Here is a 72089-nt window from a genome sequence, read left to right on the forward strand (position 1 = left end):
TAACCTCCCCCCTTTAGTGCCTAAACCTAACCCCCCCTCCCGGCACCCTAAACCTAACTGTCCCGGGGGGAGGGGGGCCTAACCCCAACTCCACTAGTGGTGCCTAAGCCTATCCCCCCCTTCCTTTACTCTAACCCTAACCCTCCCGGAGTGTGCCTAACCCTTATTCCCCCCGGGGGTCCCTAAACCTAACCCCCCCTGCGGCTAGATGCTAAAATACCCGGGATTCCGTAGTGGGGTGTCACAATGCGCCTGACACCGGCTGTCTCTTACTAGGTCCGGAAGCGCTGGCGTTCCGGGCAGAGGGCGGTGTGTCCCTGGCGCCCATGCTCGTGTGTGTGGCTTCCTCATGTGGCACTAGACACTGGCTGTCACTTGCCAGGTCCGGCAGCGCTGGGAGTTCTGGGAAGCAGACAGCAGGCAGTGTCTCCATGGTGTCCATCGCTGATGGATGCGGCTCCCCTTGCTGGGTGGCTGTTGGACTGCAGTTGGCTGCGGCTCCTAGGAGTGCGCATGCTGACCTGTAGGGAAATTTAAAGGGCCATGCACATGCAGTGGTGACATCATAGAAGGTGCCAGATTCAAGCCTGCCTATTTAAGGAAGTCCCTTGGAGCACTCCTGTGGCAAAGTATAGGCTCCATTACCTTACTCCAGCATTCCAGTGTATATCCTGTTATTCGTTCCTGATCTTTGGCTTACTCGTGACTCTGATTTTGTCTGACCCTTGGTACTGCGTTTATATTTGGTTCTGACCTCAGCTATTCCCTGAGACCTGCTTTTCGTCTGTTCCCTGGTACCGTATTGTCTGTTGGTTCTGACCCGGCCTGTCGACTATGCTGAATATTTTCTATGGTCTATCCAGAGTTTCCCAGCACCTGTATAGGATAACCTTTCCTGAGGGTCGCGAACTGTGTGTCGGACGCAGCCAAGTCCATACCTTCTTGCGAGGGTCCCTGGTGAATACCGCTGGCACAATAGACTCCGCGCCTAAGGAATAGGTCACGCCAATTCCCTAAATACGGGTTGCATCCATTATCTACCCAAGAGTTGCGACATGGGATAATGATAGGCTTTGGGATTTCTAAGCCTATCTTTAGTCCCATGTCGGGATTAAAGTGTCGGTATATCAGCAGGTGGGATAGCACCCGCCGGTATCCTGATTGCATCCCGTTAAAATATCTGCCTTCCATGAAAGTACCCAACATTCCCTCTCAATTAGCAATGCTCAAAAAAGTTGCATATTATTTTTTCCACAAATCGGTTCTAAAGTAAAAAAAAATAATCCATAATTTCTCAAGTGTAAATATATAAAAAGCTCTATATGGTATTTGACAAACTAAAATAAGCAGATCGCACATTTAGGTTAACATTTTGAAATTTTGGCAAGTTTCAATTTGCGAATAGCAAACCGCAAACAGCAAAGTTTAAACAAAGTAGTGTTCATAGGCCCTCATTCAGACCCACTCGCGAGCGGCTGTCCGCTCGCAAGTGGGTCGATGGTCTGCACTGCGCATGCGCACGACGGAGGGAGCTCCGTCATGCGCATGCGCGAGACGCGACGAGCGAAGGACTTTCCTTCGCTCGTAGTGTCTCATCAAAGGGGGCGTGCTGTCGATGTTGACTGACAGCACGCCCCCTTTGGTGGGCATGCCGGGGGTGTGCCTGCCAGATGGAGGCGTTCCCAAGGGAACGCCTACCGTCAGAAGCCGGCCCCACTGACATCACTAGTGATGTCAGTGGGAGTGATTTTGGCTCTGATAGAGCCAAAATCACTCCTGGCCTTGCGGTTGAGAAACTCAACCGCAGGCTTCTGCTCGCAGTGGCGATGGTCGCGATGGTCAAGACCATCGCGACCATCATCCTGCACGCTCGTATATGCTGTGGGTGGTGACCCACAGCTATACGAGCGTCCAGGAGGACGCTCCATATTAATGGAGGTGGGCCCTGATTCAGAGCGATTGTTCCTATTTCCTCAGCATTAACTTTTTTCTCTAGATTGTAAGATCTAATGAGCAGGGCACTCTCTCATATTAAAGTTTGGAAGCCATTTTTAAAAACAAGGGCACTATGTAAATGTATGTATTGTTTTGTTTGGTGTACTATTAGTAAATATTGACCTAGTTGTCTTTTTGATGGGAGCACTGTGACTGCTCTTAGGGCCTGAATCAGACTTGGGAATAGAGGCCTTGATTCAGAGCCGGACACTCTGACAGAGTGCTTGCTCTGAATCAGGGTGTCTTTTTTTTTTATGGAACGACCTCCTGGCCGCTCGCATTGCTGTGGGTTGCCACCCACAGCTAATGCGAGCGGCCAGGACGATGGTCGCGATGGTCAAGACCATCACGACCATCGGGCATTCGACGGGACCCTTGTGGTAGGGTCTCGTGGCTGCAAGCCAGAGAGCTTTTGGCTCAAACAGAGACAAAAGCTCTCCCACTGACATCACTTGTGATGTCAGTGGGTCCGCCCCCAAATGGTAGGCGTTTTCAAGGGAATGCCTCCATCTGGGCAGCCACCCCCCGGCCCGCCCACCAAAGGGGGCGTGCTGTCACTCAACATCGACAGCATGCCCCCTTTGGTGCGAGACCCGGAGCGACGGATTGCCCATCGCTATCCGGGTCTCGCGCATACGCACGACGGCTCCGTCGTGCGCATGTGCTCTGGGCCACCATTGACCCTTTTGCGAACGCTCAGCGCTTGCGACCGGGTCTGAATCAGGCCTAGAGAGAGATATCTCTCTCAACTGATCATCTTGGTGAAACCATGCAACACTGCAGATGGGGCAGATTTAAAATGTGCAGAGAGATTTAGATTTGGGAGGAGTGTTTCCAAACTGACATCTAAATTGTAGAGTAATAATAAAACTGTGCAGTATTGTGGGCTACATGCAAAAGCAGCCAGTATTTACCCCACATGTAAAAAAATGTATGTATTTACAACCCTTGCATTGCAATATGGTTTGTTCAGGTTCACAGTTGAGAGAGATATCTCACTCTATTCCCAAGTCTGAGTCAGGCTCTTAGTTGTGTTAGTATGTTCCAGTCTAAAACATATAATGTTTACAGTGTGACAGACATCAGTTATATAATTCATACTTTAGTAAAGAGTACTTTCTTGCCAAACTGCCCAGGTAGCCATCCAAACAGTCACATTAAACAAGAACGCTTGTTCAAAAACTTTCAACCTTTGTATATAAATTTGTATATAAAGGGCAATGCTGAATCTGAGAGACACATGTCTTTTCCAATACATAGAACACAACTTCACATGGAAATTGGTGGTCTTAAAGTTCCTGTAGAAGCAGCTTAAAATAAAAACATTCATATTTATTTATAAAATTAAAACAGAAAGATGTAAAGGATAATAGAAAGTTGCTGCAAATAATGTAATATGCAAATATTGAAACCAAAAATATGACAAAGAAGGAGTGCAACATAATTATTATCCATACATAAATAAAGGTGATAGCCCCTGGCAAATCCACAGCAAGATAACAATACATATAAGACCACGCTATTGATGTTCCTGATGATTACAGTATTTCAATTGTACCTTGACTCCCAGAGGAATTTGACTGACTTTATATACTCTGCTTTGATAATTAATGTAATTTACTTGAATATAGCTACTCTGTATTACATGATTAGTAAGGTCCCTTTTTATTTGATGCACTGGCATTTTATATCAATACTTGTTTGATTATTATATGCTTTGAACACATCATTTTTTATCAGAAGACAATTTTATTACACAGACAATCTTAATCACGTAAAACTTTGGTTCAATATTGTTAATAAATGCATGTAAAAGTTAATGACAATAATAAAAATCTAGCATTTAGCAACAAAATGCAATATTAAAAGGGAAGATTGAAACAACAATGAAATCAAAATGAAGTGCTGAATTATACACTACTGTGCTTTTGGGGAAAAACACCAAGTACATTATAACTTCAAAATAAAATATTTAAATGTGTTACATTGTATTACAAATATAACCAAGTGCACAATTGGGCCATAGTGAAGAATAACTGATTGCCAGGTGCTTCATTATGGGTGGATAAATATATACAGTCAGGTGCATAAATATTGGGACATTGACAGAATTTTCATATTTTGGCCTCTATTCACCACCACAAATGGTTTTGAAATGAAACAAACAAGATGTGCTTTAACTGCAGACTTTCAGATTTAATTTGAGGGTAATTACATCCAAATCAGGTGAACGGTGTGTAGGAATTACAATGGTTTCTATATGTGCCTCCCACTTTTTAAGGGGCCAAAAGTAATTGGACAAACTAAACAATCCTAAATCTAACTTTCACTTTTTAATACTTAGTTGCAAATCTTTTGCAGGCAATTACAGCCTGAAGTCTGGAACGCATAGACATCACCAGACACTGGGTTTCATCCCTGGTGATGCTCTGCCAAGCCTCTACTGCAAATGTCTTCAGTTCCTGCTTGTTCTTGGGGCATTTTCCCTTCTGTTTTGTCTTCATCAAGTGAAATGCATGCTCAATCGGATTCAGGTCAGCGGATTGACTTTGCCATTGCATAACATTCCACTTTTTAGCCTTAAAAAATTATTTGGTTGCTTTTGCAGTATGCCTCGGGTCATTGTCCATCTGCACTGTGAAGCGCCGTCCAATGAGTTCTGAAGCATTTGACTGAATATGAGCATATAATATTGCCCGAAACACTTCATTCATTCTGCTGCTTTTGTCAGCAGTCACAATAAATACAAGGGAACCAGTTCCATTGGCAGCCATACATGCCCACGGCATGATACTACCACCACCATGCTTCACTGATGAGGTGGTATGTTTTGGATCATGAGCAGTTCCTTTCCTTTTCTATACTCTTCTCTTCCCATCACTTTGGTACAAGTTGATCTTGTCTCATCTGTCCATAGCATGTTGTTCCAGAATTGTAATGGCTTTTTAGATGTTGTTTGGCAAACTCTAATCTGGTCTTCCTGTTTTTGTGGCTCACCAATGGTTCACATCTTGTGGTGAACCCTCTATATTCACTCTTGTGAAGTCTTCTCTTGATTGTTGACTTTGACACATATACACCTACCTTCCTGGAGAGTGTTCTTGATTTGGCCAACTGTTGTGAAGGGGTTTTTCTTCACCAGGGAAATTATTCTTCTGTCATCCACCACAGTTGTTTTCCATGGTCTTCGGGGTCTTTTGGTGTTGCTGAGCTCTCCGGTGCGTTCTTTATTTTTAAGAATGTTATAAACAGTTGATTTGGCCACACCTAATGTTTTTACTATCTCTCTGATGGGTTTGTTTTGATTTTTCAGCCTAATGATGGCTTGCTTCACTGATAGTGACAGCTCTTTGGATCTCATATTGAGAGTCGACAGCAACTGATTCCAAATGCAAATGTCACACCTAGAATCAACTCCAGACCTTTTACCTGCTTAATTGATAATGAAATAACGAGGGAATAGCCCACACCTGTCCATGAAATAGCTTTTGAGTTGATAGTCCCATTACTTTTGGCCCCTTAAAAAGTGGGAGGCACATATAGAAACCGTTGTAATTCCTACACGGTTCACCTGATTTGGATGTAATTACCCTCAAATTTAATCTGAAAGTCTGCAGTTAAAGCACATCTTGTTTGTTTCATTTCAAAGTCATTGTGGTGGTGAATAGAGGCCAAAATATGAAAATTCTGTCAGTGTCCCAATATTTATGCACCTGACTGTATGTATATATTAGCTGCATATATGTGATGCTTGAGAGGAAAAGAGCTGATAAACTTAGTGATAGCATTTACGAAAGGAACAGAATAGTCACAAGAACCAAACCCTGTTTTATATCAACAGATACATAAACAGAGTATGAATAAGTGTCCAGAAGAGAGATAGCAAAGAAATAGTAAGAATATGAGTTTCTGTTATTATTTATGAATGCAATTAATGTGCTGTAGCCATAAAAGTCATTACCATATAAACAGAGTTTCTATGGCATGAGATATGCTTAGGTAAAATAACCCACAGATCTTAAATTTAGTTCTGATTGTCACAAAAGCTTTGTCCATGGCCATAGGGAGGGGTGTGCGAGTGGTGCTGTCACCCAGGACAAAGGGCTCTGGGAGCGGCACCATCACTGCCCACACCCCCTGCATCTGGCTATCAGGCTGCAGCTAGTGGTACTGATTTATTGCTGTCCAGAACATACGAAGGATATTCAAGACATGCACCCTACAATATATAGAGCCACCCAGAGCGTCTGACTGTTCTACACTTTATCCAGCCGATGACCCCTACCATACCATGATGTCACTGGTTTGAGGGTGGAGTCAGCACTGGATGGCAGCGAGCACTGCTTCTCCACTGGCTGTGTCCTTCAAAGAAGCCTAGTTTTGTACTTGTCTGCATAAGAAGTTTGTTGTGTAGACAGACTGGCAATTTTTAAAGTCACTGACAGTTTACATTTTTAAAAGAATATTTAGTTGACTTTCATATTTTAGTGAAGATTTACACTTTAACTTAACAATAATCAAAAGGTTATGAGTTGGCATAATGAGGAATGGTGATAGACAAATTCACAGAAGGTAGGGAATCAAGTAACATCCAACACAACTTTATTAAGTAATGCTTTCAAATGGAAAAAACAAACCTTTGTTGATACAGGTATTTGTAAAATGTCAGTCTTGATACCAGAGGCATATTGGTATTATCAGACCTGTTATGAACTCATTTCAACAACAACAAATGGGATTACTAGAGAAAGAAAGTAGAGATGGGCAAAGAATAGACAGGCAAAATCTAATGTCATCACAATCACATGATGCATCTTTTTGTGTGTAAAGGAGACTTTAGCTTTTGGGGAATGCTAGAATAGCCCTGAAGATATTCACATGCAGCTCTTCAGGTTAGCCAGATTGTGCTGCAGCACAATGTACTGTACATGAAATAAAGTTTTTACCAGTATATTAGAAAACATTCCCCTTGATACCACATTGGGTTGGCTGGATGATTAAACTCTGTTGCTGCCACCACAATTAAATTAGTTCTTCATTCTATTCTGTAATTGTCACCTGCTTTCTTGGCTGTAGTCTAATCAGCCTATTAGTTAATTGGGCACTGAGTGATCATAATAGAAGGCGCTCACCATCATCCACATAGGGTCCACTGCTTGCATACAGTGCAGGCTATAATAAAGTATATATGTCATGGCTGAAATCCTGTTACTTGATAACATCCAGGTGTGCCTTACACAAATGTACCAGAGGAATAATAGACCTCAGGTAGCTTCCCAATCCGCCCTGAAGAGGCACTGCAAACAATGTGGCTTATGTATCAAGCAGTGAAAAGTGTGGAGAAGTGGACCAGCTCCTACTTATTACTTTATAGACTGTACTTGATAAATGCTACTTCAAAGCTGATTATTTGCTATGGGCAACTTCTCCACTGGTCCACATCTCCACGCTTTTCACTGCTTGATACATAAACTCCAGTATGAGGCAAATAAAGATCTCAGATGTGGCACACTTAAGGATTAAGATTTTAGCTTTTCTCTCCTTTCTTTCTACTTTTTTCTTTCCTTTCCTCTCCTTCATATTTTTAGATATATTTTTATCTTTCTCTTTTTCACTTACATTTTTCTCTCTCCTTTTGACACTCTGTTTTACATATTTATAATATCTTACACTTTCAATGTCTCTCTCTTTATCTGTTTTCCTTTTTTCTCTCTTCATCTCTTTTTCGCATTTGTCTTCTTTCTCTATTTCTCTTTCCTTTCATCTCTACTTTTCACTCTAATTTACAAATTTTTCTCTATGACTTTTTTTTCTTTCCATTTATTTCATCCTTTTCTCTTTTATTTTTGCACTAATTCTCTTTTCTCTCTCTCTCTCTTTCTTTCTCTCTCTCTCTCTAAGCATGCCGCAACACTGCAACTACTGATGAGACAGGGGGTCTGGTCCAGCGGGAAGTGCCCCGAGTCTTTGAAGAGGGGGCACAGCCAAATGACAGGGGCAGGGCTTAATCGCGGGCCGCAGCAGGCAGCTCCGGTAAAAGAAAAAAAAAGGTTCATCGGGGGGATGTGGCCGGGGGCTGGGGACATTGGCCCTCATTCAGAGGTGCTCGCAAAATGCGAGCGCTCCTTCTGAATGTGGGTGGCCGCTTGTATTTTGAATTGCGGCCTCCTGGTCGCTAGCTAAGCTGTGGGTTACCACCCACAGCTTTAGCGACTGACCAGGTTGATGGTTGCGATGGTCAAGATGATCCACATCGACAGCCGTCCCTTTTGTAGTGAGCTCTGGAGCGAGAGAATTTCTCTCTCCGGGGTTTGCGCATGCGCAGTGCGGCCGCTGCGCGTGCGCAGGGCCTAAACATCGACCCGCTTGCGAGTGGGTCTAAATGAGGTCCATTGTGTGGGAGTCCACTATGTGTGGGGGTGCCAGGACGACTGCCCCTGTCCCTCTGCCTATAATTCATCCCTGGCCTCTCTGGAGTAGCCTAACGTGCTAGTTTCCCTGCTTCTCTGATGTGTGCTCAGCTTTCTGTCAGTGACGAGTCCCTGCCCTCTTTTGTCTCCTCCTGTCTGGCAGGCAGCCTGCTGTAAGTGAGCGGCATACACACGTGGAGTAGCAGAGCAGAGCCCAGCCCAGAAGCATCCACTGCTAGCAGCACTGCACCAGAGCCAGAATAGGTGAGTGCTGCAAGGTGGGCTGAAGCTACCAATAGGTCGGCAATAATAATAAAAAAAATATTGCTGGCTGACTTGTTGCGGCCTTACTAAAGTGCATTGGCAATGCAAATCTGAACTGATCCATCCCACACATTGCTGCTCCTCACCTTCTTTCTCCCCTTCAGCCACCCTGTCTGCAGTTGCTGTAATGAGGTCAGGGTCCTGTGTCGAAATGGGGCAGAGCAGGGTGAGTATGTCTGAACTGTGCAGCTTAGCCAATGTCTGCACACCTCAGACGTGACTGCAGACACCAGAAAAGACAGTGATACACTGAGATAGCAGTGCTGGGTGAAGTGAGAGAGGGGTCTGTGTGTAATGTGAGACTGCTTCCTTACAGACTTTGAGCCTGTGTTAGAAATGATCATAACATGTGTTACAGAAGGAATAGCTGCTGATAGATGGACAAATGGCTGAAGAGGTCTGCCCAGACAGAGTGAGTTTTTTTGGCATCTACTCTCTCTAAGGTGACCTCTGACCTCACTTGACATTGAGGGAACTTTAAAAAGTGGTAATGTTTATATCTTTCCACCAGATTTAAATATTATGGTATCATATTGTATTATATTGTATGTCTTGAACATCAGATAGCACTGTCATTATATTGACATGTATGTGATATTATAAATTATGCTGCAACCCTCTGTGTGCTGCTTCTCCAACTCTCTATGTGCTGCACACATGATCACATCCTCAACCCTCTGTGCACTGCACCCCAAATACTCTGTGCACTGCACCCCTAACCATCTGTGTGCTGCACATGCCACCCTCTCTGCAGTGCACCCCGATCTGTGCACTGTACCCCAATTTCTATGTGATGCACCCACCAACCCTCTGTGTGCTGCACCCTGGTGCTGATTGGCCATAGGACTCACATGAAAAGAACAGAGGCTGGAGTGACAGGGGGCAGGAGGCTGGAGTAATACAGGGGGAAGGAGGGAGACAGGGAGTATGAGGTGACACAGGGGGCACGAATCTGGTTAAACATCTGTTATATGGCGATGACATTGGTTACATTCCCACACAAACAGACATCCTCTGGGTCATGTGATCTCCTACATGAATAGTAAATAAAGACTGAAGACACTGTCTTCCCAGTAAGGATCAATTTTTTCAGAGGTTCCCCGTTGCAAAGAAACCACCATATACTGTAGGTAAGGTGTATTTTTATTTAGTACATTAGTACATTTGTGTTTTGTCCGGCTGTGAAATGCTCCGCCTTTTGTTGATGTAACTCTGCCCAGCATTACTTGTTTCTTTAGCCTTGCCTATTATCGATGTCGCCAGGTATAGTGATGTACTAATCATGCCTACTTTGGTGTTGGTTCTGCCTACACTTGGTTTGGTGCCGCCCATATGAGGCCACTTCCAAAATAATTTCCAGGGCCACTTTTATTTTATAATCCGCTCCTGTCTGTTAGGATGGCTAGTGAAGCAGTAAGAATTCTATTTCTGCCGTCAGTCTGTATTGCTATGGCAATGTTTTTTTAATAACTCATAGTGATAAGAGGTTATAAGTCGTGATAGAGAACCAGCCCTATCGCCATTTAATAGTAAATAGAGCTCTCTCTCTCTCTCAAAAACTGAACCAATAATGGAAAAGTCTAGACAGAACAAAAATGAAAGCCAATGTCTGAAATATATAGTAATGGACAAAGAAGAGCTCTATGTGTACAAGAACAGCTCTTCTCCACTGCACTTGTAAGACCGCCAGCCAATCAGCGGCTGCTACTAAAGTAAACAGCTGCTGATTGGCTGTGAATGGTCTGGCTGTTAATCAACAGCCAGGGCACTGTTTAGACTGTCTGTTAACCTGTCTGTCTGTCTGTGGCCTGGCTGTTGATTGATAGCCAGGCCACTCAAAGCCAATCAGCAGCTTGTTACTATAGTAGCGGCCACTGATTGGCTGGCAACCCTATAAGTGCAGGAAACCTTTTGGGTCCTGTCATTTGCGGAGAAGAACTGTATGTGTATACACATACAGTTCTTCTGTGTCTGTTATGGCTCTGGACATTGCAGTTTGTTAATTTTAATGTCCGGAATCTACTGGAGAAGAAGATCAACCTGCGCTAAGGGATAGGTGAGTATGTTTCTTTTTTATCTAAACAGCAGGATTTTATTGGACAAGAGGATCGAACATCGGGGACAGTGTGAGTGTATGTAATAAAATGTTTCTTTCAACAGTGTGTGAGTACTGTCTATATTTTAATATTTCCTTTGCAGGGGAATATAGGTACCAGCGGCCCCTTAATGCACCACATGTTGGTACTTGTGATTCTCCAAGTACCTGCATGCTGGGGAGGCTTGCTGGGACCTATAGTCCCCATGTAAAAGACAATATTAGTTACATTCTATTTTTTAAAAGGATCCACTGCCCAGAGGAGTGCAAGATAATCTCTGGCTTCAGCACTGGTTTGGGGTTACCTGGAGAGGGGGGACCACTTTATTGGGGATGTCCCCACTTCCCCATGAGACCATGGCCTGGGCTGACTATTGTGGTGTGCTTAATGCTTTAGCACGGGGACCCCATGGAGTCTGGTGCAAGGTGTTGAAAATATGGGAGACTCCTACATATTTTCCCCCTATATTATCACAACAAGGACTGGCTCAGAAGACCGGTGATGGTTGTGGAATATATGGGGGACCCCTACATGTTTTTTTCCCTGTATCTTCACAACCAGGACAGCTTACACAGCCCAGTGCTGGTTGTGCTTTTGGGGGGGGGACCTCACATAATTTTATTACTTTATTTTAACACTTTCATATACATCACACACTAAAGTCAGCAGCATAAGGTACTGTAGGTCTATTATTTTGGGGATGTGTTTGATTTTATATTCAAATTTATAGGTTATTTTATGTTCGATTTTGAATAGGACATCCAAAACTGAACAAGACATCACTAGTCAAAATCAAACCACATGAAATTTGATTTTGAAATAGAACTCAAAATCAAATTTTAGTAAATGTGGGATTTTGACAGTGATATCTAAATTTGATTTGATTAGATTTCAGGAGAGTTAAATCGAACATAAAATTGAATACAAAATCAAACTTTTGTAAATATACCCCTATCTCTCTCCAAGGTCTGATATATCTCCCCCTTGGTCCTAATTGGGTTCTGCCCTCAGTGCAAGACATTAAATCAAAAAGGTAAATAACACTCCTCAGAATGCTGAGTATAATAACTGGAGTGGCTTATTTGCATATTATAATTAGGGACATGCTTTAAACACACCATAAGGTGTATCATTATTTTTGAAACGGGTTCTAATCAATAGATAAACTGAAAAGTTTCCAGTTGAATGTCCTGCAGTATAATATACTCTGTCTGAATAGTGCTAAGAGGAATGGAAACACCTTGCATCTGCCTGTCAAATAAAGATAATTTTTATTTTAATAAGTGCGCATTTAAAAGTCAAACAAAGCTTGACATCCCACTCATGGTTTATGTATCTTGAGTGCAAGACAAAAAAAATCTTTAAAAAAAGGTTTTACATACAGAGGAACTATTGAATTATGCAGATGTAATTAGTCTTGTTTCTGTGGAAGGATCAGAAAACTCTGAAACTCCCGCAGGCATCCTTAACAATTCTTTGATGAATATTGTTGTGTCATGCTTGATTGTGTATATGACATACCCTTCCAATGAACACGCACAAAGGGAGCAATCAGTTTTACTCTGCATTCATAACCAACTGAGTATTGCAATGTGCGCAGAAACATCACAACACCACATAGATCTGAGGACTAGCCACTGGACCATATCCCTAATAAGAATCACCAATAAACTAACAAAGCAATGGCCTATTTCTATAAAGGTTACAGCATCTTTTAAATATAGATGCAGGAGAGAAAACAATGACAGGTTCCACCACTAGTTCCAAGAAGCAGCACTATGCACAAGGAAATGCTAAGAATATATAGGTTATGATATTATGGAAAATTGCATAAGAATGCAGAGAATTGTGCAACATGCAGAGCTCTAAAGTGCATTACCGTAAACTTTGCCCAGATCCCAGGTTTTACACAAAAAAAGACGACAGATCCAGAGTTTACAACAAAGGATTAAACCCAAGTACATATTTGAAGCTAGGCTTTTTTTCTTCCACAATACTTAAAAGGACACTGTAATATACACCCAGCAAATCAAATAGCTAAACAAACTAATTCCTGCACTGGATTTCTCAGTCAGCCAAGAAATGGGTAGAAAAAGCAATGTCAACATTCATGGTCGCAATGTTGACATTTAACATGCCATAATGTCCACAGGTTCATGTCGGCATGTCAACAGTAATATTTTAGCAGCCTAGCCCGGCTTTAGTATTTAAAAAAGTGAACACACACAATGAAATCAAAATTTAGACTTGTACAAAAAACAAAACATATAGTGCAAACTTATCTATGTATCTATCTTTGTCTTTTTTTCATCCATCTTTATGGCAGTTGGTTCTTCAACTTATATAATGGACATATGATAAGGAAAGAACAAAATGCAGAAATGTCAAACAAATATAGTAACAAATAGAGAGAAAGTAGAAGACACCTGGCGCTAATCCTATATAAATTTAAATTTAGAAAGAATTATATTGCTGATTCTGCGGCTCTTTGCATTGGAGATCTACTCAAACATCTCCTATCATAAACCAGAGAATATTAAAAAGAGGAAAAGAGCGCTGAATACAGCAATAATATTTATTAATAGTTTAATAATATATGCAAATTATTAATATGTAAAATCTCCAATATAAACAATTATGTACATATATAACAATTGCCGGCCAGCAAAATTTAAATCCTAATTGAATATTTCGGCACACATATATTATCCACACAAAAAAACAATTGTATAAACGTAGCACATAAAAATAAATTTAAATAAAAATAAAAAACCTCCCTTTTGAGGAATACTGAGCAGTATTCCTCATAAGGGAGATTTTTTATTTTTATATAAATTTATTTTTATGTGCTACATTTATATAATTGTTTTTTTGTGTGGGTAATATATGTGTGCCGAAATATTCAATTAGGATTTAAATTTTGCTGGCCGGCAATTGTTATATATGCACATAATTGTTTATATTGGAGATTTTACATATTAATAATTTGCATATACTATTAAACTATTAATAAATATTATTGCTGTATTCAGCGCTCTTTTCCTCTTTTTACTATTCTCAAATATAGTAACAGCTTATCTGGTTTCATATTGTGGCTCAGACATTTGTAGAGTTTCCATTCAGGATTTCCAGGATGATGCCTTAAGCAGTGTACTCACTATGTGGCTGCGTACCCAGCCAACAGGATGACGCTACAGAACGATACATTGCATCTTCCATACACACTGCACGTTGCTATGTACGATGGTGCAATGTGTCACTCCATGCTACATTTAGGAGCATGGTGTCGTTCATTGCATCGTCCCGATGTGATGAACGACCCATGGGCAGGTGCGATCGGGTGTACACAGTATGCGATCTCCACAATATATATATCGTTCCGATCAACATCAGAACATTATATCGTAAGACGGATCACATAGTGAGTACCCAGCTTTAGAGAGTAGTAAAACATTTTTTTATTTTTTTTACCTGAGACAGAGCTCCTTTTCCACATGGTTACTATTGCACCACCCTGTGCTTCAAGACATGGATTGGGGTATTAAATATTGTGTCATACTCAATTTCATGTTCATAATGTACAACACCTGATGTTATTTAAAAAGAGGAAGAACGTCCTGTCTCCAGATGGGGCTGGGTGGATTTAGTTTAATTTATTCAAATTAAAATATAAGTAGCAATTTAAGAGTGCCCATTTAATAAAATAGGAGACATTAACAAGTTGCCCACACAAATTCTAGAAAAAGATACCTTGTATCCAATGGATACGATTGCTGCTCACCAGGTTTACTCATTAAGCGCAGACGTGGTGAGCAGCAATCATATCCACTGGATGCTAAGACATGGTAGAGCAGAACTCTACTCCCCTTGGCTACGTCTTAAATTGTGGACTGAGAGCCTGATTCAGCATGGATTGCTATTGCAATAGCCTATGCAGATCGGTTGATGGTGCATACTGCGCATGCGTGAGTTAGAATATGGATCATTTTGTGATCACTCAAGCAGAATGCGTGACAGGCTGTGAGCATTTGTGGGTGGTGACAGGGGAGTGGTTGGAGAAACGCAGGTGTGCCTGTCTATTTGAATGACGTTGCATGGGCATGCTTAAATTAGTCACTGAGACGACATAAGCAGCCTGAGTACTCACTGCGTGCAACAAGACTGCAGTTTCTGCGGCAGGTCAGACCTGCTGTAATTGTGCATGAGGGACCAATGTTACTTCATGTTCCTGATGTATACACAGGACTGCGCGTAATTAGATGTGAGATAGCTGTAGTGGGCATCTCTATGCTGGCTGTGCGATGGCTTTGCTATTGCATTCATTACTATATTTTCGCACATACCTCTGTACATAATCGCTGCTGAGATCGCAATAGCGATCCATGCTGAATCAGGCCCTGAGGCAAGATGTTTTGTACGGGCTGCTATATGCACATATATTTCATTCTTTTGATATGTATCATATTCAAAGAGGTCAACTCTTCCTGAGATTACATGATATGCCCATTTATATTTTATTTTATGTGAGTAAAATTTATTAAATATACTTATACTGTACATTTTATGAAAACAGTTTTTTATTTCTTTCATACTGAGAATGACATATAGACCAAAAAGGAGGGGTGTAAACTAACATTGATTTAATTATATTTCTAATTTTCAAGACTTGATGAACATAGATTAGTTAACCTATTCATCCTTTCTTAGTATAAACTGTAAGGAAAAGAATTATTTCCTTCACATCACTCATTCTTTTCAGACCCACCAGCAGTGGAATCAGTAGAATATTTAGTCATACTACACTAATATGTTTTCTTGTTTTTAGTGTGTTTACTTTATGCATATTTATCTTGCACAAGAGAAATCACTGAAGAGGGAACACAGTGAGAATCACTTGTTTTTAATTAATAATAGATTATAAAGAAAAATGTCAGACAGACAGAGAGATTAAAGCTCAGACAAGAGTGTGAACTTGTTTGTGGGATCAGGAGAATAAAGACCCATGCAACAGCTTCAAGGACAAATGAAGGTCCAGGCTACACAATGTGTATGAGCATATTGTCCATAGTTTGCTTTTTTTTACTCTTGTTGAAGTGCATAAACACTTCTAAAAACATAATGGTTAATGGCATACAGCTTCAGTTTTGCAGCATCACTGTTGCCCCCTCCCTCGCCACCTGTCTGTGTGGATATGGCAGTCTAAAGCATCTATAGTTCACCCACACACATACTGTATGCCCTCAAACTTACACACTTAAACACACTCTTGCCTGCTTTATTGCCTTTACCCCATTCAATCACGCAGAGTAAAATGTGTATGAGAGAGGAGATAGAGAGTGAGGAGAGAGAGAGAGAATGGGGAAAAAAGGAGCAGAGTGAATTAGGATGAGGAGAGAGGGGCAGAAAGAGGATGGGGAAAGAGGAAATTGAAAGACCAGGGGAAAGTGGGATGTAGAGATTGGGTGGGAAGAGGGCAAAGAGGGAGAGAAAGTCAGCAAGAGAAAGGGAAAAAGAAGAGGAGAGTAAGAGATATGGGGAGGAGGGTAGAGACACAGAGACAAAGAACCTTGATTCTGATAGCTCCTTCCTTCCCTATAAAAAGCTGATTAGTCTAGGTGCTTTGTTTGATTTGCCTAACTAAAGTCACACCATGTTAGAAGCAATTAAACTTACTAAGGGGTCTATTTACTAAGCAGTGTTAGGAGACAGAGAGAAAAGTGATAAGAAAGTGATCAGGTGCCAGCCAATCAGCTCCCAACTGTCATCTCACAGGCTGTGTTTGAAAAATGACAGTTGGGAGCTGAATGGCTGGCACCTTATCACTTTCTTATCACTTTTCACTCTGTCTCCTAACACTGCTTAGTAAATAGACCCCTTAGTATATTTGTATCTATCTATCTAGAAGCAGCATTTTAGTAAAATCAGAAATTAACCAGTACACCAACTTGCAAAAAGTTAAACATTTTTATAAAACATCAAAAGGTGCCATCAGTCATAGTCAATGTGCAAAAACATGGGCTTTATACTCATCAATCATTATGTCAGATCAATATTAGCAATCTGTAGGCAGCCCACTGGCTGCTTTGATGCTCTCAAACAACTTCATCATGGGGCACAAAGCAACCAGATACTGGGGTCTATTTACTAAACTTTGTTAGGAGATAAAGTGAACGGTGATAAGGTACCAGCCAATCAGCTCCTAACTGCCATTTTTTAACCACAGCCTGTGACATGGCAGTTTGGCTGGTACCTTATCACCGTTCACTTTATCTCCTAACAAAGCTTAGTAAATAGACCCCTAACACAGAGAAAGACATACCACCACAGAAAGGAAAACAACTAATGCAGGTGCCCACCCCCAACAGTGCATTTTCCTGTGCAGGTGATCAATCAGAAAAATAACAAGCTTCTAAAGCACCTTCTGACTGCATGTTTGTCCCTGGCAAGCGATGATGCCAAAAGTGATGCATGCTTTCCATCTGTGTTTGCGTTCCATTATTTCCTGATCGTGATGACAAGAAAGAACGGAATTCTGAATGTATGATTTCTTTTCAACTACTTATTCCATTATTGCAAAATATATAAAAATATATCACTAAACAAAACACACTATTGGCTGGGGATGGGGACTGGAGCATACTGTATAGTAGATGATTCCATCCAGTATAAAAAAGGACACTTAAACCGCCAAAAAACTAAGAAAAACAACCACACAACTAAACAAAAACATACATAAAGAGGATGGTAAAGAATTGGGAAATCCAGAGAAATCAAGGCTGATTTGATAGAGGATCTGTGTAGTGCTACATGTTCTTTTAGCTTTATTATACTTTTGCCAATGTAAATACAATTACAAGGACATTGAATGGCATATATCACATATCTGCCTTCACGGGTTAAATGATAATTCACTTTATACTGTAAACTCTGATACTGTAGTTGTTAGATCCCTGAAATGATCTCCGGTGGACATAAACCAGCAGTTGGTACAACCCAAACACTGAATGAGCCTAGTTTTAGCGATAACTATCCAGTCTTTCCTTAGTGGCTGATGTCAGAAAATGGCACTTGATCCTTTAGATTACTGCTTCATTTGTAACAATATATTGGTATATTGAGGCACAATTACCCCAAAACTGGGTCTGTTTGGATAATGTACCAATGTCACATATAGCACATTTAATTATGTATAAATTGATGGAATAAGTAGTTGAATAAAATCATACATTCAGAATTCCATTCTTTCTTGTCACCAACAAGTAAAGTAGTTCTGTCGAGATCCAAACATTTATTAAATGTTTCTTTGACTTCATTACTGTCATAACCATGTAATATAAATTTATCACCCATGACCATCATGGTCACATTCTTCTTGCATACGAGATTGGAGACGCAGGATGTGACCTGCCCCCAAAATGATTACGATATGCCTGTGTTCATTGCTACCACTCCCAATTACCTCCCACAAATGCTCCCTGACTGTTAATCACACAGTGAGTAAATAAGCGCTGCAAGCGACTACAGTAATGTACCTTGATGCTTGTGCCATGCATCCCAAAAGCATGCGCACATTGCTGATTATCACTCAACTGTGTAAACAATGAAATAGCATATAACTCTATATCAGGCCTATAGTCCCAATAAAAGTCCAAATGAACACTAGGAAACATTTCAGGACCATCCCTGAAGCACCTGCAAAACCAAATAATAGGGATACCATTATGAATAGCAATTGGCCAGAGGATAAGGAAGTGCATACTAACAAACAAGAAACAGATGTCAGACCAGAAACATATAGAGCTTTTGGAGTTTAAGGGGTTTATTTACGAAACACGGTGCTTATGATCATGTTTATGCATGATATTTAAAAGGGCAATGCTTTTGCTAGCCGTGTCTTGCCAGTAAAAGCATTGGCCTTTAAAATATTGGGCATAAACACAATCATAAGCAAATATGAAAATTAATGACACTGTCACAACTTTCTAAAATTTTACAAAATATTGATTCATAGATATTGTTTGTAGATGTTTCTGGAACCCACACCCAATATCTTTATTCTGAATTGGACATTACTTACCGGAACATTTTCTAATTGCATTAGTCACCAGCTTCCATAGGAATTTGTTATTTCATGTAGAATACCATACTGTATGTTTTCAAGACTTTAATGTAGTATGGGTATAAATGGTGATAAATTATTTATTACCAGTTATAGCGCACACATATTCAGCAGCGCTTTACAGATAATATTTGGCCATTCACATCAGTCCCTGCCCCAGTGGAACTTACAGTCTATATTCCCTATCACATGCTTACACACATAAACACTAGGGTTAATTTTTGTTGGGGGCCAAATAATCTACCAGTATATTTTTGTAGTGTGGGAAAAACCTGAGCACCCAGAGGAAACCCACGCAAGCACTTGGTGAAAATACAAATTGTGCATAGTTAGGGCCACAATGGGACTCAAACCCACATCCTCAGAGCTGTGAGGCAGTAATGCTAACCATTACACTGTCTATATCTTTAAATCATCACCAAAGGAGGGTTCAGAATTAAAGTGAGCCAAATCCATGCGAGTCAATTTTCAGAAAACAGGGAGGAGGAAGGTTTTTGATGTAAGTGTGATGGATTTGAGGCATGTATGGCAGGAGTGATTTCATGTCTCTATTCTTTTTTTAATTCAGAGAAACATCCGATGTGTCTACTAAACCATGGCATTGTTAAGGGTCTATGTACTAATCCTTGGAGATAAAGTACCAAACAATCAGCTCCTAACTGTCACGTTTCAGGTTGTGTTGGAAAAATCACAGTTAGGAGCTAATTGATTGGTACTTTAACACTGTCCACTTTATCTATCTCCAAGGCTTAGTACATAGACCCCTCAGTACATAATGGGCAAAAAATGGACTTGGTTCACCTTAAATCTGAATCTGAGGTAGTAATCTACCTGATCTAAGTGTGCGTGGTTTACATTGTTACACAAAATATGATCTGTTTATTTAATTAATAAATATTATTTTGTACCTGATGGATGTATGATTGGTGAGATCTGAGATAATTGAATCACTTATTTAGCAAACAGTGAGCATCAGTAAGCAATGCTTAGATTTAAATGTCTACCTAATAATTTTAATGACTTAAACTATCTTGTGTATATTCCTACTGTAAGATACAATGGAAAACACAGTTCAAAAAGGGCTCAGAAACTTGAGCCATATTTTCCAAACTATCCCAGTTATGCAGAAACTAAAAAAGAAGTATTGGAATTGAGATTCATATGACATTATATTTTTCTCTGGAAGAGATCAATTGGGCAGATAGGTGCTAGTGAAAAATACCCTATGCACAAAGATAGATACAAATATACTAAGGGCTCTATTTACTAAGCAGTGTTAGGAGACAGAGTGAAAAGTGATAAGGTGCCAGCCAATCAGCTCCTAACTGCTATCTCACAGTCTGTGTTTGAAAAATGACAGTTGGGAGCTGATTGGTTGGCACCTTATTACTTTTCACTCTGTCTCCTAACACTGCTTAGTAAATAGACCCCTTAATTTGCTTGTATACAGTATAAATTAGTATTTCATATCTGATTTAATTCTGATGTGTTGCTTTGTAGAAACTAGCCCCAGGAAGGCCTATGCTATATTGATCCACTCTTGGATTGTACTAGTGGGAAGTTAACTTGCGATTAGGTTAATTAAACAAAACTTTGCAATGTCATCTGCGAGAGAGAGATTATATTCCACAAATTATATACAGTAAAAATGGTTGAGAAGTTGATAGAATCAATACATTTAAAATAAGCTCATAAACATATGTTTTGTTCCTTCATTGGGATAATTAGAAAGAAAAAAAAAACAGTTTACATTTTATTACTTTTTATGAGCACATCATTAAGTTGATTAAGCTTTTGCCTAAAGTAAATAGGGCAAAGAGGGCCACTGTTCACACATAAGGCATTGGAGACAATAATGGTATTATTCAAAATGAACATAAAGATATTTCTAATCTTTTTAATAATATTTATTAAAACCTTGACTTAAATATAAACCTACAACCAACCCTTATAGCTCAGTAATACATGATTATACTTCATATTTGAAATGCAGAACCCTTACATTATGTTGGGTCAACCTATATTAAAGGTAATTAAAATTCAGAATTTGAAGTCATTCAACAAATAAAGTTTGGTAACACTCCCCATCTAGGTGAGTTTAGTCTGAAATATTATTCAACATCCCAAGATACTTCTCTCCTTAATTAGGAACATGCCCAAAAGTATTTATAGAACATCTGGCAAAAGTGTTTACTACACTAATTATAGACCAATCTCATTGCTTTTTTAGATTATATTTAAATAGACTGAAAAAATACTTTTTTCACAATTATATGCATTGTATTGCAAGATAACAGATAAATATTATAGAATAGACCAATAAAATATTGTTACCTCTAATGTGACTTAACGTTAATGCAACAAAGGTCTTTAAGAGGTTAACCTGGTATTTTATATTCTAGACATTACAACACGTAATGTTACTTACTTATTTAGCATTAGTTACTTTACTCCTGCCTGCAGCAAAAACCTAAAACTACTGGTGTATTGTCATATTGTGACTCATTGACCAAAGACACATTACAGGGCTATCCATTATCACTATTACTTTTTATTTCAACTATGGGAACCTTTTCCTTTCAATTAGACAAAATTAAAGCATACAATGACATACAGGTACTATTGAACAGAGGAACAAAAATTAGCATGTTTAGTATAAAATACTATAAATATCCCTACAAATCCAGTCTAAAATTTAATTCAGGCTGCAACTGATTGGTAACTTACTTTATTTGTCTTTAGGATGAACCCAGTTAAAATAGTAGCTAGGGATTCATCATTTAACCCATCTATTTTACAGATTGTTAAACTTCCCAATTAGTGACACTGGGGCAATGGCAAGTGAACCATTCAGGGACTCTCTGGGAGATGTAAATGTCTATATCGTAGTGACCCCATTTTGGACCCCAAGGTGAGCAGGCCAGAGTAGGCCAGACACCATCCAAATATTAACCCAGTACTGTGTGTGAGAGATAACTTGATACTATATGGATTTTTTGTAATAGTTTTCAACCACCCATAATGCATTTATGGAGACATTCTCAAAACTAGCACTGAACTGGGGCTCATGTCTATCTTAAAAAAGTATTTAGATTATATAAAATGCTTAAAAGTTAGTCTAAAATACAATTTGATATACAAGATAAATGGCATCTATCAACATAACGCCAATGCATATATTGACACACCACAACAATTTGATAACTTAAAACAGAAACTTACACTTGTACACATTATTTATATATATATATATATATATATATATATATATATATATATATATATATTTAGAAATTTAGAATTTCTATTATAAAAAAACTGTTTGTACAGTAATCATATTCAGTGACCTCATACTCTTTACAAGACATTCTGTTCTAACCAGTTCCAGATTAAGGTCCACATGGGCTTGGAGCTGAAATTGAGAAAGGGCCTATTGTGTGCTGCCACAGGGGTGTGACCAGCACAGTGGGAGTGTGGCTAGTGATGTGGGCAGGGATGCCAAGAGCCACCATGGGCCCGGGTACTGATGGGGGCAAAGCCCCCATCAGTGGGAGGTGTGGCAGTGCCGGAGAGGTGTGGCAGTGCTGGAGGTGTGGCAGTGCCGGAGAGAGGGGACACTGTAAGCCCCTCATCCCGGCACAATTCCAGGTGGGGGGGCAATCAGTGTGATTGCTACCCCTCACAGGCAGAAGAGAAGAGACTGCTGCTCAGTGACAACAGTCCCCCTGCTCCCACTGCAGCCCAGCACACAACAGCTTGTGCCGGGCTGCTGACAGGTAAGAGGGGGGGCGGCATCAGACCATGGCCCACGCCGGGCCCCTTCAACAAGCCCTGGCCCAAGTAATTAGTACCTGTTCCCCCCTCTGAGCACCCCTGCATGTGGGAGAAGACATGTATATGTATGTAGAGAGAGTTGCAAATATGAAGGGATCTTTATATAGAAAAAACTCACATTTCACAAGCAAGGTTATTTGACATTTTGGTCCTTCAGGATCTTTGTCAGTACAGTCAAGTACACAGCATAGTACAGAAGTCACCTAAAGACAAGATAAAAACATACACCTACAGTGTACAGTAAAGCTCCTTATATACCCCTATCAATAAAGAGAGTAGCCACAATGTGAAAACAAGCAGCAGCTGCAGCCAATGAACTGGAAGTGACATCACGTCTGCTATAAATAATTCTCATACATATTTCCACATTGTTCATTCTTAAGTACATTCTTTAACTATGAATCAAAATATACATAAACACATATATCACAATATATAAGACTCACAGAGAGTAGCAGTGTACTCACAGGGGACTGAGGGTCAAGCTACGGACACCACGTACCTGATCAGGCTCAGCAGCAGCAGCCCATCTCCAATCAGCAGCAGCAGCCAGTCCCCAGTCCCCGTACAGCAGCAGCAGGCAGCCAGACCCCGATCAGCAGAAGCAGCACACACACTCCCCAATCAGCAGTAGCAGCTAGTACCAGGTCAGCAGTAGCAGCCAGTAACTGATCAGCAGCATCAGCAGCCAGTCCCCTATCAGCAGCAGCAGCCAGACCCCTATCAGCAGCAGTAGCTGAACAACCTCAGTCACCATCATCCGCTCACACGGTCGCCTTCGCGGAGCTGACTGTGCTTAGCTCAGCTCCTGTCGGGCCTGACGGGACAGCGCCATTTGTCACATGGCACAGAGAGGGAGGTGGAGCTGGGAAACTATGTGTGCAGTACAGGGAGGGCTTATGAACTATGAAGCTTCCCACTGCACCTCTAGTATTATGCCCAGCACCGGTATTTGATCCAGTGGTGGGGCAGGCAGGCGGGGAGTTGCACTGTCAGTGGGCTGGTATTGAGTGGCCGGGGGTAACCATGCAGTAATAGGAAAATATTTTTTCTTGTCTCCAGCAACCCAGCAGATCCTGTGGGACTATTCGAATAGGAGCCTGGAGCTGCAGCTCCCTCCGAACCATTGTTAATCCGCTCCTGGTTCTAACCCATTTCTAACTGACAAGAGAACACAGCTGCATAATGACAACAGTAGTACAATCAAGAATCCATGTTTGTAACTATGGATATCAACAAACATAATCTGTAATTTAAATTAGAGATGTGCGGTTCAGTTTTCCTGAAATACAAACATACCTCAACTTTGGAGTTCTCATTTGAATCAAGTCCTGGCTCGGATCACTTTTGGGGTTCCAAGTAGAACTGAGTCCTGGCTCAGGTCTGCTATAAATTTGCAACTCAGATTTAAAAGCTGAATTTCAGATTTGGGCTGCATGTAAATGGGTCCAAATTACATGATTTTAGCTGTTTTATCAATTTTAAAGAAATCCAAAACGAAAACCGAATCTGAACCAAAACACTTGAGGGTGGTTTTGGCAAAACCAAAACACAGGTGGTCCATGCACATCTCTACTTTAAATAAGAACAGCTCTTCTGGTCTACAGGACATGCTCTTGGAAGGAGCTAATCTCCTGAAAGGACTAAAAAACAAAGTTAAATAAGACTGCATAGACTTACAGCTACATATGTCTGTAACAACTTAATAATGCATATTACCAGTTATTTATTCAATATCTTTTGATTCTGCATTTTCTTAACTAAATAGATATTATATTTTATGCTATATACAGCATTGCTTAACAATAAACTTAATTAAATTATTTATTTGTGTTTTAGTTGGTGATATATGACTTTCCTGCATGTATATTTTACACATTTATATAATTTTGTGTTTTTTCTAAAATAAATTTGATATAGTGTTACATCGGTTGCAATTTTTTTTAAATGATTTTTAAAGATAATCACTGTATAGGTTTATTTGAGTCTGAGAGAGTGCCATGTATTAACTTTTCATACTTTGGGCCTGAGCATCGCAACTGCAACAGCGCACACAGTGCATGGGTGAGAAGACTACACTGTGATTGCTCTGTGATTGCTCAGAGCACAGTAAACCATCACTGAGTGAGTGGCAGGTAATCAGTGTTTAGGGATGGTGACAATTTCTAAGTAAGGTCAGGGCTGTCTAATTCTGTGTAAGGGGCCGACTGCAAGGTATTACGGATGTGAGATAGCGGTAGTGGGAGGCAGTGGGCATCTATGTTGACAGAGTGACGGCATTGCTATAGCATTCATTAGCATATTTTCGCGCAATTACGGAGCTGTGATCGCAATAGCAATTCTTAATGAATCAGGCCCTTTGTCTTTTGAATTACCCATTTCATGGTAGGCTGATGTCAAGACAATTGCAGCCTTAGCCATACAAGTATTTATATATTCATTTGGTATTAATTTAGTCCAAGGTAATTATTTGTTTTTTTGTTGTCATTAATCATATAGCCTCGCTCCTTTTCTAGTAGACAATGTTCCTTAGGATGCTGACAGGTATCGCTTTGAGACTTTGGGCCTCATTTATAAGCAAGTGATATTCTTGTTATGACTTGTTACTAATCTTAAGCGGTGCTGCAACTATTCAGCTCCTAACTGTAATTTTTCAAACACATGACACTTAGGAGCTGATTGGTTGGAGCACCAGTTAAGATTAGTAACAAGTGCAAGATGATAACGCATTGATAAATGAGGCCCTTTGTTTTGAGTATTAATCCAACAGCAAAACAAATTGGTGAAATGATCAAATATTTATGCAAAATACTTTTATCTACTTCTACTGTACCTTATCATTTCCTGTTCTTTGCAAGATCTAATATCAAATGAAACTTACTAGGCCACACAATATTTGTACTTAATTAAAATAGTTTGAAATGGTTCTCAAATCTATCATATAGTATCTATTATTGACTTGGTATATAGTTATTATGCCAACAATCACAATGTCAACAATCTAAAGGCCTACACCATGGGCCTGATTCAGAGTTGGGAATAGAGAGAGAGATAGCACTTAACTGTGTACCTGGACAAACCATGTTCCAATGCAAGGGTTGTAAATATGTAATTTTTTTTGCATGTAGGGTAAATACTGGCTGCTTTTACATGTAGCCCACAAATTCTGCACAGCTTTATTATTACACTAAAATTTGCATGTCAGTTTGGACATGTCCTCCCAAATGTAAATCTCTCTGCACATTTTAAATCTGCCCCACCTGCAGTGCAGCATGGTTTAACCAATATCAGTTGAGAGAGATATCTCTATCTATTCCCAACTCTGAATCAGGCCCCATGTCTCCACCATATTGGTTAAAATATCAACAACCAAAATGTCAACACACTTGAGAAAGTTAACATTATGTTCTATATGTCCAGCCACCATGTTATAACACTGACAGCCATCTTGTGCTATATGTTATTCATGAACCTATTTCACTGTTAGATACATGACTTGCAAGAGACAAGAAATGGTTAGAAATGCTTAGATTAGGGATTCTCACCCACTTAGCAAGCTATTTCTGAGAAGAATTCTCCAGGATAGGACTTCGTGCACATTCCAATGCCAGGCTGTGCATCCCCCGAGACAGCTACCAGATGTAGCCTTCAGCTTCTTACCATATTGCTAGGCAGAATATGTAGTAGGTGTGGTGTTAGAGACTGTTACCAACTGTTACCAGAGTGCTTTAAAAATTTAACTGATATACTTTAGAGAATATCTGAAATCTTTGTGTTGTTTATTCTTTCTGACCAGTCATCTTGTGCTGATTCCTAACACATATACAGAGCTCACTTTGGGCCCGGTGAGGTCCAAAGAACCAGTTTCAACAAGTGGAGGTTCCACCGAGATACCCTACACTGGACCAAGGACGGAAACCCTCGTACTGACCCAGATGAGCAGTCATCTTCCATAACCCCAGGTGAGTAGTTTTCTACTCGGATAGATCTCTTGTTAATTGATTCGGTTAACTGTTTGTCTAAGGTTTAAAAGGCTATGGTGAAACCAATACCTTGCGCAGTTAACCAAACCAACTGCAGCCCTAAACACACCTGGACAGCAACACAAATACTCCTTTTAACAGTGAATAAAACTCAGGATAGGTGTCCTGGATATGATGGATAATATACTCCCTTGCAGGCAATGATAATTAGATGTCCTCACCCTTGTTGTAGGTTGCGGTGGGCTAGCTATCTTTAGCTGTTAGTCCTGGGCTTATAGCATGGCACCACTGCAACACATGGATATGAGGAGCCAAAATGAGAGTGGTAGTGGATCCAGCTTAGTCCAGGTACAAGCAGGTCATCTGCACAATGCATTTCGGAATAATCCTTCATCAGGAGCAGATGCCTTATCTCCTATTTGTTGGGGTTTAAATACCCATCTTCATTACATCTGATTAACCTCATTTGTAATGTCCTGCACACAGAAGAGAGGTCTGTGACCAGAAGTGACTTCTGCATTCCACTGGTACACTTACGGTTGCATTCCACATGATGACAAATTGATGCCAATACATCCGGTTCTCTTGTAGCGGGGAGAACTGAAAATCATGTGAGTTCCGGAAGTGACCTCTGTGTTCCACCAGAGGACTTCCAGTTGCATTCCACAGGATGACAGATCTGCGCAAATTTCTCCGGTTCTCTTGTAGCGGGGAACACTGGATATCATTTGGGTTCCTTATATCTTTTTAATCTGTAACCTTATATCCAGGTCTGTAATCCATATTAAATGTAATAACCATTTTCTCCTTACTTTAATCACTCCAAAGAATGATGCCAAGGATGATTTAATAATACTTCAGAAAATGTCTTATCCTCCTCCTCCATATACCTTTCTACTGCCGTACTTGGTATTCCCGCAGAGTCCTACCCTATACCAAAGGAGGGGATATGACTGAAGTTGATGTCATCATATTTCATGCAAAGAACATGTAAAAAACATAATAAAAACAATTAAAAAACATGAAAATATTTAGTGTATCAAATTATTAAAAAACATATAGATACCCAAAGTAAAATACAATAAAAAATGATTATATATTTAAAAGAACTCCAGAAACAAGAATTCATCTAAAAACCATTTAATTTCAAAGTCCACATTATGTCCATTAGAACTAATAGTATCCAAATTAAAAATCCATCGTGCTTCATACTGAGCTAATTTCTTTTCAATATTTCTATCTTTCCAATTACCCTTTGCTTGTTGAATACCTAAAAATCTCCTTATTTCCCCATCACATTTATCATGTTTTTGGTGAAAATGTCCTGATAGCGGATGGGTAATTAGTCCTTTTCTTATATTGTATATATGTTCTGCGGACCTGATTTTTTAACTCCTTCGAAGTCTTACCTATATAAATCAGGCTGCATGAGCATTCCAGTAGATACACAATATTCTTAGAGTGGCAAGTGATAAAATCTGAGATTTTATACTTCCTTCCCTTAACCTCAAATTCAGTAATTTTCTTACTATGATTATTCTTGGACATGGTTCTGCACATTTTTAGGGAAGGAGCTATTTTATATATGAATACAGGCTTATCTGCTGACTATTTACCAAGTACCAGGTCATTACAAATGATCCTCCAATTTTTAGAAATAATCTGTTCCACTTTTTTGTGGTGAGCCCCATATTGGGAAATGAATGCCCATTCATATGTAGCTTTTGTATCTCCTTTTTTTGATTTTCCTTTTAATAATTCAGTTCTATCAATTTTCTTTATTTCAGTTTTTGACACATCCAAAGAGATTTTTAAGTATTCCTTTGCTTTAAATCACATATCTATTTCTCCTATCTGTTTCTCCAGAACATTTACATCTGTATAGTTTCTTTTTAATCTTTTGTATTGTCCCAAAGGGAGATAATGGAGATAATGTGCATGATTTTAGGAACAGGGGGAATAGAGGGAATGGAGGGTCTGTTTGAAACAGCCAGATTGAGCAAGGAGGATATGTTAGATCCCTTAAAATTGCAGCAAATGCATAAGGGATACCGAGAGTATATTAAATACACAATCTATAGAAATTGATAATCTGGATAAAGGTGACAGAATCTATACTCTGTGAAAATGAAGAAGCAGAAAAAGAAGAAGCATTTAGAGGGATATATTTACTTAATTTCCCCAGTGGTGAATACACTTGCCTGGTAAATTCTAAAGACGTCAGATTGCAATGTCCCAAGCGGGAGTGCAGTTTTTGTAATTCAGCAGAAGACAAAATGTGTATAAAATGTAGCACACACTGGGATGAAACCTGCCATGCTTGTAGATATGCTGGTTATCCCTCTAGCCTACCACTCACCTTGGTGACAAACAGACTTAATGCCTCAAGCCTTGCTGATACATTTGTAAGTCACAAAAAGTATACTTGATGCTGTGACTGCCCCAAGATACAGTACTGGAGAACAAACATTTGTGAGAAGTGTAACACTTCCAAGTCTGAAAGAAAAAACACCAGCCCTGACAGCCCCAATGCTGCCTTCATATGAAGTGACATCCTCAGAGGCATCAGTCCCAGTCCCAAACACAGGATTATATACCTTGTTTACCAAGACAACCGCTGCAGTAGAAGCAGATGGGGAACAGCCTGCCCAACCAAGGCAACATGTCAGATGGTATAAGCCTTGGTCACCTGCTGATCAAATATCATTGGTAAAAGACATCCCAGACATAAAATCTAACCCAATGAGCTTTGCTAGATGGCTCACACACATGATGGATTTTTATAGTGCTACATGGATGGACCTTGATCAAATGGCTAAAGCCATGGTAGGAATCTATGTAGCAAATCAAGGTGCTACAATCATGATGCTGCTGGTATTGAAATTGCAACCCCAACTGCTGCAGCAATGAAGAGCTGCCAAGTGGTACCCTATGGACCCAAAAATGCACTGCATATTGTGAAGAGCAGGTTAGAAATAGTAGTGTACAACTAATTTATGTAATGCAGACTAAGCACACAGACAAGCCCAATAAGGGAGCATGATCTAAAGTCAGACAGCCTGCTCCAAAACCTGCCACTAACCCCATGCCTAAGAAAGGGTCTATGTTTTCACTGTCTCCAGAGGGAGCACCTTAAAAAGGATTTCCCTCTAGCTGAGCAGCCACGTGTCAAGTTTAACTCACACAAGAGTAAACAAGAATAGGAAATGGCCCCCCAAAATCACACATATCCCAGTTTTAGCACTTCATCAGGTCCAAAATGCACAGTGCCTCTCTATTTAGAAAGGTCAACCCCAATAAAAGCCTTAATCGATTCTGGGGTCGCCACATCCATCATCTAGTCTAAATATGTCCCACCGCATTTCATTTCTGATCAAACCAGTGTCGCTACTGGATTAGATGGTGCTAAACGGCTGCTTAAAAAGACAAAGCCAGTGACAGTGCAGACTGACATCCAGGTTTTCATAGACACACAATTTTTAGTGTCAGATAAATGTCCTATAAATTCGCTCGGTGCTGTCTTACTGTCCACACTTAATGCCACCATACAGTATAAAAATGGGGAAGTGACACTAGCTGTCAGACCAAGAGCTACAAGCCTAGGCAATTTTAACACATAACAAATGATGTTAATCCTTACAGAAGGCACACTACTGATAGACAGTGAACTGGACTACATAGAGTCCCTAGTCCCATCAGGAGTCTGGGCAAAAGGGAAAATGGATGTTGGTCTTATGCCTGTAGAGCCTGTGACCATTAAACTCAAACCAGGTTCACAGCCAGTAAGAGTTAATATCTCTTAAGACCAGAACAGGTTGAAGCAATAGACAAACAAATACAAGATTACCTTAAAGTGGGCATGTTTAAGGAATGTAGATCCAGTTTGAATGCCCAGCTTTTTCCTGTGAAAAAACAATCCCTAAACTCTGATGGGTCACCTTCATTAGGTATGATTCATGATTTGCGGGAAGTTAACAAATATATGGCTGTAGATGCCCCCATAGTGCCAAATCCACACACCTTGCTGAATCAAATACCTCCCAGCTCCAGCTGGTTCACTTTCAATGATTTGGAAAATGTTTTCTTCTCTGTGCCCATTACAAAAGAAAGTAAGCTATTATTGCCATTTACACACAAGGGAACACAGTACACATGGACACGCCTGCCCCAGGGAGGAGCTACAAGCCCCAGTGCTTACTCAGAAGAAATTGTGTCAGTTTTAAAGAGATGGGCACCTATTCATGAAAATAGAGCTCTCATTCAGTATGTAGATGATCTATTGCTGTGCACAGATGAGCACACATATTGTATTGAAAAAACTGTATCACTGTTGAAATTTTTGCAAATCATGAACTGTAAGGTCTCTAAGGAAAATATACAAATTGCTTAAAAGATAGTACATTTTTTAGGAGACTGCATTAGTCACCAAGCAAAACATTTTACTGAGGAAATAAAACAAGCAATTCTAAAAGTTAAAAACCCTCCGTACATACAAAGATCCTTTAAACATTCCTATGATTGCTAACTTATTGTAGAGAGTGGATTCCTTGTCCTCAAACAAGCTACAAATCCTGTATGATGCCCTTAAAGGGACAGTGCAACAAGGACCTCTCTGCCTGACTACAGAACAGGAAGAAACATTCAATGTTTTAAAACAAGACATACTTAATGCTCCAGCAGTAGCTCTCCCAAATTACCAAAAACCTTTCATTCTGTTTTGTCATGAATCTTCCTCGCATGCACAAGGCATCTTAACCCAGCCGTATGGAGGAAAACAAAAGCTGCTACCTTTCTATTCTGTACAACTTGATCCAGTAGTACATATGCAGCCCCCACCTGCATATGATAAGTCACTGCAGCAGCTCTGATACTTGAGAAAAGTATTGATATTGTTCTAGGACATCCATTAACACTGATTGTCCTACACGTAGTCACTGAAATACTTAATCAAGCACAAACTAAACATCTCTCAGTAGCTAGACTAACTAAATATGAAATAAAGACAAACAAAAGTATGGGGGCCAAACCATTTAATTGAATAGTCACAATGCTGTTCTGGATTGGTCGGAAAAGTGAGGGCATTTGGGTTGGAAAGGACTGGTGGTATGTCAAGGATGTGGGGACTGTGGGTGAGGAGGGTTGATGTGGTAATGTTAGACTGACTTGCTCTGGATGGGAATATGGGTAGACCCTTTCCTGGGGAGTCCTTACCGTGCGGTTCTTGACCAGCACATATACCCTGCTGGACCTATAGTCTACAGTCTTAAGAGCAGTCTGTGTGTGCGTGTACTGCTAGCGAAGTGTGTAAAGTCCTGAAGTAAGCGGCATCCCGCACAGTGGTTGAGGAGAATTCCTACATACCGGTAGGTGCTTGCAAGGAGTAGGGCTGTGGCCAGCAAGTTGCTTGCTGCAGTATAATATGGCTCTTCCTGGCTTGTGCTGGTTTGTCCGTTTCTTATTGGGAAAGGAGGATGGCTCCTTGGGGTGACTAGATACCCCACGTGACCGGAGGATCCTTAGCCGGATGGTGGCTATGCGCAGCGTATCCATGGTGTGGGGAAATTCTCCACCTTCCTGGGCCGAGAAGGTGCCTTCAGCTAGTGGTGCTGATGGCTGGCCTGTGGTTGGTGGTTGACCTTCCCCTCTAGGTGCTCTTAATGCTGTTGAGCTGTCTGCAGCCTGCAGTGCGTGTGGGGAAGTGTCCAGGGCTTGGTGCCGTTTGATGGTGGTGCTTCCTGCTTCCTGGGCTGGTGCACAGCCTGGCTGGTATTATGACAGCACTTGAGGTGGAGTGGGTCTCTCCGTATGTTCTGGCATGCCATTGGTGTGGGCATATGGATGGTCGTAACACCGGTGTCCGCATGCCAGTGCACGCTCACCCAGAGAAGGGTAGAGGTGAAGAAGGCTGATACACACAGATTCTAGATACGCCTACAGAATTTCCATCGATTATGGACCGATTTGGAAGAGCAGAGATTTTCTGGGTTCATCAGGTAAACCAGTTTAGCATGCAGATCACATCAGGACTTTGCTCATAGCCTTTCAGGTACCCTTTAGGCTTGTAGTGATAAAAATTAAGGCACACACTCGAGACACTACCCGTGAAGCAGAGAGCAATAGACTGGTAGACTAGGCCACCAAGCAGGCCGCCCTAATCCAACTGCCCCAGGGTGAGCCCACCTATGTGATAACTCAGTCCCCCAAGTTTGACCAAGCCACTCTCCACCAGCTCCAGAAGCAGGCCTTAGATAAGGAAAAAAGGCCTGTCTGAAACCGGCAGCACAGGAAAATAGGGAGATTGGTGCAGTGGTCAACGTTTGTGTCTACCAAAAGCACTTTACCCTATTATGGCCCAAATTCAACATGGGAAAGTGCACATATCAAGGACTCACAATTTCTCATGTACATTGCTGCTCATTTAGTGACCCTAGGCCAGCTGCTATTGCATCTGAATGTATATTTTGTTTCTGGACATAGTGTATATAAGTTTTTACCCTTTGGAGGCTATGGTTCTTGTTCCTTAGTCACTCCAGCCACCTGGGTGACCAATAGTATTCCACATAAAGCTATTCCTAAACATACCATGAATAGTCCCTGGGTAAGGAGGAAAAGAGACAGGAAAGAGAAACCAGCAGGATACCTTATACAGTTGGGTACCGTAAGCTGATAACGAGCCCCACAGAGTTGGCATATGTGATTGAAGGTTTTGCTAAACATTTTGATAATGTCACTGATGAACTATACCAGGTGGTAGATATAGTTACAAGAGAAATGCAGTTCCACAATAAGGTTTTGCAGCAGTTTAGGATGGTAATAGACTAACAGCATCGGAAGGCGGTATGTGTCAGATTGTGGGGTCAGCATGTTGTAATTACATCACAGATAGTTTATCTGACCCCAAACATGGCCATATGAGGAAAATTGAATATTAAAAAAAAAGAATTTAAGAGAGCATAATATTGATCCAAGGGAGGGGACAAATGAGGGATGGTTCTCTTGGTTAAATGCAGCCAATTGGTTTAAAGAATTTGGTGGTTGGATATCTGGAATTCTTTCACTTATTGTTAGAGGTTTAGCTTTGTTTATAATCATTTATATTGTTATAAAAATTGATATTTTGCTGATTAAGAAATGACTCACACTTGATTGTTACTTTTCTAGGAAAACTGGACTTAACAATCTCATGTTCGCTAGCATACACGATGATATTGGTGAACAACAGATCTACTTCGAGACAGTAGGTGATCAACAGGATACATGTAGCATTTGCAGAAGGAACATTGCACAAGAAAATGCAAGAACATGTGAACAATGCAAAACAGATGTTGATTCCTTGAGTTATGAAACATCTTCTAGACATTAGGGTAACTAGTTTTAGTGCTGAGACTTACATGTACGGAGGATAGGTCACACCTTTTTTAATGGGGGGATCTTACATATGAGTCCTACAGCAGGAGTCATATGTAAATGTATCTGTACTTAGGATAGCTTAAGGACTCAACCCTAGTTAGGCAGTTGAGGGAACGGTTAGTTTAATGAATAAAAAGAAGGGATTGAGAAAGTTAACATTATGTTCTGTATGTTTAGCCACCATGTTGTAATACTGACAGCCATTTTGTGCTATATGTTATTCATGAACCTATTTCATTGTCAGCTACATGAGACATGCAAGAGACAAGAAATGTTTAGAAATGCTTAGACTAGAGATTCTCACACATTTAGCAAGCTATTTCTGAGAAGCAATCTCAAGGATAGGACTACGTGCACATTACAATGCCAGCCTGTGCATCCCCCAAAACAACTACCAGATGTAGCCTTCAGCTTCTTATCTTATTGCTAGGCAGAATATTTAGTAGGTGTGGTGTTAGAGACTGTTACCAACTGTTACCAGAGTCCTATAAAAATGTAAATATAACTGATATACATTATAGAATATCTGAAATCACCCCTTGTCTGTGTGTTATTTATTCTCTCTGACCCGTCATCTTGTGCTGATAGCTGACACATATACAGAGCTAACTTTGGGCCCGGTGAGGTCCAAAGAACCAGATTCAACACAGTCAAAATGTTGACAATAGACATGTCATGATTAGGGGTTTGGGTTAGGCTGAATATTAGGTATCTAAATTATGTACAGGACAACACTTTGAATGTCGATATTGTGCACATGTCAAAATTTGCCAGTGTCGAAATCATGAATGTCAACAAAACATACCGACGCTGAGGGACTCATCAGAGTTGGACAAATGTCTGTTTTTTGCAAGAGATTTGCATTTCCATAGTATGAAGAACAACAAACATGCATAATCAAATGTTTTAATATATATTATTATATAATTGACTTGTGTCTCTTTGCACATTGACAGGCTGCATGGGGGAGGACAAACATCAATTGAGTACAGTAAGGACGTATTCATGTAATTGTGACACAATTAAACATGGATACCTGATCGGATATACCTTTTACAAGGCTTATCTCTTGTGTGTACTGGAAGGCTGGTTCAACTGTACAGCAGCATTAGCTCACCACTTTCTTCATGGTTGATTGCATATTAACCTTTTAGCTGATAGTATTTAAATTATTAGCAGTTATAGTGGATAAGGTTATAGCCATTGACATTTTAATTTGTAATATTGTAGGAAAGAAGATTCCCATTGGGTTCCTAAAGGAGAAAATAACAGATTTTTGCATTTAATATTTGTAATTGAAATGTGTCTTTATATAATAACATTTTATGCTTAAAATGTGACTTTCAAAATTAATATTAGCACCATCAAGACATAGGTACAAGAAGGGTAAAATTACATCGCTACTAACACTAAGCAACAAGGAGGAACTCCGGTGGATCTTCACCCTCAAAACAATAGCACCCAAAGGACTAAACATCGATAACGAGATTAAATCAGTCATCTCCAAATGAACACGGCCACCATATACTTGACACATTAACAACACCGATCCCCACGCAACCCCGCGTACTCAACCTCTTAAATTGTCAAGACAATCTGACCTTCCACCCTCTGACCATCAAAACCCCCCCTCCACTAAATCATCTACCACCTCCCCCTACCGCCCCATCAAGCCATACCCACCTTCAAATGCTGACACCCAGAATCAGCGATCCCCATTCACCCCCCGCATCACCGTTACCTTGACATCCCCTTCCCCAACCAACCCTGCCCTAACACATACACACCCTGACACCTTGATCACCACAACCCCCATACCCCTTATATCGACCGCACCATCCATTCCAACACCCCCACCCACATCCCAAATGGACTCCCCCCGACACAACAGACAGCGGCCCTCACACTTACACACCTAGTCACGACCTCATCTGAGCCACCCCCGTCCCCCTCACCTCATCGCCCAGCACATTAAGCACCCATTACACCCCACTGCCACACACATTTAAGACAAACCCCGCCCCCCACTTCTCTATGTTGCTATGGCTCCTGTCTGACACACATCACCGGTCCATAACATGAACACACACCTGCCCCCTACCCCCCTCACGCTACACTTTATCCCAGCCCCCACACACATTCCTGCCTCTATAGTGACAACACCACCCCAAGACGGCACCCCTTCCTTCCCCCTACCACAACAAGACCATTTACACACTACTGCACCAAACACATTCCACACACCAAGAACCTATTAGTCAACACACCAACCTTACTCCTCCTCGCCACACGTTAACACACACTTCCCCGTGTCAGTCGATTTAACCACTTGGCCACACCACATATATACTTACACAACCCTGGCATTCCACACATCATATAGGTTAGCGATACTAACCACTACACCCACCCTCCCACCACACGCGGCCATCATCTAGACACCATTATACACATAACAGGAATGTCCACTACAGCACTGCCAGCTTGACACATGCCACACGCACCAGTCTTATTCCATCTCCCCCTGCCCGATCACCTAGCCACCATCCCCGGAGAGATGCCCATCCACACCTCCATGGACCCCTGCGTTCACCCGAGCCACCAACCATCACCCTCATAATCACCCTCACACACACACCCAGCCTATCACAGCGCATGTTTGGCCGCCTGCACCACGGGACTAAACTACCATGACAATGTGGTTTCACATCCCCACCTCCACAATAATTGCCTTACACACCCCGGTGCCCCTGACCCCCACCCTACTCGCCACATGCCCCTGCCCACTCATTAAATCCTCCACACAGCACAAAACACTCTGCATACCTCCTCCGCCCAATGCATGCCAGAGCCAGCTGTCACCTTAACCCATGTAAACATACGGAAACCCTAGCACAAGATTGGCTGCCAGCACCACGTGACCACCTCCAACCAACCGCACCCGGTCTCGATCCCCATAGCAGCTGCATAATGCATTAAAGCACACCAGCCCCAGCATACACACCCACACCAGCAGAGCACACGATTGGCTGCCGACACCACATGACCGCTGCTGACCATTCACAGCCGGTCACAATCCCCATAGCAGCCACATATGCACCCAGACACGAGCCCCAGCTAACACACCCACAGCAGCACAGCACACCATTGGCTGCCCAAACCACGTGACGTTATCACCCAACCACAGGCTTAGCCTCAACAATCACCCACAACCTATCAGATACATGGACCACACCCACTCTTAGCCCTGATTGGTCATCTCCACCACCTGACAAACACAGAACCCGGAAGTTCCACATTTAAACCTCACACATGCATAGCCATACTTCTTACCTCCTTGAAGAAGGCAGAGACCCTGCCGAAATGCGTCGGAGACCCCCTACATTCTGACCCCACAGCCAGCTTACACCAGAGCTCTTCATTCCCGCGGAGAAATCGGTCGAGCCTTGCTGCTTCCAGAACCCTCTCTACCCACCACCTGCAGGGCCGTGCTGGGCATCACACCTAGCAAAGCCCTGCGCACCCCTCTTGATCACCACTCCACCTGCTAGACCCAGGCGACCACGCACCGCCCCCTGGGAGCAACCAACACCTGCTCCACTCACAGCTGTTCGTCCAGCAGCAATCCCTAAGCGATCCACACCAGCAGGCACCCACCAGGCAGCAGGAACAGAAAGCCAGCAACGCGGTGCACCAAGCCCCACAGTGCACCAGAAAGCCACTACCACACACAGAGCTTCCTCCAACTGCTGACACCGCAGCAGCCATCCAACACCGCATCTGCAAAAGGAAACTCTAACACCAGCTACCAGCAGCCCAAGCCTTTTTCACCAACAAATCCTACCGGTAGGTAAGTGACTCCGAGACTTATACCACTGCGCGGGACGCCGCCAGGGTGTACATCCACAACCGCCAGACCCGCTGCCAACCCACCACTCCCCTCCCCCCGAGACATCCTAAGACTGTTGACCAAAGGTCCAGCAGGGGTAACGTGCCAGTCTATTGAACTGCATGAAAAGGAGCCCCCTAAAAGGGTCCACTCACCTCCCCAGTCTCCACCCACACACACCCCTAAGTGGATCACTCACCCCACCTGGGTGCCTGGGACCGAACAGGATTAGTACTGTTTTTTTCCAATAAACCCTTTGGCCCCCATCTCTGCCTCTGTCTTCATTTCCTCACCCACCACCTCCAGTCCATTAGACCCCCTTCCCTCCCTACACCCCATCACTCCACACACAACATCGAACACAAAAAAAACACAATACACTATTACTCCAGCATTACACCCATAGGGCGAGCACACCCTCCGCACCCTCTACCCCACACTAAGCAACAAGTCTCTGGGAGTGTGGGTAGGAGAAGTGGCGTCCCGCACGTTTGCAACTTACCTACCGGTAGGATGGCTCTGGTGTTGCGTTGCGATAGGGGTGTGGAGAGTGGCTGTGAGAAAGTCTCATTCAGGTTAGTTGGATGCCGGTTGCCTTGAAACTGTAGTTGCTGTACATTGTGAGTTGGTGCTCTTGAAAGAGTTGGTTGCGGTGGCTCCCGGTGTGGAGGTGACCGTGGGTGCAAAGTCTTGTTGTGGCACTTTGTAGTCCTGGGTCCAGACTGGTGGTGTCTGTCAGTGATGCAGCTGAACCCAGACGGGGTATAATTCAGCCGTGTGGCTTGCTGCTGGTGCAGGATCATGTAGTGGGTCACGACTCATGGTAGGTGCCGCGGATGGGATGGTATGAAAACACTAGGTCTGGGTGCGGGTAGTATAGTGGGTGTGCTGCTGATGCAGCAGGTGTGTAGGCACCGCGCTGGTGGTAGCAAGGTGGGTGATGCTGGACCAGTCAGGCTCCATGTGGCGCATGTAGGCAGTGGGTTGTGGGCTACAGATTGGGGGTGGGGGAGTGGCTGATCCAGTGGTGGGTAAAGGTAAGAGGTGTGTGGCGATGGCTATATCTAATGACTCTGTCTCCAATACTTTTCGGGGTGTGCCCTTCTTCAAGGAGGTTACTGGTGTGTAGTGAAAGTCTGTGTTTTATTTGTGTAGTTGGGTGGGCATGTAGTGCATGGCGGCCAATGAGGAGCCCGCTGGTTATTGTGATGCATGTTAGGAGGGGTAAGAGGAGAGGTGTGTGTAGGAGGCTGGATGGGCATGTGAGGTTGATGTCGTGTAGTGCTGGGAAGGACAGCCAATCAGGGAATGGAGGTTAAAAGGTGGTAAACATAGCGGCTGATAGGGAAGTGGGAATCGATCAGGGCAACGTATGGTGGTGATGAGGGTGTGTTTGGTGCAGTGTGTAGGGGTGGACAATGTTGGGGGCATGGGGATCGTGGGTCAGGCAGTGATACGGATGTGCCCATAATGGAGTGTGTGTATATGATAGCGGCACTGTATGTGTCCGCAATTAAAGGTGTTGAGTCATGTGCTGGGGGTCGGAATCATGGTTGGTTGGTGGCTGGTTATCACAGGTGGAATGTTAATTGGGCAAAAAGGGGGGATTGTGTGGATGTGGACAGGAGAAGTGAATTGTGTGTATGTGCAGTATGTTGGGTGGGTGTGAGAGGGCGATATCGAGGTTGGTGTATGGAGAAATGTGGAATGTCATTTATGGCTGTGTGTCATTGTGGAGCTTGGATAGGGGAGTGTGTGTGGTGTTGTGGAAAAGCACTGGCTGGCTGGGTGGGGTATAAGGCTGTGTGTTGGAGTGTTGAATGGGTGGGTGGGTCCTGATGCAATGGGGGATGTGTTAGTGTGGTGAGGTGGTGTCCAGGGGGAAGGGTATATGGGGTGGTGAGAGGCTTGTGTAGGGGAGGGGGTGTGCAGTATGTGGCTGTGGGAACCACTAGTTGTGGGGTGATATGTGGGTGCTGTTGGTGGAGACTGGACGTGGTGGGATGGAGTGGTTGGGCATGTGGGCGTGGGGTGGTCAGATGTATCTCTGTGATTGGGGCAGAAGGGGGTGTGTGGTGTGTGGTGACTGGTTGTGGGGGGGGCGAGTGAGGGTGGAATGGGGTTGGATGGGTCGCAGGGTGGTAAATGTGGTGGGTGGGTACATGATAGAGGGGTAAGGTCACTTGGCGATGACTGACTTGATTTTATTGTCGATGTTTAGGCCCTTGGGGGTGAGGGTCTGCAATGTTACTATCCATTTGAGTTCTGCTTTGTTTAGGATCTTTATGTGGTCTCCCCCTCTCCAATTTTTTGTGTTTTTTCATGTGTTTGATCCCTATGAATTGGAGACCTTCTGTGGTGTACTGATGTTGTTCGAGAAAATGTATCGGGATGTTGTGGTTGTCTGACTTATTGGTAATGTTTCTCAGGTGATCTTTGATCCTGGTTTGTAGTGGTCTGGTTGTCCTTCCTACGTACTGTTTGTTGCAGGGGCACTGTATGAGGTAAATTACATTTTTGGCGTGGCATGATATGTGTTCCTTAATTTTGTAAGTCATTCCTGTCTGCATGGATTTGACTTGGAGCATGTACCGCAGTGGAAGAAACCCCCCTTGATGGTGCTGTTGTCGAGTGTAGTTTGCATGAGTCCTGGTGGGGGATATGGTTCTGGACTAGTTTGTTGTGGATGTTTGGTGCTTTCCTGTATATGACCTTGGCTTTGGCTGGTAATATGTCTTAGAGTTGTTCATCCTGCTGTAGTAAATGTCAATTCTTGTTGATGATCCTTCTAATGCTGTTTGTGTGGATATTGTACTGTGTGATGAATGAAAGGTGGTCCTGTGTGTGTCTGGTTTGGGATTTGTTGTATTCCAGTAGTGGTGATCTATCTTCCTCTCCTATTTTGGTCATAGTTTCTTGTAATGTAGCGGTGTTATAGGCTTTGTCTATGAATTGTTGTTTTAGTGTTTCTCCCTGTTCCATATAATCTCCCACACCCCCCCATTTACTTTAGTCACTGCCGCCCGCCCACCGCCCCCCCCTCTCCCCTCTCAAACAACTGCTCAGCACAACTCCGCACCCAACTCACAATCAGGGCACACACAGGGCAACACCAACACTGCAACCATCAACTCAGAGGACCAATGGGCACTCCATTTTTTCATTTTTTAGAATTGGAGGCAGGCAGCTGCACCTGCCCACCATCAACACAACTCACCACAACAAGACAAAAAAGATAAATGGACCAATGAGATGAGGATGTAGAGGAGGACAAACAACCAAATCTAACCCCCCCAATATACACACCACCCCCGTCGGCACTAAAGAAATATTCAACTTAAGTAGCCACACATTAACAGAGATCGACATCACACTGCTCAATAAAGGCCTTAAATTTGCCTCCCATAACAAACTCAATAAATTCTAAACATATTTAGATCTCATTAGATTCATCTGCAAACTCACCCTAAAGAAATTCTTCATGGGTAACCCCTCACAAAAGAAACCACGAAAGACCCATTCAAACACACCACATTGAAACCACCATCCAAATTCTTTCCGAGCCACCTCAAGGGAAACCTCATACATACTTTCAAACACCTCATCATGGAAGATAACAATAAAATCAAAACCCCTACCAAACACCGCAACAATAACCTCACCTCCATAGAACGAACATTACTTAACAACCTCAAACATAACCATGACCTAATCATTAAACCCATAGACAAGGGAGGAGGAATAGTTCTCCTGGACAAATCAGACTACATCAACGAATCACAATGCATCCTCCAAGATACCAAGACATAAGAAGTCCTACAAACCGACCCCACACACAACTTCAACCATAAACTCACACTTATTCTCAAAACTGGAATCAATAAAGGGATCCTATCCAAACAAGAACACAACTATTTACATAACCCACATCCAGTAATCCCCAAATTCTACTACCTCCCCAAGATCCATAAAAACACAACCAATCCTCCTGGCAGACCAATCATCTCTGGCATCAACTCCATCTCCTCCAACCTTTCAGAATACATTGACCACTTCCTCCAACCCTACGTCAAACAGCAGTGCTCACACTTACAAGACACAACACACATTCTCAAAATACTGGAAGGGACCCCCTGGGATGATGACAACTGGCTCGTCACCAGTGACGTCACCTCACTTTTATTTACACCATCATAAATCACAAACACGGACTTGACAGCACCCGACACTACCTCCAACAAACGAAACCCTAAACCCACAACAGGCATCCTTCATCCTGAAAGGAATAGACTACATTCTCACACATAACTACTTCTGGTTCAATGGTGACATCTTTCTACAAAAGACATGGACCACGATGGGGACCAAGTTCACTCCCAGTTATGCTAACCTGTTCATGAGTTGGTGGGAAGACTCCCACATATGGATGGGTCATAACTGGTAGGGGAACTTGGTCCTCTGGACGAGGTACATAGATGTGTTCTGTATATCTGGAAAGGACCAGAATCTACACTCCTAGACTTTATCAAATGCATCAACCAAAATGACAGGAACCTCCAATTCACAACACAATACAGCAAAACCTCTGCCAACTTCCTAGACCTACAGATATTCATTGACATGGAATGCATACACAAAAACATTCCAAAAACCTGTGGATGTCAATAGCTACATCTTGTCGAGCAGTTGTCATCATCCCCTGGCTCCATAACATCCCCACAGGACAATTCAATAGGTTAAGGAGAAATTGCACCAGACTCACAGATTACGTGGAACAGGGAGAAACACTCAAAGAACAATTCATAGACAAAGCCTATAACACTGCCACATTATAAGAAACCATGTCCAAAATAGGAGAGGAAGATAGATCACCACTACTGGAATACAACAAATCCCAAACCAGACACACACAGGACCACCTTTCATTCATCACACAGTACAATATCCATGCAAACAGCATCAGAAGGATCATCAACAAACATTGGCATCTACTACAGAAGGACAAACAACTCTCAGACATACTACCAGCCAAAGCCAAGGTCATATACAGGAAAGCACCAAACAACCACAACAAACTAGTCCAGAACCATATCCCCCCCAAGACTCACGCAAACTACACTTGACAACAGCACCATCAAGGGGGGTTTCTTCCACTGTGGGACATGCTCCAACTGCAAGACCCTACACTACAGAAGCACAAAACCAACCACAACTTTCAAATCCACGCAAATAGGAATCACTTACAAAATCAAGGAACACATATCATGCCACACCAAAAACGTCATTTACCTCATACAGTGCCACTGCAACAAACAGTACGCAGGAAGGACAACCAGACCACTACAAACCAGGATCAAAGAATACCTGAGAAACATTACCAATAAGTCAGACAACCACAACATCCTGGTACATTTTCTCGAACAACATCAGAACAGCACAGAAGGTCTCCAATTCATAGGGATCAAAGAAAACAAAAGGGGGAAAATCTGCGCTGTCTATAATTTGTACTGGTGTACTTTTGATCAAATATTTTATTTGCAGGTAGTCGGGACGGCGATGGGCACGAGGTTCGCGCCAAGCTTCGCCAACCTATACATGGGGGCATTTGAGGAGGTGCGTGTTTGGGGTGGGGAGCTTGGCACGAACCTCGTGCTCTATGGACGATTTATAGATGATTTATTTTTTATTTGGGATGGAGATTCACATTCATTGTCACGGTTTATAACACATTTAAACACTAATGATTTTAATTTGAAATTTACTAGCACTTATCACTCTTCCTGTATTTCATTCCTGGATATCTCTCTCTATGTAGAAAATGATATGATCCTTACTAAGACCTTCAGAAAAGAGGTGGACACGTATAACTATCTACATTTTAATAGTTTACATCATAAACCCTGGATATATAATATCCCCTTAGGTCAACTTAGGAGGATACGTCGAAATTGCACTAATGATGCAATTTTCGAGAGTCAAGCCAAAGAGATCATTGAAGCATTTAAAGAAAGGGATTATCCGGATACCCTGCTTAAGAATGCTCTTGAAAAAACTAGGTTACTTAATAAACAGGATCTTATGGAAATTAAACCAAGAAATACAGAGAGTTTAGATCACCCAAAATTTATTTCAAAATATAACAACTGTTCACATAAAATTAAAAGGATTGTAAAGTCTAATTTTCAGATTTTATTATCTGATAATGTATTAAGAGACAATATTCCAGTAGATCCATCAGTCGTTTTCAAAAAAGCTGACAACCTGAGAGATATATTGGCACCCAGTTTTTTTAAACAACAGAATCATACGACTGATATAACCAACAGGAAGAGCAGTTGGCTAACAAATAAACCTAAGGGTAGCTTTAAATGTGGAGGCCCTACATGTATTACTTGTGAATATATGGTCAATAGGTGTAAGGAGATAACTTCTAACTATTCAAATGAAAAGTTCACTATAAATAGATTTATAAATTGTAATACAGCATACGTGGTATACATGTTGGAATGCACTTGTGGGACCCAATACATTGGGAGAACTATTAGACCCCTTAGGTGTAGATTTCTTGAGCACAGGAGACTAATCATGAAAAGTAATACCTCACATAGTGTCCCAAGACATTTTACATGCATTCATCGGTCTAATCCCAAGGACATCAAGATTGTAGGCATTGAACATATCCCACAGACAGCTAGGGGAGGGGATAGGTATTCTAAATTATGCCTACGTGAGAACTTTTGGATACATAAAATGGGTACATTATCCCCTGATGGCCTCAATGAGAAGATTGAAATTGACTCGTAAATTGTACATTATTGTCTGTCAGGTATGATTATATATGGGTAGGGGTGGGATTTGACATCGGGGACCCCCGGTCCAGAGGGATCTAAGGTCTACTTCCACTTCTATGCATTGTAATATATTCGATAAATTTGTTTACATATTTATCGGTCCGATATAGGTTTTTTGTTTCTGTGCATTTGTATTGATTGTATACATGTGTGTGTACATATATGTATATGTGCATAGATATGTAAATATCTATCGTTTAGTATCCTCTTTTGATTAATCTGGTTCCTCTTTCTTTTTCTGCACGACACTGTATATTCAATATAGCCCTAACATGGACAGATCTTGGATCTGTTTATGGTGGCTATGGTGACTAATTAATGATCTGATGTGTTCCCAATGGTTATCATTTTTTCTATGGCGATAGGGTAAAACAAGGTTAATATTTTGTAATTATATAAATATATATCATTCTCTTATCTTGGCACTATAACCGGTGAGCAGATCTGTAGATTATTATGATCTTCTATGATCACTAATATATGTATTATTATTTAATCTTTAATTCTTTTATATATATAAATTTTTTGTACTGGAATTATTTGTTATATATATTTATATATAGTATTTATTTTTTATACATTTTTTGTCATAGTATTTGAGGTATTTTATGAACAATTAGTATAGAAAGGCAATGTGTTAATCAGATGGCACGTATATGCATAAAGTGGATACTTAATCAAATACTGATTCATCTTGATTTACCTTACATAAAGAACACCTGTGGTATCAGGTATATCTAGATCTGGAGTGTTCCACACCATTACCTTTGAAAAAGTCACATGATCTGTGATGAAACGCATTAGGCAGGACCTACTCACGATCCGACATACCATTGCCAGCTGACATCACTCCGACACCTGTGAATCTCTGTCTGGGAGCCGGTCAGTGTACCAGCAGGACTCGGCTGGTTTGAATGTATTGCGGGATTAACATACGGAGATACACCGCAGCATTGTTATTTACGGCACCAGCAGTTTTCACCTTGGATACCCTGGCCACTGGGCACTGAGGACGGCATTGTAAATAGGGGGCCCCCATACCGTTTGATCTACTGGTCCGTGAGTACTCAGAGCAGCGCTCTAATTATGCAGTACTGACGCTTGGGATGAATATCTCTCAACATAATAACAGTCAAGCGGTAATACATGTGCCTCTTATGCAATAAGAAAATTCCCCTAAAAAAACGTTGGGGTTATCTTGGACTTGTATGATTTTTATTCAATATTAATAGCCCAGCAGAGCTACTACAAAAGTCGGAATACTATACATGTTTCACAATCTAAATGTGATCTACCCTTTAATTGCTGCAGGAATTCATATACTGATTTATATCAGCTGTGTCCGCTGGAGACAATTACAACGGTGATCTCCTATATGTTACAAGTGAACTGATAGTTTCCAAGTGGAAACATTGACACTAGATACAAATAGAGACTTTTATACGGATGCCAGCAGCTATTACCTCAATTTAACTGGGATAGATTGCAAAGATGCTTCATCTCGGTCACTGGCAATTATCTTCCTACTAATGGTTTCTTGATTTATGAAATTATTGTCATTGTTGTGTGTTTTTTCTTAATATGTATTAAATATATGGTATTTTATGCTTTTAGTCACCATCTGTGTTTTAGTTTACATACAATATTAACACCAGTACAAATTATAGACAGCGCAGATTTTTCCCCCTTTTGTTTTCTTTGATCTTTTCTTCAAACTCACAAGGAGTTTGATATCTGCAGCAGTCTCTATTATATTGGATTATTGTTTCAGCGCCAGAATCGTTTCTTTTTTCTAATTCATAGGGATCAAACACATGCAAAAAACTTGGAGAGGGGGAGACCACACAAAGATCCTAGACAAAGAAGAACTCAAATGGATAGTAACACTGCAGACACTCACCCCCAAGGGCATAAACATCGACAACGAAATCAAGTCAGTCATCGCCAAGTAACCTTACCCCCCCATCATGTACCCACCACATTCACCCCTCCGACCCATCCAACGTCATTCCACCCTCACTCGCCCTCCCCACAACCAGTCACCACAAACCACAAACCCCCTTCCACCCCAAACACAGAGACACATCTGACCACCCCACACTTACATGCCCAACCACTCCATCCCACCACGCCCCCAGTGCCCACCAACAGCACCCACATATCACCCCACAACTAGTGGTTCCCACAGCCGCATACTGCACACCCCCACCCCTACACAAGCCCCTCACCACCCCATCTACCCTTCCCCCTGGACACCACCTCACCATACTAACACATCCCCCATTGCATCAGGAACCACCCACCCATTCAACACTCCAACACACAGCCTTATACCCCAACCAGCCAGCCAATGCTTTTCCACAACACCACACACCCAGCCCAGCCACACAAAACCCACACACTCCCCTATCCAAGCTCCACAATGACACATAGCCATAAATGACATTCCATATTACTCCATACACCAACCTCGATATCGCCCTCTCACACCCACCCAACATACTACACACACCCACAATTCACTTCTCCTGACCACATCCACACAATCCCCCCCTTTTTACCCAAGTAACATTCCACCTGTGATAACCAGCCACTAACCAACCATGATCCCCACCCCCAGCGCATGACTCCACACCTTTAACTGCGGACACATATAGTGCAGCTATCATATACACACACTCCATTATGGGCACATCCGTATCACCGCCTGACCCACGATCACCACTACTGGAATACAACAAATCCCAAACCAGACACACACAGGACCACCTTTCATTCATCACACAGTACAATATCCACACAAACAGCATTAGAAGGATCATCAACAAGCATTGGCATTTACTACAGGAGGATGAACAACTCTAAGACATATTACCAGCCAAAGCCAAGGTCATATACAGGAAAGCACCAAACATCCACAACAAACTAGTCCAGAACCATATCCCCCACCAGGACTCATGCAAACTACACTCGACAACAGCACCATCAAGGGGGGTTTCTTCCACTGCGGTACATGCTCCAAGTCAAATCCATGCAGACAGGAATGACTTACAAAATTAAGGAACACATATCATGCCAAAAATTTAATTTACCTCATACAGTGCCCCTGCAACAAACAGTACATAGGAAGGACAACCAGACCACTACAAACCAGGATCAAAGATCACCTGAGAAACATTACCAATAAGTCAGACAACCACAACATGCCGATACATTTTCTCAAACAATATCAGTACAGCACAGAAGGTCTCCAATTCATAGGGATCAAACACATGCAAAAAAGTTGGAAAGGGGGAGACCACATAAAGATCCTAAACAAAAAAGAACTCAAATGGATAGTAACATTGCAGACCCCCAAGGGCCTAAACATCAACAATAAAATCAAGACAGTCATCGCCAAGTAACCTTACCCCTCTATCATGTACCCACCCACCACATTCACCCCTGCGACCCATCCAACCCCATTCCACCCTCACTCGTCCCCCCCCACAACCAGTCACCACACAACACACACCCCCTTCTGCCCCAATCACAGAGATACATCTGACCACCCCACACCCACAAGCCCAACCACTCCATCCCACCACATCCAGCCTCCACCAACAGCACCCACATATCACCCCACAACCAGTGGTTCCCACAGCCGCATACTGCACACCCCCACCCCTACACCCAAGCCTCTCACCACCCCACATACCCTTCCCCCCAGACACCACCCCACCATGCTCACACATTCCCCATTGCAACATGACCCCCCGCTCAACACTCCAATACACCACCTTATACCCCAACCAGCCAGCCACTGCTTTTCTACAACACCACACACCCAGCCCAGCCACACAAAACTCACATGCACACCTATTCAAACTCCACAATGACACACAGCCATAAACATCATCCCACATTTCTCCATACACCAACCTCGATAGCTCCCTCTCACACCCACCCCATGTACTACACACACCCACAATTCACTTCTCCTGACCACATCCACACAATCCCCCCCTTTTTGCCCAAGTAACATTCCACCTGTGACAACCTGCCACTAACCAACCATGATCTCCACCCCCAGCGCATGACTCCACACCTTTAACCGCAGACACAAACAGCACCGCTATCATATACACACACTCCATTACGGGCAAATCCGCATCACTGCCCGACCCGTGATCAGCATGCCCCCAACATTGTCCACCCCTACACACTGCACCAAATACACCCCCATCACCACCATACGCTGCCCTGATTGATTCCCACTTCCCTATCAGCCACTATGTTTACCACTTTTTAACCTCCCTGATTGGCCGTCCTTCCCAGCATTACACGACGTCAACCTCGCACCACAATCCAGCCTCCTACACACACACCCCTCCGCTTACCCCTCCCACACATGCAGCACAACAACCAGCGGGCCCCTCAATGGCCACCATGCACCACATGCCCACCCACCTACACAGATAAAACACAGACTTTCACTACACACCAGTAACCTCCTTGAAGAAGGGCACACCCCGAAAAGTATTGGAGACAGAGTCATTAGATATAGCCATCGCCACACACCTCTTACCTTTACCCACCACTGGATCAGCCACATGGAGCCTGACTGGTCCAGGGAGCCGCCAGCACCACCAGCGAGCAGCATCCCCACCCTGGGACCACAGCACTCCTGGCCATACAAGCCTAACTTCCATCTCTGCTGCATCACCCACCTGGCTACCACTGGCATGGTGCCTACATGTCCAGTGCATCAGCAGCACACCAACCATACTACCTGCACCCAGACCCAGTGCCATCATACCATCCCACCCATGGCACCTACAGCGAGTCGCAACCCACTACATGGAGCCACACATATCCTGCACCAGCAGCAAGTAGCACGGCTGAATTATACCCTAAGTCTGGGTTCAGCTGTATCACTGGTCCAGACACCACCAGTCTGGGCCCAGCACTGTAAAGTGCAGCAACAAGAGACTTTGCACCCACGGTCACCTCCACACCAGGAGCCGCCGCAAGCAACTCTTTCAAGAGCACCAACCCACAATGTGCAGCAACTACAGTTTCAAGGGAACCAGCTTCCAACTAACCTGAATGATACTTTCTCACAGCCACCCTCCACATCCCTATCACAATGCCACACCAGAGGCACCCTACCAGTAGGTAAGTTGCAAACATGTGGGACGCCGCTTCTCCTACCCTCACCCCCAGAGACTTCCACCACACAATTGCCGGGCTCCCAAGACTGTCGACCAAAGGTCCAGCAGGGAAAATGTGCTGGTCCAAATCTGCATGGTAAGGAGCCCCCTGAAAGGGTCCACCCACCTTCCCCCCGAGTAAGCCACCCCACTCCACCAACCCCACCTCAGGTGCAGCACTCTATCCTCCCCCTTACTGCCCTTCACATCCCCCACATCTCAGATACACACCCATACACACACACTACCCTACCCAGTCCACACACACCCCGATTCACCTTTAGTCACTAAAATCTAAATCTAAATTATAGTAACTCTGGTCATTTGGATCTAAAAAAATGCATTCAATGGGTTTAATTCATGGGTGAAGTCACAGGCAACAGTGTGTACAGTATATATTTCTAAGATTCTTAAATTCTGTCAATATGTTAAGAGAAGGTAAAATTAATAGTACACTATGTAGACAAAAGTGATTGGTCACTAACAGCAAATTGATCAACTAGATTTTATTGACGTCAATATTTTGTAGGTCCACCATGTGCAGTTATTACTGCCATTACCCTTTTTGGCAAACTGTCCAGAAATTCCTGGACAACAGCAGTCGGTATGTTTTGCCATTCCCCCTTAAGTACAGTGACCAACTGTGACACTGAAGAAGGTTGAGTCAGCCTAGAATGTACCCATCACTCCAATTCGTTCTCAGTGGGGTCAAGATCTGTACTCTGAGCTGGCCAGTCCATCCAGGTAACCAAAGTTTCTGTTTACCTAACCAGCATTGCCCTGGATACATGACAGGTGGCATTGTCACCCTGATAAAAACATTAGTTGTTCCATAGCAATGCATTGGCCTCCCTACAAAGTGTTCTTGTCGAAATTGCCACATTAGTAGCCATTTGGAACTCATGTGCAATGGTATGCATAGTATGAATTTCTTTTGTGCATGGGTGTCCAATCAATTTTGGCTACATACAGTAGTGTATAATGGAAAAGTATGACCTCATTAACATCATGAGCATATCCTTAGTAATCCATTAATTAAAAAACTGTATCAAATCTAACCTGAAGTCAATAGTGTTATTTTATGCCTAATTTTGTAATAGTATAAAAACATCAGACATATATTTTTTTAAAGAATAATGAAGTTGTTCACCATGAAGCAGTGGGACTAAGTTCTCCATTATGATCATGAAAAGATTATACTGTAACAACCTCAAATAATTTATTTCCCATTACAGCTGCTCTCTAATTGCTGCCACACATGAAGAATACTAATTTAGCTATTCTGCTAAATCCACTCAACCATTTGCATTCTTGTAAAGATTATTATCCACGATTAATGGACACCTTTTTTTCCAAATAGTAGACAAAACAACCAACCTTTAACCATCCATAATGAGTGGAAAGCAAGCTCCAAATGCTGGGTGGACAAAAGCAATTAAAAACTGTACTTTCATACAATGTAAGAGTGATTGAGAACGTTGAATAGAAAGTACATAGTAGACCAGCTCGTTAAAGAGAATATTACTGGTGAACAGAATAAAGATAAAACATCAAATTTATTCCAGATGGGAAAAGAATAGTATGTAAGTGATACAGTAATAGAGTACAGTATTCGTGGCTATAGACAATTTTTGTATTATGATCTCAGAAAACAGCCATTTTTCCAAGTAGGTTATTTACTTCAAACTGTGGGTCTATTAAATACAAATTAACTGATTGGTCAACTAACTTCCTTGCGTTTGATGATAGCTATGAGGTTACAAAGCTTTGATATCACTAGGATAAAGTATAAACAGCTGAACGAACTTTAATTATGTATTAGCCACTGGGGATACTAATAAAGACTGATGCATAATTGACAAATAACATTAAGCATAAAGGACCTCATTCAGACCCGATCACAATCGCTGAGCATTCGCAACCGGGTCGATGTTTAGGCCCTGCGCACGCACAGCGGCCGCTCCGGAGCTCACTACAAAAGGGCCGGCTGTCGATGTTGATCGACAGCTCGGCCCGTTTTGTAGGCGGGGTGGGGGGGGGTGGTTTCACAAACGGAGGCGTTCCTTAAGGAACACCTACCATTTTGTGGGCGGCCGCACTGATATCATCAGTGATGTCAGTGGGGAGCTTCCTGCTCGATCAGAGCAGGAAGCTCCCTGGGGTTTGCGGTTGCAGAGACCCAACCTTAAGGTCTCATCGCAAGCCCCAATGGTTGCGATGGTCTTGACCATTGTGACTATCACCCTGGTCGGTCGCTAAGCTGTGGGTGGTAACCCACAGCTTAGCTAGCGACCAGGAGGCCGCACTAAAAAAAAGAAGCGGCTGCCCTCATTCAGAGAGAGCGATCGCTTCTGCGACCGCCTCTGAATGAGGGCCAAAGTGTGCACATTTAAATAGGCTAAAACTGAAGGCATGCACAAGAGCCAATGAAAAGGACGCCATGTTGAGGAGCATGAAACAGCAGGTTTTAAACATTTTACACACAGTGAAAAGAAATGATTGAGACACTAGGTATTTTAAAATGTAAATAGAGTAGTGTGACAGACTCATTCATCAGATGCTGCCATTAGATTGCCAGGTGTTAGTTTGTTGAAAAATGAACTCACATTGATACATTTAGGCCTTATTTGCAACACGTAAGGGCTGACGCTCAGTTTGATTTACTCATACACCAACACTTGTGTAGTGTAAAATAAATAAATTGGTTCTGTGCATACCCACAAAACAGGCAGCATATAAATTTAGATTTCCTCACATATAGCAGTAACATTTGTTTGCGACTGGATAAGTGGAAAGAGGGAGGGAAGGTGTGGCCTAATGTAGGTGGAGAACAGTAAGGACATGATTGAAAATATATGCTGACCCTCACATAGACGCATATACGCCTATCAAATCTGAATATACTGCAGTTATTTGATGGATAGCATGAATACAACTGATGATGATGGTGATGATGACAGTTTTCGTCCAGATTTTCCCTTGAAAAAGTGAACGAAAATCGTTTATAAAAATCGTTGGTTCAAATTATATGTTATTGAAATTATATTATATAAATTAATTTGAACCAACGATTTTTATAAACGATTTTTGTTCATTTTTTCAAGAGAAAATCTGGATGAAAATCGTTCACTAAATTCGTTTGTTACTAACATCGTTATGTGTGTACGCAGCTTTAGGCACATTTCAAGTTCACACACTGTGTATACTGTACATGTGATACGTATGTATCCTTATGCCCCAAAATAGTGTAGAGATAGCATAGAGATGCGGCTTGCCAGTGTTAGTAATACATGCTAAAGTTTCATTACCCTATTTTTAGACAAAATAATGTAATGAAGTGTCGTATATACAGAATCTTGACGCTACATTTTCAATGTAAAATTTAATTATATGCAAACTCAAGAACAAATCACATATACAAATTAAATTATATTAAATGAAATTAACATGAAATTAAGTTAAATAAAATTAAATAGCATCTCTAGTTTTCCCTTTATATATTAAATTGAATCTTCATTTTCTTCAGTAATCAAATGGATATATAAATGTTAATTTATTTTAGTAATTCCAATAGTCGAGACTATATACAGTATACAGTAATGTAGACCGAACATTAATTATTTTAGAATCTATTGTTAGAAGAGTCATGACAGCCAGCCAATCAAAAGCAGTTAGCTATAGTCATCCCCACCATTGTATACCACAGCACCAGCCCTCCAGCAAATGCATTTTATGCACAACCTAAAAAGTACATTTGCGATTGCCTACTCATCTAATTCATGATATGCAGTGTGCAAGGATAGTTCCTATTTATAGGACTGTCTCAGGGTTGTGCAATCAGGTCATTCATTATGGTACACAGGAGGGGGTAGGATGTGCTTTAGCCACATCCCCATTTTGCCCCACCAGTGCTTACTTCAGAGGCCTCCAAAGTTTGCAGGTATGTAATTGTGGGGTCTATTTACTTAGCAGTGTTAGGAGAAAGAGTGAAAAGTGATAAGAGAGTGATAAGGTGCCAGCCAATCAGCTCCCAACTGTCCTTTTTCAAACACAGCCTGTGAGATGACAGTTGGGAGCTGATTGGCTGGCACCTTATCACAGACTTATTACTTTTCACTCTGTCTCCTAACACTGCTTAGTAAATAGACCCCTGTATCTCTGTGTGAACATAACTGTAACTGTACTCTGCATATTATTGTTAGCCTCTGCCCATACCTGTTCCACCTCTCAAGGCATAAGTTGATACAAAATACTTTTATGAGGAAATGCATTTTTTATGCAAAAGAATAAGACAAACAGTATGTCCAACTCTAAATGAGCATCCTAATCAGGGGCGTTTTAATAGAGGAGGGGGTCCGTGTGCATTCCCCGTGCAGGGCCCCCTCCTCTCTCCCTGGCAGCCAACTGATGCAGCTGGCCGGCCACCACCAAAGCAGTAAACTCTGCAGCAGCCATTTTCCAGTGTTCTGTGCAGCGCTGAAACCCAACGCAGGACCACGGACGGGTGAGTTTTAAATAATATGGGTGCGGGGCCCCCCTGGACCCGGGGACCTGTGTGCCCCGCACACCCTGCACCCATTATAGATATGCTCCTGATCCTAATACAGAGATTGATCCTCCATAGTACAGAAATCTGGATTACGCAAAGTTGTATCTGTCAGTGTTACCCCATAATAGTACAAAAGCTGTTATATTTTCTGATATACTAGTATTGTGTAAAACCAGTAAACTTTCATTTTCTGTGACCTTACTTCTATTAACGTATAGCTCTTCATTCATTCTGACAAACCTCCCTTCCGTACTGTGTACGGAAACTGTACAGTGTTTGTTTGAATCATTCTAATATATCTCTGCTATTACTTTTCGCTAGCAAGCTGTGAGACATTACCTTTATTTTATATGTGAGTAAAATATGGATGGAAACATAGATTGTGTCACACTGTTTAACAGCCAAACATGGACAATAAAAGCTACTCCTGAAATAGTCTCTGGGAGGTTTTGTTTCTTCAGTTCAAACTGTCTATTTTTTCACTCGGTTTGATGTCTGAGACATCCTATAATGTTTCTGTTTGTTTGTCAATGCAGAAGTCATGGCGTTTTATTCATAGCGAGAATTTATTGTTTGTTCCAAGGAAAGAACAATTGATGCTTATTCTGCAAATGCAGGGAGCATCATTTTTTTCTTAATGTCATAATCTCACTGTAAGTACAAGAATTTTTTGTAGGATGTATCATAACATTTACAATTCCATTCACAAAATGTGTAACAGTATCTCCCTTTTCTCACCATCATCAGTGTTTACATCATCTTCACACAATATTAATTCATCCTCGCTAGAACTACCATTACAGAAGTCTCTTTACTTTGACGTAATTGCCGGTAAAAGGTCTTCCTTGTGGAATTTATAGTTAATTTTTATGAACATCATCTTAGATTCAAAGTGTTAGATTATAAGTGTAGTTACAATTTGATAACTAAGACGGAGTTACATTGTTGATCTTATTAGCTATCTGCACACCATGCAAAGACCGAGGTGATTTCTCTTTCTCTGAATTTTACAGGTAAATTATCACTACTGCTCCCATCAGATGCTATTTTATTGATTGCCACAGCACAGCTTTGAAAAATGTATACTAGGTAAATTATCATTACTGCTCCCATCAGATGCTGTTTTATGGATTGCCACAGCACAGCTTTGGAAAATGTATACCAGGTAAATTATCACTACTGGAACACTTTCTATAAAGGAAGTTAGGAATGTATTGTGAATCTGTGATGGTCCATTCAATTCCCTCAAATTGTTTATCTTAGACGTTATTGCATCCCAATTTAGTGTGTGTTGAGCTCTGGGGGTGGGGTCCCAATCAGTGAGCACACAGAGGCATGTTTGTAACCTTAGTTATTATTGCTCACTAAGGCTGCATAGACGTAGGCTGGATTAGATTCAAAGTGTTAGATTATTAGTGTAATTACAATTTGATTACTAAATCGGAGTTACGCTGGAGTTAAGCTGGAGGAAAAGTGAGGGAAACCATCCTCAAAACCAGAACACTTTCTGAACAACAACAAGCAACATATTTATGTGAATTACCAAATTCACCATTTTCTGCTTTAAGAATATCCAGGAAACTCCTTACTGCACTCACTGCTTGGACATTGCAAATACTTCCCTATCTGCCTGCTGCTCTTGTTGATTGATCTTTGTTGATCATAACACCTCGGACTGGATCAGCTTGGGACATTGTAATTTTTGCCCTCATACTACACAAAATCTTGTTTGTATTGCCTTTTCCCATTGTGTCACATCTGTCCACTTTAATCATTCATTTATTAACTAATTCCTCCACCCACTACTCACAAAACTCTCTTTATATATCAGTTTTGGAGCTGCACTCTTACATTAGCAGCACTGTTCTTTTATCTATGTTTGTGAACATCTAACAACTGTAATCCACACTGTCTGTATATCACACAGGCTCCACTCCAGATTTTATCTCACTTATTACCTTGTCCACAGCATGAACACTCTTACTTCAAACTCCCCCTTTATTCAGTGTATACAAAATCCTCTATTTTAACCATCCCTATTCTCCCCCTTTTGTCTACTCCACTTGCTGTTCCCCCTTTTTTCTCTCATCAATCTGCTTTCAAACCCTTTGCTTCTTTTCCCTGCCTTTCCTGTTTCTCCACTGTCAATGACCTCCCTCCATGGAGCTACCCACCACTAAGCCCTATGCCCTCTTGGTTCTGCCTGTCACCTCCAGGGCTGCCAAGAGAAATTCTGGGCCTGGGTACAACAACATCCTGTGGGACCACAGCATGTTGGGAATGGCTACACCCATTTGTGGGTGGGTCTAGCATGTGAGATGCACCCACTCATAGGAGCATGGCATAGCACCCAGCAGCTGGGATTAAAGTAGGCACTACTGTATTAGGAAGATGGGACAGTCCCATAATATATGCATTTTTTATCAGGATGTATATAGATGCTAAAATGTAGCACACAATACTTAAAGTACTACAACTTTATTTTGTACATTTCTCATGTAAATAACTCATAATCAAAATCTTTTTTTAGTCAAAGAGATAGATGAATGAAGGACCTAATTTTTACATAACATCAGGTCATCTTAAACACACACAATCCGTAGCACATATCCTAACCCACTGCTCCATGTGCCTTCCTGACTATCTACTCCATCTGTGTCACCCCTGTCTGTTTGCCTCTCCCCTTTAGAATGTAAGCTCTCATGAGCAGGGCCCTCATCCCTCACGTGCTTCTCCTCCCCCTACTTATAGTATCATTCACTCCTAACTCCCCACAATGGCACCTAACACTTGGTTGCTCATGTCCTGCTGCTTGTGTTATGCAGCTATGTTTATAAACCATGTCCTGGTCCTACATTGTTTTGAATTACTATTAACTATTTTTCTTGTGTGCTCATTTATGTACTATGTAAGGCACTATGGAACCTTTGTGGCACCATATAAATAAAGGATAATAATAATAATAATTTTCCACATTTTGAGGAAGTAGCCTCCTACGCTGATTGCTGATAAGGTTCCCGGCTGTGCTGAAAACTCTTTCACACACTGGAGAGCAGCTTAAGTAAAGCAAAGTGAGTTTGTACATGGGCCTCCAAATTGCCTTTTTTTCCAGTAGTCAAAGGGACTGTCTGACATGTCTATTTGTACACTGTCATTAAAATAATCCACCACCATTCTATGGATGGTGACCATATCATATTGCATCACAGTAGAGGTGTCATTTTTAAGCAACTCTTTTTTAGACTTGACCAGATGTGAAAATGTTGTGATGACACATCTGCATCACCAGTGGGTCTCTCGGAAAAGCTCATTTTTTTCCTGGCAGCCGCAGTTGCCGGAGAAACTGAAAGAGACACTGTCGTGTCATATGCCACTTCGACAGAAAACTTGCTCATCAGAAACTCTGCATCTATTAAGATTTGTGTCAGTTGGAAAGAAAAACATGACATACTATTTAAACCTAGGATCAAGCACAGTCACCAAAATGTAGTGTTTCAATTTCAAGATGCCAACCCTTGAATCCTGGTGAAGTAATTAAAGGACTTGATTTGCAAGTCTGACATACTTAGCAGAATTGCTTCATTTCATCTCCTCCTTCAGTTTCTCAAGCTGCTTTTCCAACGTCTAATTAGGGAAATCACAAGACTCAAGCTGAAGAGTCTGAACTCACTTCACAGGTGATAAGTTTAGATGATTTCAGCACATTGCACAACATGGAAAGTATACTCCACTGTATTGGACTAAGTTACATTCCCCCTCCTCTCCCTATGCCACCATGGCTTGTTGTATAGGTTTGGATGGCTTGTTGCTGTTCCTAGATTTGCTGAAGCATATAAAGGGTGGAATTGCACTTTTTTTGCAGCACCTGCAATCTTCTACATGAAGTTGCTGAATCGCGAAAATATCTTAAAAATAATTGGGCCACAGACAGTTCCTCTACGCCTTTGTCATTGTTTAAAAAATTCTGCACCACTAAGTTGATTGTGTGAGCCAAACATGGGATGTGTTCAAATTCACCAAGCTGTAATACTCTAACAATATTAGTGGTGTATCAGAAATGACAAATACTGAGGAGAGTCCAAGAGGGGTAAGCCATTTTGCTATGACTTTTTTTCTAACATGTATGCCTTTTACTGAAGCCGGTAATTCAGAGAGTAGCCTGTCTGCAAATTAGCTGGTGTTTTGTGCTAAATACTGCTGCTGAAGGTGATACACACACCCAGTAGGCTATCATAGTCATATAATCTTTAATTTGCTCTGTAATGCTTGTCCACATATCTGTGGTTAAGTCGGCAGTGGGTACAATGGTATTTTCTAGGCCAAGATTTTTTTTTTTAATGTCCTGGAACAGGCAAGGATTTTTTTTCTTGTAAAATGGAACTGAGATGGAATTTGGTAGCAGGGATGCAGGACCTCAATTGTCTAAAACCAGATGCATTATTGGCAGACATTGGATGCAGATCTAATACTAGCATAGCTGTCATGGTTTCAGTGATCTGCTGTGCAACTGGGTGACATCTGTCATACTTGCTTTTTCCTGCAAAAGATTGTTAAACAGTCAACTGTTTTTGAAACTACTACTAGTATTCTTGGTCCCATTCTGGAATGAAGATCTTCCCAACAGCAGTAGCATTAGGCATAGTGCTCAAGGATTCTTTCAATTAAGCCTGGATAGGGGAGAACTCAGTTAGTCTTAGCAAATGGATGCAAGACTAGCTGTGATCATTAATCAGGAGATTGATGATGAAAGTGTTGGCAGTGGAGATTGCAGGTGCTGGGATCTAGCTGAGAGATAGGAGATAACTGACACTGGACTGGTTGTTAATATTACTTTAGCAGAATTTTAAGATTTTGCCAAAAACATTTCATGAACGCACTGCAAATGATGTAATGGAGGAGTTTCCTATATGGTTAACATCTCTACCTCTACTTACTTAGGCTTTACAAATTCTTTAGATGGCTTGATTTTTTCATCTTATGCTAAGGCATAACAATGGCCTTTTTCTTATCATGGGCAAGAACTTCTTCCACTTGTGCCTTATTTACACAAACAACATCCTCATTATCAACATCCTCATTAATGGCTTCAGCTACACGAATATCCCCCTCATCCTGTTGCACTTCCTCAGTAGAATCCTTACATTGGCAAAGGGTGCAGAAATGGTGGAAGGAGGATTCTCTTCATGTCCTGTATCAGAATGGTCAAGGTCACACATAGTACTTTTGGACACTCTTAGATTCTCCTCAGGGCTTTGTGAGGTTTCTGAACACATAATTTGTTCTTCTGTCTTAGTGTTTTTTTTAAGCACTGATTTTCATGTTTACATTTTTTGACACCTCATTTAGACACAGAGTGAGAGGGTCTTGCATCATTATGTGAGGCAGAAGAAGATTCCTGAATGACAGCAGTTGTAGAACCACTACTCAGAAATAAAGGCCAAGGCTTGAGCCTTTCCTTTCCACTGTGTGTGGTAAATGGCATGTTGGCGATTTTATGTTTTTCTGCAGAAAAGTTTCCCTTTATTAGAGTTGATATTTTTTTCAGCAATGTAAAATATTGGTTCTTTGATTTCAGATGCCCTGACTTAAACCCTCTATGCCCTTGGCCATTGGCATTAGTAGATGACATTGAAGGGTTAGCATCACTTGTGGCAGCAGCTGCAGTGCTAGTACCTGTTTGCTGCTTCTGCTGTTCTATCGATCAATCATTGTGATCCATATCAATGCCAGAAGTTTTTTGATCACACAAACCAAAAAAAACATAGATTTTTTTTTAGAAAAACAACAACTGTCCACTAACTGTGAGCAAAGCACTGCACAGAAAAAGATTATTTAATCTGGTGGCCCTTGACCGACTGTTTTACACACAGTATCAGGGCCTGAAGTTTTTTCAACACATATTAATTTTGTTTTATGCATAACAACAACCTGCCCACCACTTGCGACGTATTGCACAGATAATTTTAAGGTGGTGGCCCTTGACCTACTGACCATGTTAGACTTTTTAACCAAAGTATCATGGCCTGAAGTTTGTGCAACACACACAATTTTTTTTAAAGACCACACACAAGTAATAATATATAATATAGATATTCATGCACTATAAAAGAGCTCGGCCAGTATTTACTCTAAGGGAGTCAGGGAAATGTTGGTACCACTGCCCATCAAACAGTGCTACTTTGAAGTTGAACTTGAATTTCAAAGCTCCGCTATATCCTACACCTTTGGCAACCCTCTGACAAATGGTGCTTTAATCAAAAAGGGAGGGACTTATATCAGATCCGATGCCGGGAAGATGATGTTTTGTCTCACTTTGGAATCCAAATATGGTGGGGAGATCCGAGCTGGGGCTTGGATCCACTCGGATCAGGTAAGTTCGGGTGAGTTTGGTTTCCTGGAAACCAAACCCGCTTATCTATTGGCTGTACTACACTATATCAATTGTTTTTTATACCGCTTGGCTTGAAGCTGCGAAATAACGGTGATGTGTAAAATAAATATGGGCATAGAACAAGAAACTGTTTGACATGCCTACTTTTCAAGATAACAAGTAAGAGTGCTTCCATAGGGGAAAGAAAACCTATCCCCCTCTACATATTTTTCTTAAAAGGTGTTTTGGGATCTAAATAAAAACACAGCATTTCATTTCCCGACATGCAAAGGGTTTAATGTATCAAATTAAATTGCTTGTTTGTTTCATATATTTATATGTGAACCTGCAAAATACTTTATAATGACTTCCAGATATGAACCTGCTACATACCTTGTGACTACTTGCTATCAGTGGGGGCTCCTAAGGTGACCTATGCGCTAAACCTATGGGCTACTGTATCAATGGCTGTGTATGCGCACTGTGCGCCAAGGTCGTGAACCAGGAAGCAGAGTGATAGTGTTAAAATAAACTCCATCAGAGCATGTGCCACTGTACTGGTTGCATTTCCATATTTTGTTTACCAATCCAAATGGGACAAATAACATCCTTTCTGATGGTGGTGGCTTCCTTAATTTGCAATTACCTATGGCGAGACACTGAGCTTTAGCGAATCAGAAGGTTTATATTTCAAAGAGTCATTGCTAGACACAACTGGCTCTGATTCAGCAGATTAACCTTTCCAGTCTTTATTAAGATGAAAGAAAAATGAAGCTGATTACTATCTTAGTGATATTACTTTAAGTGATTATCACAAGGAATGTAAAATTCTGAGTTGGATTCATATTAGAAATGTGTCTAATATAAAGACAAAATAAAATAATTTTAAACCCTACATAAACTCAGCCTGACCAGTACTGTAGTCCAGGATATTTGCTTTTAGACCTGGGCAAAATTGCTTCAGAAGTGTTTTAAAGAGTTTCTAGTTGAATAATTTATCCAAAAACAGATTAAATTTGGATCACAGGAACCCCCCAAAGATGGATTTCAAAATGGTTGTTTGGCTGTTTCCTACTAAAGGCAAAATAAAATAATTTACGCTTTTTAGAAAGAGATAATGCTTTTATTTACATTTAACAATGTTTCAACTAAAACTCTTTTTTAACAACATACTACAAAACAACCATTTCTCATGTAATTTTGATGTTAGAAATTATTTGCAGAATTTAAAAATCAATTACTTCAATTTTTCTGTTAATTACAGGAGTTAACTTAGTAAAAGACAACCTGCAATTAATTGTGTTCATCACTGTCATCATACTGTTGGTAGTGGGGTGGTTGTTACTGCAACCACTGATTTGGCACTTGCCATAAGCTGTTGAACAAGACAATCGATTATGCTTGCATCCACATCGTGAAATAGCACATTTCATCTTGTAGGAACATTGAATCATGTTGAATCGATAATCTGGAGCTAGTGACATGTCACAGAAATTCATATAGGGTAATAGGAATTATTCTTTACATACCAAGCCCACTCTTCTGCCTTGATCCTCTCTTCTGTAGACTTCCACATTCTTATTTGAAAGTATGTACGAAAGCTGTGGTACTTTGTGGACAAATTGGTAGGTGGCAAACACTCAGGTGTAAAACATTAAGTAGCTGCAGCTACCTTTTCAACTAACATTCGATGACATAGTGCGTTTGTGGATTCCAATCACTTGCAGTCATACAATAGAAGCATTGCTTTTCTTCAAGCAACCTCAATATCCGACTGTTGACAAGAATCAAAACAAAATATATTTGCAACTGCACAGAGCTCACTCACCTTCATCACTTTGTCGAATGCTGAGGACTTCCCAATTGAAAAAATTCTGGATGTGGTGTCCAGAATCAACAATGATTGAATGCAGAGGATATCATACACTCTATTTGGAGATGGTCCACGTCTTATGTTATTGCGATAGTACAACTTGAAACCACTGTCCTTGCCATGGTAAAGAAGCAGAAGCAGGAAATCAGTTTATTCCCCTATTTCTATTGTACTTGCGTTTTCTGATGATGAGACTGCAGCACAAATGATGTCCACATCAGCAGCCCCATCTGCATTGTGCACGGTACTCTCCTGCTTCTTCAACATCTCACCTATAAGTGAAATCATTGCTCACTTGTTGTTTTCATTAGTCAAGAAGTGTTCTTTATTGCCGACAAACTTCTTGCACGGTCTGTAATTAATATTCATACTGGTCTTGGTGCAGTGTCTTCTGTGGGCCAAGTCCTTGATTGTTAGAGAGCCACTGTATCCATCAAACACAATTATAGCTTTTCCATATATTTTTAGAGTGAAATCTACATAAGAGATTGCAATGTTCTCATATGTTTAAATGTTATGCCATGAAACACAATATAGGAGAGATCCACCATCCAAAATGTAATGGTTTGTACACTGAATTTCTTCAGCTACTTCCATGAGTAAATTGTTGGTGTATATGAGTATTGTATGGGCTAACTGAGACTTGTTGGCTTTCCTCAACAAACTTTATGATTCAAATAATGTAGGAGAGTATGCACAAAGTTTGTAACACATGGCTTCTTCAAGATTCATGACACACAATCATTATTCTCTGAAAGTGCTGCATCTACTTGTATATTGACATCAACATCACTCACAACAGCTGCAGCAGATTCTAGGGTTTTCAATTTGTCTGACCTTTTGGCTGAATATTTGAATACCTCTTTCCCTATCATTTTGAAGATGATGTTCATACCAATGGATACAATTCATCAACATTAACTCCAGGATCAGCTGTTAATCCTGTAATAATGTTGCAAAGACCTGAGTCAGAATGGAATGAGGATATGGATTCCAGTTGTTGGAAAACTTGTTTAATGTCATTGCTGTCCCTCAATTGTTTGCTTCTCTCATTTGTTTGTGTTGTTCACTACTTTGCAACAAAACTCTGGTGTATTCCGGCATTGCAAAATTATAAGTGGAAAACAGGGGCATAGAAAACAGCCACATCGCCCTCTGGATTTCTGCAAATGTACTTCCTTGTGTCAGGCAACCCTCACTTTTCAGGGAACGCATTAGTACTTGTACAAATACCAAGTGTGATTTGAGTCCAGCCCATAATCTGTCACTTCTGCTTATCACAAAATTACCTTCCAGGAATATTTTGTCCACAGTTGGATTTTCAGATGACAATGTACAATTTTATCCACTGTCCAATTTTTTGTTACAAATCACACACAATTCAGAGGTCTCCATTCTTAAAAGCAAAATTTAGTCTAAAACAAAAGGAAAACACAAATGATAATTAACGATACACAAAATATTAAAATTATTAACAAATACCGTATATACTCGAATATAAGCAGAGTTTTTCAGCACATTTTTTGTGCTGAAAAAGTACCCCCTCGGCTTATACTCGAGTGAAGTGTAGTGCTGACCGGACGGAGTTCGGTCAGCGCTACACAGCACAAACACACAGCTGCTGGAGTGTGTTTGCTGTAATCAGCAGCTGCTGAGAGTCTGTCAGACTCTCATCGGCTGCTGCTGCCTGCTGCTCCCACTGCGGGAGCTATCTTCTGGCTCCCGCAGTGGGTAATGGGAGAGACGTCATGAGTAATGACATCTCTCCCATGCAAAGAGGCCGGAGGAGCTGTTAGCAGTGGGACCAGGAGCGGGAGTTTCAGGTAAGTGATTTTTTTTTTTTTATTCTTATCACGTCTCTCTCTACTGGGGGGGGGATGACTACTGGGGGCACTACCAGGGGGTGATTACTACAGGGGGCACTACCAGGGGGTGATTACTACAGGGGGTACTACCAGGGGGCGATTACTACAGGGGGCACTAAAAGGGGGGATTACCACTGGGGGAACTACCAGGGGGGATTACTACAGGGGGCACTACCAGAGGGCGATTACTACAGGGGGCACTAAAAGGGGGGATTACCACTGGGGGAACTACCAGGGGGGGATTACTACAGGGGGCACTACCAGGGGGGGATTACTACAGGGGGCACTAAAAGGGGGGATTACCACTGGGGGTACTACCAGGGGGGATTACTACTGGGGCACTAAAAGGGGGGGATTACCACTGGGGGCACTACCAGGGGGGGATTACTACTGGAGGCACTGAAAGGGGGGATTACCACTGGGGGCACTACCAGGAGGGATTACTACTGGGGGCACAACCAGGGGGAATGACTACTGGGGGCACTACCAGCTGCTGCCATTTCCCACCCTAGGCTTATACTCGAGTCAATAAGTTTTCCCAGTTTTTTGTGGCAAAAGTAGGTACCTCGGCTTATATTCGGGTCGACTTATACTCGAGTATATACGGTAAACATAAAAATATTACAAAATTCACAACAGCCAGACTGCCATTTTGAAATCTGTTTTTGGGGGGTTCTTGTGGTCTGATTTTGTCTGATTTTGGATATATTATTCACAGCAATGATTCGTGATCTAGCTTCTGAAGCAATTTTGCCCAGATTGAAATGATAATTGCTTAAAGCTGCATATACACTAGACAATTTTTATGAATGATATGGATGATAACAATATCACTCAACGATATATAGTTCATATTTTTCAGTGTGTATGCAGTGAATGACCAATGATGCGCGCTCCGGCGGATCATTAGCAATGTCTTTGATTGTCCATACAGGCAGACCAATCTGACGATATTGTCAAGAAGTGCCTGTTGAGATGTGATAGGATGACTTCACTAAAAGATATCTTTAAGGATATCTTTCAGTGTGTACACCCAAAATCATTTGTCCTGCACTACAGAAGTACAATGGAAATTTTCACCAATATTGTTCATACAGCACATCATCTAGTGTGTATGAGCCTTTAGTTTCCCTTCACAATAGTGATACCTAATGTGATTGGCTGAACAAACTGAATGCTCAGATTAATGACTACAAAAAAAAATTGGTTAAGTATAAAAAAGAAAAATTAGTCAAAGTTAATCTTGATTTCCAAGAGGAGCGAGTTTACACATAGGCCACTGGTAAAACAACTGCCACAAGATTTCAGGAAAATAATTGCACACATTATTGGAGGAATTTTGAAACAGATTTATTCCAGTAAGGCAATTTCTTCTCTAAGTGACCATGAAACTCCCTGAATCTCTGCACAGAAACCTCCTTTATAGGTAACCACATGTGTTCAAAGAGAAGGATGGCCCACACACGATGTGGTGTGCAAATGAATAGAAAGAGGTGGAAGAACCAACAGGAAGAAAACCTAATAGTGAATTTATCTAATATACCCCTCACAGTAACAGAAACTAGAGTACTTAACAAAGGTTTAACTTTTGTATACACTTGCAACTGTGATGACTTTACTTGGAAGAAATATTTGTGGTGTTTAAACAGGGGATTGAAACTTAAGGAATTGTTTTCTGATTCACCCAGTTCCAATATGACATTCATGGAGGGTCCAGTCCCACAAATCACAAATCATTGAAGACACCACCTGACAGACTAATTATTTCTGCAAGAGGGTCTCTTTATAGTCCCATCTCCTCATATTTAGACTTTTTTGTTCAGCCACTCATCCTACAAGAGAACCCGTAACTGAAGGATACCAACACTCTCCTGAAAAAACTCTATGAATTGGAAGATCTACCGCCCAACTTGATTATCTGCACCACTGATATAGTTTCACTTTATACAAGCATTCTACACCAACATGGCTTAGAGAATATGGAGGACTACATACAGTCTAAACCACATTACAAAGGCCTTAGCATTGAATTCTACATGAATGTACTGGAGAAAACTATGAAACTCAGCAACTTTCTATTTGACAACCTATTTGTTTCTGTAACTCAAGGGCGGTGCAGTGGGCCCCCTTCTTTCACCAATATCTACATGTTTACCATAGAGAAGCTACTTTTTCTAAATAATCATGACTTTAATAAACATATTATATTTTTCACGACACATTGATGATATCTTGGTCCTGTGGTCTGAACTGAATATGAGCTTGTTAGCATGGATAATGCAAACAAAGCACATTGCCACATCAAATTCTCTTATTAATACCACTCCCAAGAAATTCATTATTTTGGTGCTCTTATTGGATAGAATGGGATTGAATAAAACACAAGCATCTACCACAAACCTACTGATTGTAACAATATGTTGCATACACACAGCCATCACCCCACTTCCTTGAAAAGGACTTCCATACTCACAATTCCTCAGGATTAGGAGAATAATTAGGGATGACAGATTTGATATGCTTATTCTATGCTTTTTGTTAACAACTTCAGCACTGCATGTAACTTGATCAATAAAACTAACAAGAAATGTTGGCCTAGGATTGGCTACAAAGGAGGAAAGAGCCTTAAGGATTGGCAAGTCCACAATAATGTCTCAGCAACTTCTGCAGATTCTGACATTTCTTTTCCGTCCAGGAAACCTGGCTGTTACAAGTGCACAGGGTGCACAACCTGTTCATATCTGGAGACTGGCAGTTACTTGGTCCATCCACATTCTGGCAAGCGCTTTACAATGAAACATATATACGGAGCTTCAACAGCAAGTTTGTTGTATACACAATCAGATGCCCCTGTAGTTTGTTGTATGTGGGTAAAACCTCATGAAATCTTAAGGAAAGAATGGCACAGCATAGGTTGGCAAATAGACAGATGCTTAATGGCAAGGACATTGACCAGCCTATGGCTAGACACTTTAAAGAACACAAACACTCCACTTCAACCAGTTTAGGCCCAAAATTTACACCAAGCTAGCTGGCTGACTAAGCTAAGTGGCAGCAGTGGATGGCACAAACACGTGGCAGTTCAACTTCTAACATGACTCATCAGGAAACAAATGTTTTTATTATTCAAGAGAGGCCTGAGGGATTTGGAGTATGTATGTATTGAAGGCAGGGACAGGAAGGGTTGATTGGTAGTAAATGTAATTTCATTTTTTGATTCCGAAGTAAATTTATGAGGAAAAAGGGGAGGGGAGGCATTTACAAATTTGTTTTCACTCATTCACTTCAGTCTTTGCCCCCAGAAGAATCCCTGCTGCTGGGAGTGGAGGTTTTTTCATCCCAGAAGGGGACCAGGAAGACTTTCAAAACAATTGACTGTTAAATAATCATTTGCAAAGCTTCCACATGAAAAACCATTTCCCAATCTGTACAGGGACAATTTAAAAAACATAGTTAGTGGCCTCCAACCTGCCACTTAACCAGCACAGATATGTGGACAAGCTTAAGATTTAAGGTCTTACATTGTGTCTTTCTTGAGAATTCTGCACCTGCTTCTGCTGCTGGGAGTGGATTTTCATCCCAGAAGGGGACTAGGAAGAGGGCTATTGCTTTCCAAAACAACTGACTGTTAAATAATCCTTTGCAAAGCTTCCATATGAAAAGCATTTCCCAACATGTACAGGGACATTAAAAAAAAACATAGTTACAGTAGCTAGTGGCCTTCAAACTGCCATTGTACCCACTGTCCACTTACCCAGAGCAGATATGTGGACAAGCGGAACAGAGCAGCAAATGCAACATTTCAGATTAAAGGTTTAAGTCTTACGTTGTGTCTTTCTTGAGAATTCTTGAGCACCATGCATGCTGATGGGAGTGGATTTTCATCCCAGAAGGGATGAAGACATTGTTTCATCTGCCCAATGGACACAGATCTGAAGAGATGTAAAGACTACTGGCAGGAAAAAGAGGCAATTTGTAGGATCTTACACAAACTGCCTTGGCTTTACTTGAGCTGCCCACCTTCCAGTGTGTACTCAGAAAGAGTTTTCAGCACAGCCGGGAACCTTGTCAGTGATCGGCCTGAGACTACTTCTCCAAAATGTGGAAAAGAGGATGTCCATCAAAATGAAGTATAAATTGTACGAGAAAGACCTTTACTGTAAATCACGTGCAGAAATTACAGAGGCACCTGTAATGGTGGATTCCAGCGGGGACAAATTAAGATTGTGTGAAGAAGATGATGTATACATCACCCCAGATTATACCATCACCCAAGCCTATATTGTCATCCCATCCAGTGTTGTGTATAAATTATAGCTGCGCTCCCTGTTAGATTGGGGATTCATTGTCCACTATAGTGGATGTTAGCTCCATTCTGACCTGGGCTACAGGAGGAGCAGCTGCACTTTGGAATAGGGTTGCATGGAGTTGCCCCTCTGACTCGCTGAAATTCAGGTAGAGGGACCATGGGTAGGGAGTAGGGACACTATAGTCAGAGAACGCAGTTTTAGCTGCTTTATTCCATTTTTTAAACCATATCCTCTATTTTCACCTTTTGAAAATGTTTATGTGAAACTCAGCTGAGCCATTTGTGATGTCATGGTGAACACGCGCACACACACACACAGAGAAAAAAAACACATTGATTGATTGGATTCATTTTTTTGCCACTTGGGGGGAGAGCACCCCTGAGCGAGGCAGCAGCTCCTTGATAAATGACACAGGCAGCACCCCTGCACAGCTACATTGCTGATAAGTGTGGCTAACGCACACACATACAAACACAAAAAAACAAACTCTTATTAATTTATTTGGTGAAGAGCACCCCTGATGGACAGAGCACCCACTGGACAACACAGCAGCACCCCTTTATGGACTGCAGTGACACAGGAGCCACTGAAGCCCCCCTCTTCTGTCTGCAGCACAGCTCCTAGTATATAGAGTAACACAGCCCTTATGGACAACAGACACAGCACAGCAGCCAGCCCCTATTGACATTGGACAACAGCCAGCCAACCCCTATGACAACTTGACAACCCCTATGAATAGCAGCCAGCCCCTATGCACAGCAGCAGAACAGCCCATCACTTGCATCCTCTCCACTCAGTCTCCACAGCGGGAATGAAAAAGGCGGCGACCATGGAACCTTTTACACAATCCAAAACCCATGAGAATCCAACAGTGGAGATGATGATGTTTTGCCTCACTTTGATGTCTGAGTCAGGCGGGAAAACACGAGCCGACTTGGATCTTGGCTTGGATCACTAAGTTCAGGTGGGTTCTGCTATCTTAATCTGAACCCGCTCATCTCTAGTTATAAATGCCTGGAAATGTCTGAAAATTATTGTTATTAAGGTAAATATTATTGTAGGAACAAAAACAGGCCCAATTTATGTGGTTTTAGCTGTTTATATAATTTTTGTCAAAAAATACAGATCCAAAACTAGCAAGGGTGGTTTTGTAAGACCAAATGCAGATCCAAAGCCTTGAAAGAGATACAGATCAAAAGCCAAAACATGGGAGTCGGCGCACATCCCTAATATATTATAAGGGCACAGTTGTGCCCTTATATTAAAGCTGACTAAAAAAAAGGAAATCTCCATAGAGAATTCCGGAGTGGGGGCATGGTGTTTCAGGGGCTAAATCTCAAAAGCTATAGGAAGTACCAAGCTAAAATTTGGCATGGGTGGGTATATCTGTTGCTCAGTGCTACGTGGAAAATTTCAGGGCAAAAACATTAAAAATGAGGATTTAGAAACAATCTATATTTCCAACTGTCAGTTTTTTCTGACACTCTCAGTTAGGACCACTTTTCTGCTGTTCTCTATGGGGGATTTGTGGGAACGCATAACTCAGGGTAGGGGGCAAATTTAGACTTGGGGTTTGGTATATTAGATAGCTATTGTTCATGGGTAGGGCTTTTTGGGGTTCAGGTAATTGAGAAAGTAACAGTTTTCAAACTATTACCTCACAAATCTGCCATTATAGAGATAGGAAGTTTCAATTCCTTGCGCAGCCTTCAGCAGGTGTACTCACTGTGGCTTCACTTGGGTGCACCAAGATGGCTGTCCTCTGCGGGCAGTAGTGGGGGCCAGGACTGGGGGGAAGGAAGCCAGCATTTGCTGTGGCTGGGACCCAGAGTGAGGTAGCAGGCATTAGCGGCGGCTGAGACCTGGGGGGAAAGCAGGTGGTGGTGGTGGCAGTGTGGCTGTTAGCAGCCTAGGTGGGATGAGTGGCAGGCAGTAGGACCTGGGGGAGGTAGCCAACATCAGCAACATATGCAGGCTCGTGAAACCTGCATCTGTGAGTAAAAAAAAAAAATTATTGTGTAAAAACAAAATGGCTTTTCCCCCCCACCAAAAGAGCAACCAGCACCAGGCTATAAGTGACCCAGTGATGGTTGTGCAAAATACGGAGGACAAACAACGTAGGGTTCCTTCGTATGAAGCACAAGCAGCACCATGCTAATCAGAACCAACCCTGGTTGCCAAAATATGGAAAACACATGAAGTAGGGGTCCCCTGTATTCAGAGCAACCAGCACTGGGCTCTGAGCTGGTCCTGTTTCTGGAAATATATGGGAAAAAATGTGTATGGTCTCCCTATATTTTCCAGAACTAGCACTGGAATTTTTCTAGCGTGGGGCTGATGCCACAAACAGGGGAGCACTTTCACCAGGCCCCCCAGCCAAAGCATCAACCCTGACCTCTAGTCAGTACAGGCCAGGTATCCCTGGTGAGCTGGGGATGCCCCCAGTAGAGGGGTCCCTCTCTCCAGAGCAACACAGGCCTAGGCTGGTAGCCCGGAGCTATCCCCAGCACCCCTGGACGGTGTGTGCCGGGTTGATTGTGTAATGTGGGGTAAAAAATAGATGTTAAATATTGTCATTTGCTGTGGAACTACAGCTACCAGCAAGCCTCCCCTCCCCCGCATGCTGGTACTTGGAGAACCACAAGTACCAGCATGCAGGGCATTATGGGCCCGCTGGTACCTGTAGTTCTACAGCAAAAGAAATATTAAAATAAACACAGGACACACACACTATACAAAATAAAAGTTTATTAAACATACATGCACACATACATGTACAAACACATGCACACATACTCACCTATGTATCCTTGTAGCCATTGGTCCCTTTCTCCATGTAGATAATCCATAGGGTACCTGAAAAAAAAACATACTTCCCTTCTCCTTTGTGTGGATCGGTCCTCTTCGATCCAAAGTAGGCAATTCCTAGGCTTGGCAAAACAAAAAAACTAACAGTGCAGACCCACGGACAGTAGTACTGTCCTACAAGGACAGTTCTATGCGAATGAGAACTTAACGG

The sequence above is a fragment of the Taudactylus pleione genome, unplaced genomic scaffold, assembly GCF_031769625.1.
Source record: "Taudactylus pleione unplaced genomic scaffold, aTauple2 ptg000117l, whole genome shotgun sequence".
Taxonomy (NCBI): Eukaryota; Metazoa; Chordata; class Amphibia; order Anura; family Myobatrachidae; genus Taudactylus; species Taudactylus pleione.